Genomic DNA, 71,426 nt, shown 5'->3' with positions numbered 1-71,426 from the left:
CATTAAATAAATGAAGAAAAATAGATTTAAAACTACAAATAATAACAATCTTCACTCTTATATTATTACTTATATTATTTTTTTCATTCAACTTAATAATTTAATAACAATAATAATTTCATTCACTAATTATTCCCAAACACAATAAATAAGAGGTCCTTCTTCTTCTGCCGTTTCATCTCTCATTACCAACCCAAAAATATTGTTATCTTGTCCCCACTCTCGTATTTATCGCAACCTTCCTATGAGGCTTCGAGGTTGAAAGAGATAATAATTTTTTTAATTGTTTATTTTTTAAAAAATAAAAATGAAGATATTGGTGATTTTTAGCTTTCATTGTATAAAATTAATTATTCTGGAAGACTTAATATCATTTATGACCCACTATATTTCAAAGTTATTTTACTTTGGTATATTAAATTTTAAAAGTTTCATTATGATTCGTTATGTTTTTAAAAAAGTTAATTATTTTGAAAGACTTAATGTCATTTATGATCCACTATGTTTCAAAGTTGTTTTATTACGGTACATTAAATTTTAAAAGTTTCATTATGATTCATTGTGTTTTTAAAATGTATCATTTTGAAGTTTTTTAAAATTTAAAAGTTAACATAACATTAATGTTTCCAATAGAAAATTAGAAAAAAAATGACTAAAATGATATATTTCAAAAACATAAAGAATGATAATAAAAATTTTAAAATTTAATTAAAAAAATGATATTAAGCCTAACATAAGTAACATCCAGCTTGCTACAGGTTATTTTAAACATAATCTATTAAAATATAACTAGCTTGTGTAGGCATACACATGCACACTTAATATTTTAATATGCATGTACTATTTATTATCTAGCTATTATTTTCTAAACATGTCATTTACCATATACTAATATATATGGAGAAGAGAGATTCACTTCCTCTAAGACTAACTTTTTAAAATTATTTCTTTTTTTCATCATTTATTTTTTAGATCTAATGATTATATTAAGTAACTAAATTAGATCTAAAAAATAAATAGTGATAATAAGAAATAATTTTAAAAGAGTTACACGTGGATCTCTCATATATATAATTTTGTCTTTCACATAATTGATATATATTTGGTTTGTAATTCGAAAATTTTGCCACATACATTCTAATATATATCCAATTAATGAAACCAAAATGAACGCAAAATTCATTAGCAAAATTACTTTTACCTTAAAAATAATTTTGGAACTACATGACAATATGCTCTTAACCAACATGTATAGTATACAAAATACTATGTATATGGTATAGCATACATGATGCTTAGTTGTTGGATACCTGCAAGAAGCATTTTTAATTTTTTTGTGAGGTAAGAGTGTGATCTGTTGGATTTGGAGATTGCATCACAGTTACTGTAGACGTGAACAGGTTGGAAATAGGGTGGTAATGATGGAGAAATGTCTCTGGATATTTAAGCATCTTGTCCTGTACGTGTTGTGTCTTTTTCTGTGGCTCTTGCGTCTCATGGCCCTCTCTGCCACCTTGTGCATATTTTCTCGTCTGCCCAGAATCTCTCACTAAATTTTCTCTTTGCAGCAGCAAGGCCCCCCCCTCCCCTCAATCCGTACAACTTGTTGCAGTGATAAATTTTTTGTCCCCTTTTCCCAATTCCTTCCTACAAAGAAAGCTATAATATAATAATTAGCATATCAAACCATCTTTGAACTTAAAGATTTATAACTAAATCAATTTAGTGTTTCATGCAAAAGTATATGTTTTCGTTAAACACTGTGAATATATTGACTTATGTTTGAGAGGCCAAACTGAGTTCAATTAGCAAAACCGGATTATAGTCAACGTGATGTCGAAGTTAACAAGTTGATAAATGCTCCCTCCAACACAACATATGATCTCTTATAGGATGAAATTTATGTTTCACTAAGGGTATATGTTTGGATTGTACCGTTGGATTCCTTTCAAAAATACGTTCAGAGTAAAAGATACACCGAGTATTCATTAGCAAAAATATGTTTAGCATAAAAAATACGTTCATAATGATTATCCAAACATATGTGAGTCTTAATTCTCATTTAATTTTCAAGTTTTTGAGACTCACAAGTCACATGGATTTAGTTAATAAAAGATAAAAGATAGTATATATAACTGTAAAAAAATGTTAGAGAATCTATTACTAATTATCCTTTATTTAGTTTGAGAAAATATTTTGTTTTATTTTTCTATTTTTAATTACAAAAATATATAATCTTATTTTTCACTTTCTTAATTTCTTGTTTTCAAATTTTCATACAGAAAAATTGAAACCAACAATTATTCTTTTTTAAATTTTTTTTCATTAATTCTTATATAAAATGAAAAAAAAATATTTTCTCATATCAAATAACCCTAATTTTTTATTGGCTACCTACTATGCTAGCATATCAAAATAAATGAATATTTATATCACTTGAAAATAATTAATTAAGTATTTTCAATATAACAAGAGAAAATATATTATACATTGATGTAGCATAAAATAATTTTACATTATCTTCTAATAAAAATTTATTATATATTTTAGATTTGTTAATTTTTATCATAATTATTTTAAAAATTATATTAATAATATTTTTTATTGGTTGATCATATAACTTTTTTACGCTAAAATCGCATAATCATTAAACTTGTATAATAAACCTTTTTACAGAGGTTGTTATATGATTAATTCCAAAATAAAAAATAAATAAATTTCTAGTCTTTATGGCATAAAGCTTAGAAATAATAAGTAATGATTTTTTTTCTTAAATCCGCTTGTTTTGTTTAATTTGATTTTATAATTTTTTTCAAAACAATAAAAAATCTCTAACTAATGTTTTTTAAGAGTATTTTTAAGAATTAATTAATATTTAAATAAATTTAATTATTTTGAAAATTAAATTTTTACTATTTTTGACATAGTAAATATCTTATTTTTTTTTATTACTTCTACATTACTTCAGGCTGTAGAAAAATATTGTAGAAATTGGAAACACTAATATACTAAAGACAAGAAAAAAGGTACTCCAATAAAGTGAGAAAAGGCACGCAATTTAAGGCACCACCCCACTTCTTTTCGTTCGTTATTTCATTCATTCCCTTTCTCTCGAGTCAAAAGGTGTCTTACCTTTTGGGAGAGAGTGCGCACCATACCCACGGGTGTATTTTAGCAAGCAATTCCCTACCGCTGCGCCGTACCATACTTATCGTAGTCCTCGTTCAGGCGACGCCTATTTGACTCAGTCAAGGAATATCCCAGTGCCTCTGAGTTGTGACCTGACCAACGGGGAAAAAAAGAAAACCTTAAATATTTCTCAACAAATTTTCCGGAAAATTATAGGTTTATAATGCAAACATTTAACAATGATAGTATAATTTGACTCTATCATGTGTTTATGATTCTTGCTAATTTTTTTGGTAACATTTAACTGAATTTTACCCGTAACACTTAAACGGCATCTATTAACTTTCTCGTAAATTTAAAATACTATCATAATTTAGTTCAATTAGTTTAAGAAGATGTTTAAATCATTATAAACTCTTAATATTTATTTTTAATTAAATTCTTACAAATAAAAATACTTAAGTAAAAAAATTTAAGTATTGGGATCAAATGAAATAAAAAGAACATGATTCTGAGATTATGTTTGAATCACAATAAAAAAAAAGAACATGATATTGAGATTATGTTTGAATAGCAATTAAAAAGGACATAAATTGATTTAGTTTGATGATAAATTAAGTAGAAAATGAAAATTATCTATGAAGATAAGTTATTGAAGTTATATGCTCTTTGAAAAAAGGAAAAAAAAAAAAAAAGATAATCAAATGTATGTTATTGTCGTCAAGTATAGAAAGACAATTATCAACGATTTTCCGACTGAAAGTACAAAAATATAAATGTTAACATCATAGATAATTAGTTTGAATAAGTTGTATAATTGTACAAATCTTGTAAATCGATTGTTGAGTTGAATTAAACTATAAATAGGCACAATGATGATCATTTTTCTTTTGTTACCAAGATCACATAAATCTTTACACCAATATGCTATATAAGGGAAATAACTTCCCGTTATAAAAAAAATTATTTCCTTTTGATCAATTTATATTTTATACAATTCTCTTCTTATACATTTCTTCTTGAAACTTTATACTTCTTCCAACATCCATTTCTTCTTTAAACTCAAACTCTTATATTTTCTATTCTTTTACTTTTTTTGCAACTTTCATCTTATTTTATATTTTACTTTCAATTTCCCTTTCCAGTACATTACATTTTTGTCATTTTAATCATTGCTTGCATTTCAATTAATCTACATTTTACTTTTATGTCATTTTATCTTTATTTGATTTATTTTCAAAACACTTTATTTTATAAGTCTTTTGATCTAATTTCATTGTAACTTTACTTCTTTTATTTATATTCACTTGTTAAAGAAAATCTATATTATCATAAAACTACAAACGTAACAATATAAGCATCATCATATTTTCGAACAAGTATAATTATTAAGATTTAGTTCTTTAACAAATCCTAATAATAGAATGACTATCTTCAATGATTATATGATAATCTTTTATTATGTCAAAATTTTATGTTTATTTGATTGATCTCATAATTCATTTAATTGAAAGTTATTTCAACTATTAGTTTGAATAAAAAATTTACAATTGCGATTCTATCACACTAAATAAAATAAGTTATTTGTGATGGATAAGAATCAAATGTGAAAACAATAACGAATTATATTTCAATCACTTAACAAATTTTCACCATAAACACCTGCATATTCCAACAAGACTATGCAATCTAGGCTAATCTCAAAAGGTAAAAGCTTAAAATACAAGGCATCAAATCAATTCAAAACACTAACATAAGTGAGAACAACATCGATAAATAATCTTTTTTATGTGATGATACTTTAACATCACTTATTTTAAACATCCTATCAATAATTCTTAATTTTATCTATATGCCTCCCTATCACATTATATCATTTATCATATTTATATTTTTAAAAAAAAAAATTTACTCTCTTTTTGTGTTCAATGGATATCATACCTATTAAGATTTTTTGATACCCAAAAACAATTAACACCTAAAAAGAAAGTGAAAAAGAGAGAAAAATATCGATGTGATAACTGATTTAATATGATAAAAAAATAGAGACAAATAAGAATTGTTGAAGTGATGTTTAAAATAAAATAGATGTTAAAATGTCATCACTCCTTTATTTCATTTCTGGTTGTTTTAAGTGCTTAAGAACTTGAAAGCAACGTGAAGAAGCTAAATAGGGAAATGCTTCGTCTTTGTCTTCCTCGTTTGTCGTGATGGCAAAAGACATCGATGTCTCCGTTTCCTTTATACCCCGTCCCCTTCCACTACTTTATTGTCATCTTTTATTTGCATGACAAACCGAACCAATTTTCTATGAAGATTCAGGCATCAAAATATCCCTTGTAGTAGTCAAAGAAAAAGTTAAGTACCCGTGCTAACTTGTGACATATGATATAAATTTTAGATGAATATTTAGTTACCAACCAAGGAGGATAGTAATTTTCAAGATCTTGGTACGAATCTCATGGTTGAATTTCAGCATTCCATTCTATTTTTTCTCGTAACCAAAGTGGATAATGTTTTGCAACTTAGTATACGTACCCTACCTACCAACAACAACAACAACAACAACAAGCACACAAGGAATGGGCACTACTGACATATCCCCTTTCTTTCAACATACAATAAAAGTTACCATGCCAAGCTACAATAATAATCATTCAATAATTCTGCCATCTGATCTTAGTTTTTTTTTTCCCTAACTAAGCTAATGTTTTTTGTAATCTCAACTCAACATAACATTCCCTTCATTCGTTCCACAAAGCAAACATGGGAACTTGATTAACCAATCCCAAATTTCCAAGCCTGTTGGTGCTCATGTGGTCGTTTTCATTGTTCCCATCATCATATTTTGGTCCATCAAGGGTGAAGTACCCATGTCCATAATCTGCTCCACTGACTCCAAACTCATTGGGTAGCCCCACAGAACACTTGGGGCTTTGAGGGTTCAAAGCATCCTTGTTGCTGCTTGGTGAAACCTGTTGTGATGATGATTCAGTGACATTGTTGTTGATGTTAGCACCATTCTCATTCTGTGCATGCACATCGCTGTTGGCATTCCACATCATGTTGGACAACTCATCAGAATGTTCACCATCAGTTATAGCCAAAGGAGGGGGCTGAGATGCCGGCGGCATCGATGAACCACACGAATTGAAGTCCTCGGCAGGAACCAGAGCTGGTGATTCTTTAGGAGACCGTTTTGCAAGATCTCCTGCAATGAGAGTGGAGCTTGAGCAGATTCTCTTCACATCATACCTACTTATGTCAAAGTTGGTCACAGCACTTGTTCCCCTGAACTTGATTGCTGCTATATCATATGCTTCAGCAGCTTCTTCTTGTGTGCCTACACAATTGTTATGGCTAGCCAATTAGATGACCATGGAATGCAAATCATGGGAAAGGGGAACGAACTAAAAAAAATGAAGGCAATCACATGAAAACTGACATGTGATATGGTAAAAGGCATCATTAAATTATATGTTGCACTATCATACATGAATAAAGGGAGGAAATATTGATTATTAACAAGGGAAAATGGAAGCTTAAAACAAAGGCAACAGGGAGATAGGGTCTATAAACTTACTAAATGTACCAAGATACAAGTCCTTGTTTCCTGCAACCCTTCCTATTCGGGCCTGCCACCTTCCATGTTGATGGTGTCTGAAATGATACAAGGAGAAAAAGACAAACGTTGGCCAATAATTGCCCACCTTAATTAAAAAGCTGAGAGTTGCAGAAAATAATTCATGGAAAACTTTAATCATATTAATGTTAAAGCACACATCACTTTAGTCCATACCTTGTCACACCTCTATACACAGATGCCCCTCTTGAAAATCCGCTGCTCTTCCTGCCCAAGGGAAACAAAAAGGACAATTCCTTCCATGTTGAATATATGAGGGGGAAAGAGAGAATTTACTAAGATCACATGGAAAACATTTAATTGTACCTTCTTAAATTGGCGACAAATTCTTGCCTGGTCATGTGCTTCATCTCTTCAAGTTCCTTCTCATAAGTGCTTAACTGAGCATTTAAGAAGCAGTAGACATGTAGAGTGATCACAGTTACTATGTAATGGTTCGAGCCACATAAATTAAATACATAGGATATATTTTGACTTTTCTAAACAATTTATTTCAATTCAATTCCCTTGTTTCTATTTAATTATTACTGTTGCAAGACTAAGAGCTAAGGTAAGACTTTTGCAAAGGAGAAAATTGTACAAGTTTCAGAAACCTTACAGGGAAATTTATGTGAGTTGTTGGACCCCAATACTTGATTGCAGCTAAGTCATAAGCCTTTGCTGCTTTTTCTTCCTTATCATAACCACCTAATAATAATACAATACAGAGATATAATTATTTTTGCCAAAAGCGATAAATTATCCTCAGAGGCTAAAGCACACTTTCCAATGCTTCAAATCTAGTAGCGTATCTAACCCGTAACCGTGTTATATAGTAAAGGGAAAGAGATTTACAAAGATGGTAAAGGAGTAAAGAGAGACAACTAATGCGTGTGAAGGAGTGTAACTCACCAAGGTAAACTGTGAAGATTTGAAGAATCCATTGAAAAAAAGGAGAAGGAATCCAACCAGTGCATGAAACAGACCGTTAGTATATTCTCTTTCAAAACAAGAGAGGAAAAAAAAAAGGAATAAAAATAGAAAAGGTTAAAGCACTTGTTTGGGTTCTTGAAAATGCTCTTCCTTCGATTAATGACAATAAACCAAAGAAACATTAAATAAAAAACGAAACCAAAAAGCATGTTTTTCTCACCTTGCCTTCCTTTCCTTGTTTGCCCTTCCTTTCTGCAACTATTGTCCCACAAATGGGCCTCATATCTCCCAGTCCATCTATGCCTAACAAAATCCAGGAACCACGAAAAGAAAAAAGAGCAAAATTCATCAAAATAAACAAAGCACTAAACCATGCAACAATTAAAAAAAACATTAAAATCTATTACTCCTACCTTGTAACACCACGGTATTGAGATGTTCTCTGCCCAAAAGTGTCAATAGATTTGCGAGGGACTGGTTCTCTAGCATGAGATTTTGCCATGACCCGTTTCCTACTATCCTCACTCACTTGAACAGAGGAAATTGCACCCACCCCATTTTGCATACCGGGGCTCATAGAGAGGGACAGAGATTGGAAATTGCACCCATTAGCTTCAGTTGAAGGTTTTCCATCAGAAGAAAACTGAGTTTGTGCCAACCAGGACTTGTACATGCCATTGGTGGGGATAAGGGCATGTGAGTTATCATTATATGCATGGAAAGATTGGTGGGGATAAGGGTTAGCGAGGCTCTCCCCAGTTTCAATCTCTGCATTGGTGCAAAAGCTTGGTGCTACATTAACATTGATTTTGGAAACATTGTTCTGGCTTTGGTTTTGGTCATGCTGAGTGTCTTGGCAAAAGACCTTAGTGGGGGAGTTTGAGTAGCCACCCAAAAAGTCCTCAAGCTTTGGACCTTTCTCGTTGGAATTCCCTCCACCTATTGCACTATCATATCTCCATTCTACAAGCAGCCACACAAATTTCATTGCTAATACTTAAAAAAGAAATAACCAATCAAGTGAAAGTACTGATTTCACAGCAAAATATCAAACTTTATCCAATAATCAAGTGAAATGGAACTGCTTTGGGCAACATGCAAGGGGTTGGAAGCAACACACAGAACACTCTCCACTCATCCAATAACAAAAATCACTCATTATGATGGAGAATCATAAGAGTTTGTTTTAGGAAAGAATAGTTACTTATTTTTTTCAAAAGTATTCTACAAAAAAAGATAACAAGCAATTATTTTTTTCAAATTTAAAAGGCCAAGGGTGCAAATAGAAGAGTGTAGGATGACATGCAATACCTTGAGATGCAGCAGAGTGGCTAAAGGAGTCAGCAACACAGAGAGAGCCATCAGAGCGAAGAGGCATAACAGACAAGTGAGGGTGAGAAGAAGGAGAAGGATGATGGTACCCTCCTCCTCCTCCTGCTCCACGCTCTTGGTTCTCTCTCTCAAATTCTTCATCAATCCTCAAGTGTGGAGTCAGAGAGAACCCCAACCAGTTACTCATATTAACACACTTTTTCACACACACACACACCGCTTACTCTTTTCTCAAGAAAACAATCCCCACAAACAAAACAGCACAAACTTACACAGTTACACCCCCACAGATCTTTCTCTCCCCCCCAAAATCTGAACTCCTTGTAGTATGTATCTATCTCTCTATGCAAGTTTTTGGAATGTTGGACTTTGAGCTCAAACTTCAAAGCTTGTTATGGTTGGGAACTTGGGATGGGGTTGAAAAGAATTTTTTTTTTTTTCCATTTCTTTTTTCACCCCTCTGAAGGTGTATCATAGTCATATAATCATGCGGGATTGATATGTTGTGGGTCTCTCCTAAAGGGTGTGTCTTGGTACATATGTATATATATATAATATAATATAATATGATGATTTTGTTGAGGTGGTTGGAGTGAAGGGGTTGAGACTTGAGAACTCTAGACAAAGTTCTCTCGTCTTATATTCTCAGCTCTGTGGTCTGTTTTTTCCTAATGAAAGAGTGTTGGGTTCTGTGCCACAGCTCTTTCATTTCTTTCTCAGTTTTCTGCAGAGGTGGCCACGGCATGTCGCAGTGTGAGAAAAATTATTATTTATTGAAATGAAGAGAGAGAACTCAGAGAGGAGATGCCAAAATCTCCACGGTTTTTATCAGATAGGGGCTTGTGCTGAGTTGCACCCTTCTTTGTACACTGCATTAACTGGAGGAATCGGTGTTGTAATATGATCAAACGGTTAGGATTTGAGAAAGCTGTAATGTACTGCGTTCTGTGAAACAGTGGATTATGGTGAATGGGAACCGCGAGAGGGAGGAATTGATTGCTCAACTGATCTCAGCCGTGGACTGAATACTAAAGACATCATGTGTATATTCTTTTCAAAATCATAATTACACAGACAGAAGATAATACTATATAGTAGAACCGTCAACTGCATAAATGCTCGTAATTAATAATATAGAAGAATTAACATTAACAATCGATTAAAATTAAATACCAACAAGGTTGAATTTATTACAAGGGACATTGAATGAAGATTTAAATCTTCATTATGAGAGGTACTATTTATTAAATATATTATTAAATTTAGTACGAGATCATAAATTTTTTTATATATAAAATCTTATTCAAACTAATAAAAATGATGGTGGATGATAAAAAATTTATTTTAAGTATTTAATATAATTTTTTTATAAATTAACATAATTATATATTCGTAGGTCAAATTTGAAATTAATTATTAAGTTAAAATAATTTAATACTAATTAATTGATGTTCTTAATAGTATTTAAATTTATTATTCGATTTTGAAACATAATTTTGAATTTTTTTTATGATTATAGTATTTATTCTACATAGATTCAATTCGAGTTGTATGTAAAATAAGAATAGCTAACTTAATTAAAAATACATGTTTTTTTAATGTTGTTTTTAGTCTTTTATTTTTTTTATTACATTAAATTTTAAAAGTCTTATTTTGATTGTTTATGTTTTCAAAAAATTTATTTTAATTCTTTTTAGCTAAAATGTTAACAAAAAAATATAAAGTATCCGTTAATACTTGATTAAAATAATAATATAACATGTTAATGAAAACAATATGATTTTAAATGATTATATTTTGATCATTTATGTTTTAAAATGATTCCATTTTTTAAGTATTTAAAATGATTTATTTTTTTAGTCTATTAAGATCGTAAATATTTTGATCCTAACCATTATACATTATATATTATATATGATGTTAGAGTATAATAAATATAATGAAAGATATTATATGGAATGGTTATAAATTTGATAAATTAGAACTAATAGTAAAAGAAATGTATTACCGATCCTCTTACCGCATAGGTTATGATATATACTAGACATAAGGATTATTAGACTGTCTCTTGATCTGAATTAATGAATAGTATAAGATTGATTTTGCTTAAGACCGATTTGACCCGTCTAGCGTAGCTGATTTCTACTTGCATGGACGCTATCTTTGGGGGCAGTGCTGGCAATTGGTCCAGGTTCAGTGTGAAGTATGAAAGCAAATACAACTTGTCCTCTAGCGTGTACATTTCGGTAAATTTCACGTAGGTACTGCTGACTTGATCGATGAGGGCAGAGGAGCAGTGGTAACATATCAAATATCATACATGTCAAACTTGCTGCACCATTCAATTTCAACTCCATGCATGCAAACAATGGTGAATAATGCTTGTCACTTTCTGCGGTGACTTCACAGCTTCATTCTTGGACGGGATACTAACTTTTAGCAAAAGAATTGAAATAATACATATGAACTTCTAAGTTTAAATCTATAACCATTCTACACACCAAAAAAATTAAAACTATAAACTCAAGTAACATGTTCAGTTAACTGTAACTCAGACTCTCTCGGTACAAAATAAACAGGTGTTATATTATTCATGTAATTTTGAATATTTTTCTTTTTTTTAATCACATAATTCATTTATCATATTTTTCTCTTTTAGTTTTTTCCTCATATCTTTTTTATCACATAAAAATTGTACAAAATTAATTATATAACGTACAAAATGAGAGTTACAGTCCAGAAAAACTTCACGACTCCAATTCGTAATTATATATTATATATTTATTTATTACAAAATGGGCCCTGGGCCTTGATCAAAACATTTACAAGGTGGGCTGTTCATCAAGCTCGTCAGTCCAATTCACGTACTGTAGATGGAATATATGAATTACAATTTACAAGCGAGGTTTTCTTCTTGCACCTGTCATTTTTTCTTCTACACGAAATAGTGAGAGTGAAAAACAAAAAAAATCCTTAGGTATAGCCTATACGAATTGTCAATCCATAAGATCATTATGGATTCGCAATCCATAAGACTATTATAGATTGCCAATCCGTAAGGCCAGGGACCTTACGCATGCCAAGCCCACTCCCTCCCCCTCCCTAGCCAGCGCTGTCATGAGGATCTCAGTAACCTCGAGTGACTCAGACGCGCCGATACCGTTGAGCGGGAGAAGAGGGAGGGCGATGACCATGAAGGACACGAGGGCAGAGAGCACCACGGGGTCCAGCCTCGCCTCGGAAGCATCAAGGACAAAGATGGCGACGACAAAGTATGCAGGCGGCATGAGGGGAAGGCACTTTGCGACTAGGTTGGAGCGAAGGGTGGCGGCGGTGGCGATGCAGTGGCACGACGTAGTTGGTGTAGCAGTCTATGAGGTGTTGTGGCACAATAGTCCATGAGGTGTTGCGGTGCTGCAACACGACAGAGTTGGCCTAGCGGTGCGGTAGCGCTGCGGAATTGGCGCTGACGCAGCCTTACCCTTGCATATGCAAAGAGGCTATTTCCGAATTCGAACCCATGACCAACAAGTCACCAAGGCACAACTTTACCGCTGCACCAGGGCTCGCCCTCAATATTTCAAAAAGAAATAATTTTGAAATATTTCAAAAAATATTGGGTGTAAAAGATTTTCTTCCCGTGTAGGAAGAAAATCCCTTTACAAGCTTGCATGCACCCTATACACAAGGATGCACAACCTTATTCATGTACAATATGAGATAAAAGCCCAATATTAATTTAAGAATTGCACCAACAGTACCACAGGTACTGTGTCTGAACACATTTTAAGAAACATGCTAATGAATTTAATTGTTTCAAGGCGGTCAATTAGCACGGTGAAGTTCTAACTTTATTTTCAATGCATATTTATGGGATCCAACCGAGAATGTCCATTTCAATTGGTTGTACAAGAAGCGTGAGTGAATGTAAACCTCCTAATATCCGTCTTCCATTCCTACGGATAAAAAAAATAAATCCAAGAAAGTTTGAAAAACATATTTATTCTTTAAACTTTTTATGTGCCTCCATTGACTATGTTTTTATATGTATTGGCAGCAAAATATATTTTTCAAAAAGTCATGATGAACAACTGAAGGATTAGCATTTTAACAAGCAGTACAAAGTACAAACCATAATCACCCATAACTATCACATGAACACGCCCAAATGGGTGACTCCAGTTTGCTTTAAATGTCTACCCCCCTAAAGTAAAACCTTTTGTGCACTTACATCTTGTGAGAATCTTCAAGTTCAAAAGAAATCGGGTACTGTGATTATATGCAAGTCCCGAATTTCTGAAAGTAAACAATGTATTCACAATATGGAGCTTTTGTAACCAGCAACCATCATTCAGAGTTAGCCCCATGCCATGGAACAAGCGTAGTTGACCACCAGTTTGCCATCAAAGCCAAAATTCTGAAAAAAAATAAGAGAGAAAGGAAATAACTTGATGACAGAACGTGAAACAGAAACAGCATAATTAAATTATCTAAAGAGATACCAAAACAATCTATATAACAATTAGAATATTGACTTCCATATTACTCTAATATTTTTTCTAAACACTTGTAAAATAGAATGTTACAGCTAAGATAAGAGAAAAAGGACATGGCCTAGCAAAAGCACAATATTTACTCACAAAGAAAGAAATGTTTGGCAATTTTTTATTTTCAGCACACTTATTCATCCGTATTCACTTGACATGAATTAGGGCAAGTGGTTTTAATGTCCTTCTGCCTCTTACTTCATCAAGTGTGATAAGGAATGATTTGAAAGTGAGAAAAGAAAACGAAAAGGAAAGGAAATGGATATTGGATTTGACATTCAGCATTATACCACGATCCTAACTTTCATCCCCTTTTACAGGTTGAAACATAACTTATTGAGAGCTGAAAATCCCTTTTTATCTATTTTACAAATCAAAAACAGGTAGCTACAGAAATGTTAAAACCACTTTTAACAAATACTGATCAAATTTTAACGCTAACTATTTGCTATTGTCCCAAGCACATACAGTCAGGCATAAAGCTAAAATTTTTCCTCAACTGTTTTTCCACAACAAAAATGAGATAAATATTATAAATTCATAATTGCAAGAAATATTAGTAACTGCAGCACCAGAATAAAAAAATATGCAACGTCTACATTTAATGAATATATAAATATTAGCAGAGTAAAGGGTTTAGATGATTTCTTACATTAAACAAATCAATGACCAATTCATCAGGGTTTGGTGAAAAGGCACTATTGACATATACAAACTGCAAAATTAGGAAAGAAAAATTGAGTAAGCAGGGTCTACAGAGAAATAGACGGGAATAGAATACACAGTGACAGTTTACCAATGTCTCCCTGTGGAGCTGTCGGCGAAGAAAGTCTATCACTTTAGCAAATTTATCAGTTCCTGCTATCTGTCATATCAAATATATATATAGAATTCATTTTTACTTTGGGGCAGAGAAGATTTATAATATAATTAGGCTCAATAAGTTTTTGCAAGGATTACTGAAAATAATGATTTTCAGAATTGAGTTTAGAACTTTTTGAGTTTAATGGGATGCTCCTCAAACCTGCATTTTTCATATGCATGAAAACGTGTATATATTCATATCAGCAACAAGCACATAAAAAGCCATACAAGGAAAAAAAAATGTTTGCAATCTTCTTTCTCCACTATCAACACAAAAATTGGTGTGTAATCTCTATTAGAGCGAGAATAACATAACTTGTCTTTTTGATAAATTCCAATGTAATCTATTCATCCATGTAGCTAGTCCCACCTAGTGAGATAAAACTTGGTTGTCCCTTGTAGTAATAACAAATTGGCATGGTTTAACTTAACTAAAACTTGAATTACTAACTGTATATATAGTGAAATTCTGAAAGGCAAAAAATCAGCAATGACTAGCCTGTGTTTGAGAAAGTTCCCCTGAATATTGTTTCACATCACTCCTAATGTCGATGGTACAGGAAAAAAAGAACAAAATAGAATTTGAAAGTAACAAACAATAAAACAAAACAAGAAAAAATAAGAAATATGAAACAGGAACATTATTTTGTACACCTCAAAATAAGTTACATCTAGTATTTTCCTCACAATGACTATCATGTCCTTCAAACATCCTGCTTTCCCTTACATGAGTTACATCCTAACCAACCACTATGAACTAAGGCACAAATCCTTGTGCCACCAAAGCAAATCAATTCAAGCAAATGCTAGCCAAGATCTAATTCACCTCACTGAACTGGATAGTAATCATCTACAGTCCTCAAAAAATTATATAGACAGCCTCTTGACCTCAAAAGAGTCACAAATTGGGATCTTCAAATCAAACCAAACCATAATGCCATTTAGTTACTAATCTTAGGCAGCAAAAGAAAAAGAAATAAGATTTATCCCAGTTATCAGTTCACCTAAACCACACCAAATTTTTCAGTTAATTCTGCATTATTTATTTAAATTAAGGTCCAAATAGAAGGTCTTAAACATACAATTTAAGATGTAAATATTAATTTGGGTCAACCTAACCAATTATGAAAATTCGAATACCCACGTAATTGAAAAGCATACAAAAATCCAGGCAAAAGAACATCTCCATCATCAATTCAGATTTAAGAACCATCTCTCACACCCACAAACTTGCATTTGCAACAAACTAAGTATAACTGACATCAGAAGAATTTTCTTTAAAAAAAAAAAGGAAAGCAAGTAAAGGGAGTTTGTTGAATTAACAATTTTGATGAGAAATAAAAGAAACCCATTAAAAAGGAAGTCGAAAGGGGATACCTTGAATTTGGATTGCTTGAGGATAGGAGCATCGCCGGTGGCTCTGAGATGAACAACCACTGCAACAAAGACCAAAACCCAATTCAGAAAATGAAAAAAAGAAAAGTTTGAGTGATCGACGAAGGATCATAGTACCTTTGCGAACAGAACTTGGCAATTCAGAAGACATTGTCCTCAGTTCTCACAACACTGATGCTCTTCCTCTACACTGATCCCTGTTTCTCCACCTTGCTCGATCGTCGCAATTTTTCTTCTATTTTTTTATTCGATAAGAATCGTCGATTTTTTTTCTTATGAGTAAATAGTAAATTTAAATATGTTTTTTATGTGTTAGAATTAGTATTTTTATTTTTTTTAAATAATATTTAAATGACTTTTAACTTTTAAGTAACTTTTTAAAAGGATCGGTATGCAGGCTCACCAAACAGTGCTTTTTAGTTTTCTTCAGTATTAACTGTTCGGCATCGTCATCGTGATTTAAGACAGTTTAATTTTTAATTAAAATTTGTAATAATAAATATTTTTGAACATATAAATTATATTTTAAATTTAATATAAATAATTTATATTATAATATAAGATTATTTTTAATCATCTGATAATTCTTTTAAAGATAATGAAATTTAATACTAGAAATGAAAAAAATGGTAAAAAAAGATAAATAATTCTGATAAATCAAATATACAGATAAGAATAAATAGAAAATTAGTTTGAGATAATCAATTTTTTTAAGCTACTTGTTTTTTATCTTGATCAAAGGACAAACGTTTTCTTGATTTTTTTCATTACATATATTCATTGAATAAGTGATACGGCAGTTCTTTTCAATCTAATTAACTTTAAAATTAAAATTAAGATATATTTGAAACAAATAAAAACTTAAAAAATTAAATTAAATGCCCGATATATGAAATTAGGATTACAGATGTTTATCAATGCCATTGATCCCGTAGAAAAATCAATGAGATTTATAAAACTCTTATAAACACTCTCGTTTAAGGAAAAATTCTTAATATATATTCTTTCATTGAAAAATAACTCTTAAAAATGTTTTCCTTTAATATAGTTATTTCAATTTATTTACAAAGAAGATTTCTAGATACCAATAGTGTATTTTTTTACATTATTAATTAATCAGAAATAAAGTTAGTAATAACTTCTAAATAATGTCAACCAAATTATCGTATGTGACAAATATTACTGATTAGTTGAGTAATTTTTTTATATTGCCAATTTATGCATTATTTAATCTTTAAAATAAATATTTTTTAAGGATTAAATGATTAAAAATAAATAGAAAATTTATAATTTAAAATCAAAAAATAAAATAAATTGTCTATTATAAAATTAATTAAAATAAATAAAATTTTCATAACAAACATGTGGATCAAATTGACATATGATTATTCTGAAATGATTAAAAATGATGAGAAATAGTGAAGGAATTTATGTTAAAAAAACATATTATGAAAACAAAGAATTTACTCAATTGAGTAACATATATTTTTGTAAAAAAATGCACAAATATATTAACAAATAGTTTCCTCCTCAACAAATTATATTCTTTATAGAATAATATATTTTTCATAGAAAAATAAAATTGTTGGAAAATTGTGGTGTATTTTCATTTATTAATTGAAAAAAATTATATATCCTAAAATATGAAAAGAGAATAGTGTATTTAAATCTCTCAAAGTTGACAAGTGTAAGATTTTTTAGTCATAACATTATTTTTATTAAAAAAATGATAAAAGACTTAAGTGTAATATATTTGTTAACATCAAGCCTTAGAGTTAGAGTTGATTTGAAGTATCTAAAGGTATGTTTTATGGAGAAAATGTATTTACTTAAAAATATAAAAATCGCCTAAATTTATTTTTAATATATTGAATATTACTGCGTTTAAATTACTTAAAATCGATTGTAAGTATTGGCGTTACCATTTTCTTAAAATAATCATTTTTATTTTACCTTTCTATATAAACAAAACATGAAGTAAAAAGCAACTTTTAGAAAACTATATATTCTTTTATAATAATAATAATTAAGGTATTCCTAAACATGCACACAAGATGCATGTGTATAGTATATTCTTTGAAGCCTATATATGTACCCTTTTGCTCAAATTATGATGCTTTATTACAAGATTCGTTATAAAAAATTGGATAAACTGTTTTTCTTGTATAGAGCTTTTTTCGTGATTCATATTGGAATAGCTAGCATTGCCTCAAAGATTCACAAGAAGGGTGATGCTGGACAAAAATGAAATAAATAAATAAATAAATCATTCATCAGTTCAGTGTTAATGTTGTTCAACAGTTACAGATTGACCACGCTTGGTGGAATCATTCATATGTGGAATGGAATGTTTCTTGAGTTGGAAAGTAGGTGAATTATTTCATGAATGAAGTAAGTGCAGGCTGCATGCATGTGTTTGTAAGTACAGTACTAATGTAGAAGAAATTTGCTTTGATCAACAAATTATTAATTTAGACATCAAGCTACATTTGGTGATTCTGTTGGGAATGTAATTTGTTCTCTATCTGTTTAACTTTTTGTTGTAATAGCTCAGGCCATTCTTAGTAAATTATAGGGGATTACGAGGTTGATACTTGATACCAATGGTGGTATAGACTTAGAGTTTTGTTCGTGCCGGTGGTTGTGTTGTAGGTGAGGATCTTTGTTCGTAAAGTGGATGCATCTTTCATGTCTCGATAAATCATGTATCTTTTTAGTACTTGCGTACACCTTTCCAATACTAAATTATTATTTCTTTGCTAATAATAATTATAAAAAAAAACACACAATTAAATTGTCCTTCACATAAAAACCTTTGTGCCGCGCGTAATCCCTTGTCGATCAGCTTGATAATTAGCAAGAAAGGAAAATATTTTCCAAACGACAAATCAATGGACGATGAAATTAGCACATATTCCTTTTTATTCTAATCATAAGCCAAGTTATTTTCATAACGAAAATAATTGTTAGCCAATTTATTAATACATCACCTTTTGTTCTCCACGCATCATCCTACATAAGTTAGCGGATTCCAATACCTAGAGAACGAAAGCAAGGGACAAAAGCCAAATAAAGTTGTGTTATTAACTACACAAAGCAGAAACTATTTAATTCAGACATGATATGTAAATATACCTCATTATTTCAAACCTCTTATCACACTAATAATTTCTCTTTATTTTTTATTTTTCCATATATTATATGATTTTTCATATTTGCATTTCTTTTTCTTTTTTATTTTTCTAGATGTCATCTATAAATTTTTAGTATTTACACATCATTTTCATATTTTCTTATGAATAATTCTTTATTTGATACAAAGAATTTAAAACTTGGTGCAAAAGATAGCACGTTTATATAATTTAAAATCCAAAATACAAATGAAGTGGCTTAAGGATTGAAACTAAATCAAGTTTTATTCAAAGAGATGTAACTTGATCGAGATGCTGCCTGAGTTTCATCATATAATGTTAATGATACGAAAAATTATATACGCATGCAACATTAGTCTATTTTACAATCAAAAGAGACATTTTCACCCAAAAACATTTTCTTAAAAAAAATATTAAAAAAAGTAATCCAAACACACACTCAACTTAGTCTATATAGTTTTCTTACTTTTTTTTATTACTTCAGAGCCAATCAAATCCGGACTCCATAAAAATTGTCACTGGTAAAAAATCAAAATTTGTATCATACCATGAATCACCCCAAGGGTAGTGGATGGTATCACTGGATGATTTTGGAGATAAGTAGACTTTATCAACCATGATAGGGTTACCGTTATCTTCCAATATCTTATTTTCTTGACAAGATGATTCCGGCAAATCCATCTCAATGAGCTCCGAGAAGAAGTTTCCATCCATCTCAAGATCTGCCATGAAATCCAACACTGGATCATTGTTACTCTCTTTAGATGGAGACAATAGAAAACCCTTCATTTTGTTATCACCGATAACATTGCTCTTAATTATAATCCCTTCATTGTGTCGACTAATTTCATTGGTGACTGTGACCTTATTAGTCCACGTTGTTGCTTTTGTCTGAACAAGACACGAACCCTTATCATAGTGCCACTCTTGGTCTTTAACGTTTTGATCTTGTTGAATATTTGTGTTTAAAGTGCTTCCTGCACCACCATTTTGAAGTTTCCTTCCAATGTTGGTGTTCCAATAATTCTTGATTTCATTGTCTGTTCGTCCTGGAAGCCGTCCAGCAATCAAGGACCACCTAAATTTCATACACGCACTTTGTGAAACTATGATACCTATAACAATTTGATAACCATTTTCAAATTAATTAATACAATATTAATAACAGGAATTCTATTCTTATCTTCACGTTTTTTTTATACATAATTGGGAAAGAGATGAAAAATGAGAGACAAAAACATGAGATAAAATAAATAATGCGAGGGTGAGAAAGACATAAAGAAAAAAAATGAAATGAAAGAAAATATTATAAAATGTATTATAATAATATAATATCTACTTGTAGCTAGCTAGAGTTCCTTTCTTTTTATGATAAAAAAATTCCCTTTTTTCTGGAAGGGGTAGCGAGTTCCTTTCTTATTAATACAGTATTTTACTGATAAAAAAATATAACAACCATAATAATGCGGGAAATACATACATCAAATGTAAAAAAAAAATAAAAAAAAAATCAGCTATAAATATTTTGATATACCTGTTTCCGAGAAGACTGTGAAGCCTGATTATAAGCGCCTCTTCATCATTAGTTATGTTGCCTCTTTTAATGTCAGGTCTTAGATAATTCAACCATCTTAGCCTGCAACTTTTTCCACATCTCTTAAGACCTGCATGAAACCAGTATATATTAGAAAACTACTATATACACGTAAGTAGAAATTAATTAATTAAACTTTTCAAGTTATTCCAACTGAATCAACTAATGCACGAAACTGTGTAAGTGGATATGCATATATGCATGCATTATATATTTTTATCACCTGCTCTTTTGGGCAAGTGTCTCCATTTTCCTTCGCCATGAATGTTAATGTATTCTGTCAAAATTTTATCCTCCAGAGCTGTCCATGCTCCTTTGTTCAACCCTTCCTTAGAACAACAAGGACTTCTTCTCATCTCTTTGTGCACGTGCAAGTTAGTGGTTACAAATTATGTAAGTGTGATCACGAGAGTGAGAAAGATACTATAATGTTGGCAGATGAGGGGTGCATATAATCACGTATGCTCTATATATAATATGCATAAATACATTATTCTTATTATGGAAGACCCAAAAAGAAACCTAGCTATCTGTGTCTCCACCACCAATAATTTGCTCCTTAAAACTTAAAAAGTATTTCCATTGAATAAAAAGTAGCTTTTAGGTTTCAAATCAGTATGCGTCATAGGGGGGTACATATAATTTTGCAATTGCTTTAGTGAGTAGAGATTAATTAAATACAAAATAAATGAAAATTCATAAGTACTATAAATACACCCATCTGCCATTCATTGATATCACTTGTAGCTACTTTCTATCTAACTTTCCCACGCTCTTGAAAGTTTGTTGGTTATCAAGTATCTGAAAAATTGAAAGTAAAAGGGCGACTGAATTTGTAAAACCTTAATTTTGTTTGGGTTTTAAGAGAATTAAAAATAATTTTCTATTTATTAAAAGAATAAAATTGTTAAAAATAAAGAAATAGCCTCAGTTTCCGTCAATTGGATATCAACCCGGTACCCATGTGAGTATACTCTGCTAATTAGGTCCCGCATTAGAAAATTAATTGTCACCTTTCACCTTTTCTTTCTCTATAGGGGTGAGCCTTAAGTATTTGAATCATTTTGTAAATAATTTGGAAATTGATTTAAGTTGTTAAAAGATTAATTCAATTGCAACAGGTCCAGGAGACGTTGGTGTTGGTGGTGCTGCTTTTAATCGCCACAAATCGTGATTTTTTGGTAGTGCAACTTGTTAACTCTAACCGTTTAATAGTTATGTGAAGTATTACAGCTTGTTAATCTACTATGAGTTTTGATTAACCAGACAAATGAAAAACAGCATCAGTTATAAATGACACAAAGTGAAAAATTAATAAAAAAAAATATATACAATAGCACAAAATAATTTAGCACCAACTTAGTGTTGAAGTCGCTACCTAATGGTAAGTTGTAAAAACAAATAAAAAATAAAAAACAATTTTATTAGTGTCAGTTTATTAAGCCGAGGCTAATAATTGCATTAGCTATGTCGACTTCGAGTCTGATACTCGTACACTAATTATGATGTCCTGGAAGAGTGCTAATAGAGAGTGATGGAGAGAAGGAAAATTTAAATAGATGCCACATTCGTTGTTATGACTTTTGTGTGATTGATGTGAAGCAACATACTCGTATACTACTATGTCTTTTGCATTACCCGTTGTTTTTGTACTGAGACAAGTACGAAGAAGGAGTGTTGTAACCTATATTTTAAAATCTATATATTGATCGAAGAGGGTCTTTTTAAAGAAAAAATTAAGTTTAACTAGTGGCAAACTGAACTGAATTGCGTTAAAAAATTGAACTATTTTGAATAAAAAATTAAATTGAATTATTTTTTACTTCAAGTTTTTAAAAATGAACTGCTTTTAAACCGAATTGAACTATATATAACATATGAGATCGAAAATTATGCTTAAAAAAAACTTTATTGAGAATAGTACAAACAGCTCAGAGCCATTCGGAGTAGTTCGAACAGTTAGAGCGGTTCGATTTAAATCAGTTTGTCCAAACTCATACGTTCAGTTCGTTTGAAATGTTTCACATGCAGTTTAGTTCAATTTGCCTGAACTGCTTTTACAGTTTAATTTTGTTCTATGTCAGGTCAGTTCATCTATTTTTGTCTGTTCTTACATAGGCATAATATAGTGAGTATGCGTATCGTGAACTTTGTGATGTACATGTTCAGTTTGGATAGGTTCTTTAGGTTCAAATTTCCCAAACTGAACCAAAGTCATTTGGCTGGGACAAACAAAATCCGAACTAAACTGATGAACCAAACCAAACTTTTTTTTTCTTTTTGCTATTGGTTCTGTTCTAACTGATTGGGTTCACGAGTTAATCCGGAGCTGTGGTCAGTCTTAATTAGTCGTCAATGTAAAACAGTTTAACTGAAAGTGGATAACCATTAAATACTTTTAAAAGTAAAAACTCTCATAATATGACGCAGATGTTTAATCATCATCAACTCGTACATTCAATATTCATGTAATCTGAAAATATTTAAAGTTTTCCCGTTACCCGCGTCAGCCAATGAAGATATAATGAAAAAGAGGAAAAGGAAACTGAACAACAATCATAGAGTTTAGAACCGGGTGCGCACGATTTTTCCAAATAGTGTAGCGAAGTCACAAAAAATAGTGTGTACAACAAAGTTCTTCACGAAACGCATGGTTTTTCTGCACCATTTTGCAGGTATTCCAGTCCTTTGTTTACAATATTACGTAGATTTCAATTTTCTTGGTCTCCAACATATATGGGTTAAGGTTAACACGCGCTTCAGTATTGGATGGTCGAAAAGGTTTTTGACACGAGACAAAATACAATGAATACTATTATATACTACCTTAGCCACTTCTCATCAAAAGTCAGAAATCTGAAAAGTGAACATTTTAGGGTAAAGCAAATTGTGGGATGAATGTCTATATATATAGTTGGAACCGAAAAATGTCTGCATGTACTTTCAATAAGTGTTTTTTTTAACACTTATTTTGAATGAGAAATTAGTTACCAAATAATTTTTTTTATATAATAAAACAAATTTCAAAACCAAAATTAAGAAAAAAAATCGAGTATATATCTTTATTAGTGGATCCAGTGCTTGTAATTCTGAGTATACGACTGCAATACAGTAAGAATGATTGTTTTATGCTCAGCAGGCTGCAGTGCTCCCAGTAAACTGAACTTTCCATGCATTTCCTTCATTATGTTATCCTCTTCTTGATTAAATAACATATATATAGCATTACATCGAGGATTATAGGCAATGCATTGTCAGGGATTTTCCCTGTGTTTAAGTTTAAGTTAAACCAAGTTTCTAAATAATAATAAGAATTACTTCCAAGTCATCTTTTAAAGAACTAGTGGATATTTGAACAATTAAGATTAAGATACTAAGATTTTGTAGAAGTATTTCTCAATTAATTATAGTTGAATGCTTAAAAGAACAATGTAAGAGTGAAAAACAAATAAAAGAAATTAGTAGAAGAGTAATCAAAATATTGTTGTGAGAATTGATGGTTTGAACAATGAGAGTTGGAGTTTGTTTTTTCTTTTTTCAATCTAATAATCTTAATTAATTTAGTTATTTATGTAATTTTTCTCCAATTCACAGTTATATTCTAATTCTAATGTCTTAGATGAATGAGTTTAAGTTATTTAAATTAATTTTCAATGTGTTAGCAAATCAACCTAAGCAACTCGAATTAACATTTAAGAATTAGCATAGCCTAATTGATATTCACCTATATCTAGAATCAATCACAATTAGGTACTTTTTTTAGTTCAGGAATCAAACAAATATCTGTTGACTAAACTATTAATTTTTTGAGATCAAATAATAGATGATCAGTCTAAGACAAACATTAAGAAAAGAAGAATAATAAATCTGAATAATTGTATTAAGAAAGAATATTATATGAATTAGGTTTAGTCTTTCCAACCTTGACAGATGAGAAGATTAGTTGCTAATGACATGATTACAATGACCAAAAGCAATCCTACAAATTCCTAATCAAACTAAGTAAAGAATCCTAAGAATAGTTCTATTCTCTGCCAGAAAGCTACTCTCAAAATGGACTAAAATGTCCCTTCAATTAGACCTAATTAAAGTCTTTTATATTCTGATATGGGCTTAGGCCTGTCGCGACCTCTTCCCTTAAGTGAGGCCTTCTATACTTAAATTTGTCATCTTCTTATTCTCTTCGCTTAAGGACATGGAATGTCATGCTTAAGCGTGTTTTCGTGTCCCTCCATTGGCTTACTTTTCTCGTTTAAGCACCTTGAGGCTTGGGCTTAAGTGAGAACCTCTAGTAAATCCAAAGTTGCTCATTGACTTAGCTTGCTTAAGTGCATAACATGTCATGCTTAAGCAAAGTTAACTTCAACATAAATTTTCTAAATTTCTCTTGCTCAACAATTGTGCTTAAGCGAGGCAAATCAATGTTTCTTTCAATTGATTTTGTCTCGGCTCGCTTAAGCACACAACAAGTCACGCTGAAACAAGTAGAGCTCCACTTGTCTAACTAATTCATTTTCATATAAAAACTCTCACAAAAATATCAAAAAGACCTAAAACTAACAAAACAAAGATCCTAAATGATAAATCCTAATCTATCCTACTTTTTGAGTTAAAATACAACTCAATGTATAAAAAATATTAGATAATCACCTCGAATTATGTGTGAAATTAAAATATATTTAACGATTTTTATGCATGTATTCATACACTTCATTATATACATTTTTTCTTATTATACTCCATTTTTTTTATGTATAATGATAATAATAAGACTAAAATTTAAGACCTTATGTAAAGAAAAATAATTGTTGGATATATATGCCTTGAGTATCTAGATCTAGAAAAAGATATAAGAAAAGAAAAAAAATATGTAATTGATATAATTAATGATTTGATGTAATAAGAAGAAAAAAATAAAGAGGAATGAGGATGTTTATTGGATATAATAATTTACTGTTTTTTTCATTTATCTCATTTCTATATATCTTATTTTTTTTGTATTTTTTACTTATCAATTTCTCTTGTATTTTTTTTTTGCTTCGTATCTCTTTTCTCTTTTTAACCATCTACACTCAAAATCAAATTGTTATGCCATGAGTATAATGATTGCATTTCCGACATTCTTCTGGTGCATTATGGATGAAGTACTACAAATTAAGAAAGAACTAAAAATTGAAGACCGAACTTCAAAATCTTTGTTCAAAGAAAGAATCACAAACAGCTTTTCATATTTGGGCACGTTAATATTGTGTGCAGAGAAATTAAAGGGTAAATAATCTAAGCTACACGTGCGAGGCAGCTGCCACTACTATTCCGCAACAACGCAAAAAAGAAAAAAGAAAAGTATAATAAAATATCGACAACATACATATATGTCAGTGTTCTGTTCAGAGAGAACAAGGTAACACTGAAATCCTGCTTTTCATATCGTCGTCAAAATCATTGTGATGTGAAATAACTAACTTTTGAGAAAGATCATAACCATTTATGCTTAATTTCTGTGGGAAAAAGCACAGCATTAGTTTTTGGTTAATTTGATTAATTTAACAGAATTAATTAAATTTATTCAATTTTTTACTTCATAATCAAGTCTAAATCGAATTAAACTTACGAAGTTTTAATGTTACATAGATAAATATCTTTAAAAAAATATAAAGATAAAATGAAATAAACTTCTTCCATAACTAACACATATATAAGTTAGTTTACAACAATGCTTTCATTATAGTTTTTCAAAAACTAAGCTAACGTATGTAATAAGTTAATTTTAAATTATGAGAGAAACTTGTTTTAATATATTTTTCATTTTTTTTCTAGTAAGCGCTTATGAAAAAAAAAATCGAAATGAATTTTAATTTATGTTTGTTTTGTTCTCAGAATCATATTTTTTTTTTTAAATTGATTTATCCAAAAAAGTTGAAGTCTACTGGACCTGTTAGCCAATTTGGGCTAACCGATCAAGTATATATTCAAGGTAAATGCTATTCGCACCTCTTTTTATGCTATATAATCCCCAATCTAATGAATATTAGACAAAAATACCTCTTATGTAAAGAAATATCCATTAATTAAAATTAACACAACGAAAAATTATTTCCGTTGCCTTAATTTTTTTAAAAAAAAACAACACTCCAAAAACCAAGTTTTCATTGTCTTAAAGTTTTTTGAAAATAAAAAAAATCTAATTCAACAAAAATAAATTTTCATTGTTTAATTTTTTTCAAAAAAAATTAACACAATGAAAACAAGCTTCAATTGTGTGTGTGTGTTTTTTTTTTTACATAACAAAATTAAGTTTTTGTTGAGTCATTTTTTATTTTTTAAAAGAAACTTAAATAAATTTAACACAATAGAAATACATTTCTATTGTATTAATTTTTTAAAAAAAAACACAACAAAAACTTATTTATATCGTGTATACTCCATGTACACAATGGAAACCGAATATATATATATACATACATGTCAAATGGGTTATAATGAAGCATTTTCATCATTACAAATGATAACAACGTGTAGGGGGTGCCAGGAACACCTCCCTATATATTCAATTCAGCATTATCCAATCAAGAATCGATGAGTGGAGTCAACATTTATTAGGGGAGTGATTTAAGGTTAATAAAGAAAGCCCAAAGCATGTAAGTGTCTTAGGTAAAAAATCAGAAGAAAATGACAAAACAAAAGGTTGAATACTTCCTTAAAATCTAGGATAAAATTCTTATTACGAATAACAAAGCTAACCAAAATACAAAATTAACAAGGCGTCATATTTGAATTAATCCTCTTTTTTAAAAATAAAAGTAAAAGCTAAATATAAAATTCAAATAAACTGAAATTACCTGGATGTCTTACGATATTCTTCCATTGTTTTTTTCCCATATTTTTATAGATATTTTAACCCTTCAGCTCTCCGGTTCATATTATTTCTGTACATATTTCTACCTTGTTATTTTCCTTTCTCTTTTATTTTGAACATTTGCAATATTTTTTCTATTACTAAATGTTTAGGCCCGCAGCAGTGCAACTCATAAATTAATAGCTAGCCTAGTTCATGAAAGCCCAAACCAAATACTACTAAATTCAACAAACTCACCACCTCCACAACAATACTCCGAAATAAAACAAAACAAAACCAAAAAAGAAATAGAAATATCACGGTACTTGTTATGTTCACTCTCTTTCTTTGCTTATTCACTTCTTTTTTTATGTAAATAAATAGGGGAGTGTATTTTTTGAAAAAACAAATTGAAAATGAGAGTATATTAACAACGGAGAAGAGATATGACAACTGCCTACTAGAAGGGGGGGTTTGAACCGTTCGATTAACAAAAGAAACCGGGCTTTGCTAGGTGCGCCAAGCATATTGCTTGTGCACCCAGCATTAAAACAAAATTCCAAAAATATCCTTAAAGGTTTTTTATTTTTACGGATTACATAATTCATATACCTCATACGGATCATGTGATCCGTATGAGTTATACGGATTAACTCATACAGATTACGTAATCCATATGAGAGTTAATTTGTATGACTCATATGGACCACGTAATCCGTATGATTAACTCATACGGATTACTTGATTTGTAAGTGTTTTTTTAAAAAAAATTCAAAAATGTTTTTTTAATTCATAAAAAATATACAGATAAAATAATGCGTATGAGTTATATCAAAATTAATTGTCACGAAACTTATTATTCAAATTTACAAGCGCATTAAATATACATTTAAAATTTTAGTGTTATATATAACAACATTATTTATTTTATACTATAATTGCTCTATTAGCTCAATTGGTTAGGGTGTCGTGCTAATAACCTAAAAGTCACAAGTTCAACTCCTACTTGGGCCATTGGACTCATACGGATCAGCTAATCCGTAAGCCTCATACGGATTAGTTGATCCGTATGAAACTTACAGATTGACCGATCCATAACCCTTTTATGGAAGGATAAAATGGGAAGATCGCGAAATTTCTGGGTGTACCAGCAATTTCGCTGAGTGTAAGTAGCAATGCCCAAAGAAACCTGATGCAGCCTGTGTAGAACAAGGGCTTCATAATTTTAGTCACTACTTCTCTCCTTTTTTCCACACAACAACAGTGTCAGTATCCATTTTTTTTTATCGGGCCCATTCTCTTAGTTACTACTTCGAAATTTGAATCCACTAACCGGGCCCATTTTGTAGCTGAAGTCAGTGATCATGTGAGAAATGACCGTCATAAGCATGTGCACGTGTTAGTTGTGCTGCTTTGCTTTCTATTACCCCCAAACTTTGGGGAATTTTAAGTGAGCGAGTGTGTTATTTAATTATCTAATCAGCAAAATGAAACAGTATAGAATACTCACTTTCCCTTTTTCGGATAAATACCATAAAATCACTTTCCAAACCATCTTTTGCACGACTACATTGTTGTCTTTGCTTGGAGCACCCACAACCAGAACTCAAACCTCATACTTTTTCCTTACTATTGATTCAAGGTAAGGGGGGAGTGAGGTGGTTCTATATGTTTGTATTTTTATTTCTGATATGCTAAAATGATGTACTAACCTTTTGATTTATCTTGTGTATTTTGTTGTTCCTAAATTATATACTAAGAATTTATAGAGTTCTCTTTGTCTGGGTAAAGATCATGACAGAGAGATACCATCATTTTCTTGTGATTTTTCTTAAAGATAGAAAGGGTTGTTTTTGCTACTCCATGGTTGTTACTCGTTTTCTTTTAAAAAAATAAAAGCACTCACTTAGTTTTAGACTACTGAAGCATATCTCTTTTCCTTGTTCTTCTCGGTTCTATACACACCCAAGAAGGCATATATGCTTATTACACTATAAAAGAAAAAAAATTAAGAAGAAGAAGGTACAGATGATATGAAGGTTCGGCTAGCAGCTGGAAGAGAATAACAAAAAGATTTATTTTATTCCACTTTCATGTGAAATGGTGGTGTGCTTTTAAAATAGGAATTAAGTTTCTTCTGAGGGATTTGGAGAAAATTCTTAAACACTAGATGTCCGTGAATGCATATCATTGGAGACTGCAACGTTCCCTTCTATTGCTCAACAACGGAAGGAAAATAAGAAAAAGGTTTGCTTGCTTGCAATTGGATGAATATTCTCTCATGGCTATTGAGATGAATGCAAAAATTAACATGGTCAAATTTGCACACAAACATTTATCTACATTTGGTGATGCTCAAGGTACCTATGTCTATCCGGGAAGCAATGTTCCAGAATGGGTTGGAGTATAAGACAACACACGATTATGATTATGTAACTATTGCTCCACACTCCTCTCACTTGGGCTTCATTATTCTGGAAGTCTCGTATGGGGGTTCCAATTCGGAACTCAACATCACCACTGGGGATGAAGGTGAAGAAGGTAACAGTATGAATGTGTACTTGGGCAGACCATATCATGGTATTTAATCGGATCATGTGTATCTAATGTACGACCAAACATGTTTTTGCTTTCTGAATGGACGTCCCAAATATCATCCGATGTTGAAGATTAGGGTTATAGTCGCATCACAAACGCTCACATCCCAGTTCGTCTCTTTGTAGTTAAGAGGGTTTGGGATCAGCACAATCCCTTCCTCAAATAGAAGAATTGGTTAATGGTAGAATTCCAAAACAAAATTCTAAAGTCTAACCTGTTTCTGTGTGGAATAGGTGAGAGGGAGGAAAGATTAAAAATAAACTTTTTAAAAGATAAATAATCATTTTGAATCAAATAAATAAAATAAAGGATCAAAATGATGATTTAGTCTTTTTTTTAGCACACTAATTTAAAGGTGAACTAATACACTTTGATTAAAAAACCCGTGAAGCTTCTAGGTCAGGGTATTCTAGATGGTACATGGTAGTGATTCTTGCTTGGGATTTCCTGATCTAGAATAGTATCTGATATAATTTAAAAAGAAAATATAAGAAAAATAAATAAATAGGGTGTTCTTATTCAAAAGATCTTGTGATCGTCAACCAATTCTAGGCCGAGGATTAGGGTTATAACTTGTTTTTCAATATTCAGCAGCTTGATTAAAGGTGGTAAAAGATAAAGCAAGTACACAGCAGATATATGATCGTCACAAGTCATTGTTCATGCAATCTTTTTGAAAGTCAACTCATATCTGATATTTAAGTACAAGTTACAGTTTCTCACCATTGTCAAACCATCTGGGCCGGATCCTCAACTTCAGCTTCATGCAGCACATATCGTGTGTTGCAAAAATATGATTCTTACACAGCATAAACCTTCATTTACACAGATAGCCACAATGCATAGTATATAATGACACGTGGACAACATTTTCAATTAGGTAGAGATATTCAATGATTTATTCCATTTTAACGCTATAGCCTTTATAGATTTATTAGTAGTAATATTATGTAAAGTTAATTTACAATTCATATAATGATCTAATAGATACAAGTATGTGATAGATGAAGCACTGGAATTAAAATTATTACAGCATCCCACGTAGTATGAAAGTACTTCAGAAATCAATTAATCTAGAATTTGTTAATAGGAGCCCCCCAAGAAAGGATATAATCTAAAGCTCTCCAGCAAAGCACTTGCGAGGTGAATGAAATAAATTCGAGAACATATGCTGAAATTGCGAATCAATAGAGAAAATGCTATCATGAATCCATTCTATAAAACATTTTTCCTTCTCCGATAATTTAGTCGTTTAATGCAAACATAACCTTCAATCTGTATCTTGAGGAATCTTTCCTATATTGATGACAGAGGTAGGCTTCACAGATATGTAAGCACAATAATGATTTATGAAACATATAGTGGGGAATATTACATCAAGAACAACTGCCACACAAGAACTGATGGCTAAGTAAGCATGATAAATATGTGGTAAAGCATTTAGAGGAGTCACTGCACCAAAACTCTTGATGTTAAGGCAAATGTCGTTATAAATTATAAAATCATATGTGTACAATCTTTATGAGCGAATAGAGCAGTCACCACTCTAGTGCACTTCAAGCGATTACAGCTCCTAAACTTATCACTAAGGAAAACATACAAGGTAAGACCCCATCAAAGCATATGTATACATCTAGTGCCATAATCTCCATTCAAGCACCTTCAGATTACGGGAAATATCATTACAAAATTCACACCAAGCATTGGAAGCATAATGATATTTTAAATCCTCCCATCCCTAGCCCCTCCTTTAATGAACTCATAAATGCGTTTTTTTCAACACGCTGAAAAGGTCTTAAGAGGAATGATTTAATTATTTGACCGAACTGTGCATATAGTTAAATCATAAATGTGCCAAGCACTGTCAGCATCAGAATTTTACATGATAAAACTTTTCTGAATTACTTAAATCTCAACATCTGCAAGGGAGGACCAATGAAAATAGTCTAAATTGGTGAAGCCAACTTTCACTTGTGATCACAACCTATCTAGTTGTAATCAGTATCAAAAACAAATTTTATGTAAAAGTTCCGGGAGATTGTACTTCCATTGTTTTTCTCCTAGTAAGGAGTGATATCCTTACTACTGCGTACTTTTCCAAGTTAAATTTCCTTATCCTTTCTCAATTAGGAGTGATGCAGTACCCATACCACTGAAAAATCAATCAAATTCATCTTCTAAACAACCATTGTTAAAGAATTGTTGTCACACAGATCAATATTTCCTCTACCACAGAGTGCCATAAATTTATCATAAAATTGCAACAAAGGACACTTATCTATCAAGTTGGAACCAAGATAAGCATCTTTGAGGAAGACAGTACTCCTTACACCTTTATTGGTGAGGTAAAATATACCTTGGTGCTTTATCAAGCAAAGAAGTAAATTAGATGGCAAAAGACACTCTGCATGAAATGCATCCAGCTGTAAAGATGTCATCCTCTTCTCCATGGTCAAGCTGAGAAGCTCATGAATCACTGCCACAGCCCGTTTTCGAGCTTTCGGATCAGCAGCATCGAACCTCCTCGCATTCAAATAAGGAGAAGGAAACTCCAACTTCTGCCACCTCTCAAGCTGCTCAAGGTAACCAACATTTGGCCGAAAACCCGCAGGAAAATTCATTTTGAATGCAAATGGACCAAGATAGTTCCCATCTCTTGAAATCTTCACCTTCCTCCTATTTCCATCTGCCTTCAGGTTCACAACTCCTTCCTGTGCCAACCTAATTCGTGTTTAAATTAACTCATTTTGTATCCAAAAGAATTTATATTCAAAGTCTCACTATTGATGTCACTGTTAGCGAATACTTTTTCAACAAGAAATAATCACCTTTTTATAATTTATTTCAAAAGTTTTTTTAAAAAGCTGCAAAAAATTAAAACTAATAATTAAAACAAGCTAATCCAAACACAAAACTAAGACGAAGAAAAATTCTTAAACATTAAACAAAACCAAACATGTAAGTAGCAACTTAGACAAATAAAAGCAATTTTTTTTATTAAAAACCGATATATTATTATATTATGATCCGTAATAGTATGAAAAGTAATCATTATAGTCATTAATTTTGATAATAGTCATCTAATTTGGCTCTTGAAATTGCACCACCAATAAATTTGATCTCTAATATTATAAACAGGCAAATTTTAGTTATTGATTTGGTAAGTGACGATGGGTGCAGGGGTATGTGTTTGTTGATAGGGATGGTAAACACTTTCAGCACATTCTTAATTGGTTAAGGGATGGCGTGGTGCTGGCTCTCAAGGAATCTCAGTACTCAGAGCTGTTTAGGGAGGCTGAGTACTATCAGCTACTTGTAAGCTAAATATTGCTATTCTTAAAGATATGTGGATTTAAATTGCGGTTGTGGTTGTGACGCCAAGGCCTTAGAAACTGTAAATATTGTGCCTGCAATTGTTGTTGCTGGCTGTAATTTAAAACCGTGTTAGGATTCCTTTTGTTTGGTTTTGTTTAGAACTGGAATTGTCGGAGGTTGTTTTGAGTCTAGTTGTTGTATCAATTTGTTTTTGTGATAAGAATCAAGAATTTTGGCTTGGCTTTGTGATGAAGCCATGTACTACCATTAAACCCTTAATGTAGATTTCTATTTTATTATTATTTTCCATTGTGGGTAGATTAGTGCATCTATTTGACAGGTACTCATTTTCATGCTTATCTATAATGCTTTTATTAGAAACTTGTAAGTTTTTGCCTCTTAGTTTGATCAGCCAGCAGCTTTTGTTTTTTCTTTATCGATTTTCCAGAACATAATTTTAAATGCAAGGTTCACATTCATTGTGGTTTTGTATGAAAAACAGCAATCTATGATGGAAACTTTCCCCATCTTAACTCAAAAATAAGGTCCTTTGCTGTATCACTAGCAAATAAATGCATTCCTCCACTTGCTATCACTGCTTATGTATATATGCCATGATGTTAACCTTGAAGTTTTCTTATTACCTTCTGCCTAGATTTCTTCCAATTACTTTACCTAATGGAGAGAAACTGAAACTTCAGTCCTTGTTGAAAACATAAAACCTGTGATAACTTGCTAAACCTCAGGGGCTTATTGATGGAATCCATTCTGTCCTTAATAAGAGGAAGGAAGATGATGAATTCCATACAGAGTTGACACAAACAGATATCATCAAGTGTATACAATCTTAGAAAGTAAGGTTTCGAGGGGCTAATCTTTCTGGTCTTGACCTCTCTAAACTGGTAATTTCTTTGGCCAAAAATGTTTTGAACATTATCTTAGTTGTTTTACTTATAAAGCAATCATGTGATTTTAGGATAATATGTCTGCTAACATGATCCCCTGGCATAGTCATGATATCTAAATATGGATTTATCATATGTGGATTTCAGCTATGCTTGTCTTAAAAATGTGTTTTTTTCAAGGGCAAACCTTCAATGCACAAAGCTTTGAGTAAGTATGGTTCTGACCAGACTCAATACTTGGGATATTAATTTGGCTTGAGCAATCTTATTTGGACTATGCAAATTAGATCTGAAATAATTGAATCTTGGGCTAAATTGGGCAAAATTTAGTCAGGCTATTCTTGGGTTTAGGCTTTGGCTTGAGAACAATAAAATCCTACTTTATCGACCAGACCAAAAATATTCATTTTTTAACTTAACATATGATGTAAATGATTTATGGTACAGCATTTAGCAAAAGAGTTGTTTTGCTATTATAATCACATGTTTTTTTCTTGATTACTTTTTAAAACTTGTGACACTACATACTTATCTGGTTTTAGCTAGTTAGAAAAATGTATATTTAGCTATTTTTAACCACATCACCATATAGGTTTAATTTTAATTTATAACTTTTTCTGTACCTATTTAATTTAATAAGATGTTGATGCCGAGGCCTCCATCTTTCACAATGCAACTTTGCGTGAGTAAGCCACTCAGAAAATTCTATTATTCAATTGCATTGCATACATACATGCTGGCCTCTAAATTATTTCCTTAAAAATTAAAGGAATCAAAACAAGTACCACTTTTTTCTTTTAATTCAGCAAATTCCAAGACATGTAACAGGCAAACTATAAACAATGCATAAGAAAAAACGATTATTTGTTCATTCTTAAAGTTGAGTGAGTCGAAACACGTACCTAGACTCTCTAGCAGTGAGCGCCAAAGTGGAATCCCAATCCTCCAAGGCAAGCGAATCCCTTCCACGGAACCGCCTAACCGCGAAAAACTGCGGGTACTTGGGAACCAAACAATCCTTAAAATCGGAGGGCAGACCCAACTCAGGCCCAAGAAGCTCCACCGTTTCGAGCGGCACCCTGCAATCGACGCAGAGCATGAGCAGCTTCCGCAGGTTAGTAACCAAGAGGGGCTCCATTTGGGCTCGGGCATGGGTCTCCTCTTGGGCCAGGCGGAGGGCCCGGGCCGTGAGGGAGACGGAAGGGGGCGTGCCGGCGACGCGGAAGAGGGAGGGATGCTTCTCCATGAGGCCCATGAAGGCCCATTTGCGGACGAAGCCCACGTGCTTCTCGAGGTCGCGGAGGAAGAGGGTTTGGGGTTGGGATTGGATGAGGGAGCTGAGGTGGAGAATCATGGATGGCTTCTTGCGGAGCTCCATTACTCTGTCAAGTTCGGGCACTCTGTGGTACGTTTTCTTCTTCGGCCTTCTTCCGCCGCTCGATTTCTGCCTTATGGAGAAACTAGCGTTTTTAGAGTGGCGGAACGGAACGCCGTGGCGAAGCATCGCACAGAAACGCAAGACCTCCTAGTGAGGTGTATTATCTGTGATCAGAGTTAAATGTTCTTGTGTTGAGGCTGTTCTCTGTTGTGACTAGGGTCATCATTGGATCTAGAAAATTTTCTTACTAGAAATAAAACATACTTTGTAATATTTTTAATAAATTATTATTTTGATTCCTTAAATATGTAAATTGATAATAATTTTTTTTTGAATAAACTGGTAATAATTTAATCCTAAAAGAACAAAAATTATAATTTAATTGTTAAATGTGTAAAAAGTGTGACAATTATGCCCTAGTGTTAAATTTTATGGAATCATTTTATTATTAAGATATAATCTTTAAGTATTATTTAGATATTAAGTTATATTTTTCGATGACCAATTTAACATTAAGTGAATATAAAACTTAATTGTTATTCATTTTACTTGTATATGGATTAAATTAGATTTTTCTTTTTTTCAAAAACTAAATTATCATTAGTTTACGCACTTCCAGAAACTAAAATGATCATTTATATGATATTTTTACAAAATAAAAATATCACATGCTTTTAAAAAAATACATAATATCATGAAAAAATTCAAATATTGAAAAAAAAAAACTACAAAATAGTAAAATTAGTAACGCTTTTTTTTAATTTCTTATATTTATTTTTAAAAAAATATCTTATGAGTACAATACCTTTTTTATGAAGACAAAATTTTCTTTTATTATCCATAAACAAATAAAAAATAAAATCTTGTGAGAATAATTGCCCCCACACTCATCTACATATAGATCCCTCACTAGTTAGGGTTATGTTCCCACTTCCAACCTCAAGAATATTTACAATTATAGAGTGTATTTTACAAGAAAAACGTTTTTTATACAATTAAAATTTAAAATTCATAATAAATAAATATTTATAAAATATATAAATTATATTTTAAATTTACAATAAATAATTTAAAGTGTAATATAAGATTGTTTTTTATTATGAATATTTATATTTTTTACTGTATTATCTATCTATTTTTAAAAGAAAGTTTTGTCACGTAGATAAATGTCACATAATAGCAGTATGTTATGTTATTGAAAGGGAAATGTTGTGATATTGTCTGACACTTTTTAATACTTTCTATGATTGTAATTTAAATTTGTTAAAAATTATTAATTTAGGTGGACTTCATGCTTCTCATTTAGTGAATCTTTGTCTTGATTTAATAGTGATATACACTAAAATTTAATCTGATCATAGAGAATATCAAACAAGAAATGTCAGATATAGAATGACATTAATATTTTATTTGGCTTGAAGAAAGGGCAAATAGAAACCAAACAAGTTGGTGTGTTGAGACCATTCATTGTTGTGGTTAGAGTCATGTTTCCCATTCCAGGCTTCCCAACCTCTTAAGTACAATTATATATTTATTTTTGAATATTATGACGTGTGGAGTATTTATTATTTTTGTTGATGACTATTTGTGAGAAACTGACTTTCTTAACTTTGTAGATGATTATTATTTATTGAAAACTTGCCTAGCTAGTCACTTTAGGTACTTAACAAATGGGTTCTTAAAAAAAATAAAAAAGAGAGTATTAAATACTCCAACCTAAAAGGTCTGCATTCAAATTATTAGTTGGTGAAAGAGTAATTACGGGAGAAAGAAATGTTTCCTTATTATGTGAGATTTGTATGGAAATGGAATTGAATTCCGAAGGCACGTAGAATAGATCGATTGGAAAGTAATCCCTCGTATGTTATTACAGATTAAAAGAACTAATTAATTGCATAGACAGTGGTAGGGACATTTTTTTAATTAATGAGCACCATCAGTCAAAAAAAAAATTAATGAGCACAACAGACTATTAAAACTATATTTATATTTTCTCATTTGGATAAATTTGCTTTCACACTGATTGTTACTGAGCCGATCCATATGACAGCAATCATCGCTTTAGAAAATTACCTTGGTAGCGACGTATTGGGTGAAATGGAGGGTAAAATTGCGACCTCGTAGCTAATATTGTGACATTTAGTAATTAGTACAGGCAAAGCTATGCCACAACTAAGATTATAGATCCTGGTACGTTAAAGATGTCTAGCATGCATGAAGCTACTGCACCAACAAACTGTCAGATTCTATAAGAATGTTAGGAGAGAAACATAGGAAAGAGGTGAATGACTAAAATTATTGCAGATTCAAATCTCTTCTTCAATTATATGTTGCAGACTTTGACCTTGTTGACCATAGATAGACGAGAAGACTAAGCACTGCCAAGGTGGTACAAAATGCAAACTAACAACTGCTGCAGTTTAAAGGATCATAATGCTTTAATAATTAATTAGAAGCAGAAATATTTTTCTTTGAAAATAATTTCCCTAACGTATATTTTGATTAACTAATTACATTAGCCTATTTTTGCCACGTTCATATTCACATTTTGAATAGAACATATCAGGTCTTGCAGGAGCTGGATGCATGAGTTGATTCTTGTATATACCCTCTCGTTATTGTTTATCTTAAAGCTATCATAGCTAGATAACCTCACATTTGCATATGAATATTTTTTTCTTCTTATATATAAATGCCGTTGTCTAGCTAAAGCAATGCACTTTCGGCGTATAGTGCGTGACAGTGACACATCAAAGGGGAAGCAAAAGTAATTGGTAAACGGAAATTGTTGTAAAGAATCCAACATTTTCAAACACTAGATTGTACTATGTGGTTGGAATAGTGTTATTGATTTTGGAGGAACATAAGGGTTCGTACGTACGTGAGTTCACAACCCAAGTGGAGAGGGAAAAAGAAATAGAAAAGAAAAAAAAGGTTAAGAAACCCTGGATTTGTATATTACATCTAGCTAGAGCTAGATGCTTAGTTAATTAGGCATTCCATATATAGATGGCATATTATCTATAACACTCCCCAAGTGTACTTGACCTTTTTCACTGCATGCAATAAATAAAATCTCTTGATCAATCATTTTCAACTCCAAGAAAGGAAGCCATCCTCTGAAGCTCCACATCCAGAAAGGTCTCAAAAGGGTCAAATTTCTCTGGCAAGAGATGGTGACAATGATCAGAAAGTGATGAAGAGCTAGGACTGTTGTTGGTTATTAACTCTACCTTGTTGTGGTGGTGATCCTCTTCCTTTTGTGGGACCTTTGAGTTTGAATCATCAATTTGATCAATATCCATGAGAAAATCACTAAAAGAAGCTTCTTCACTACTACCCTCTTCTATATTTGAGGGACTGGGAGTTGTACTAGGCCTATTTCCACACCCACCATTCTCCAAATTTTTACTGTATTCAACTGCATTAACCCTCCTACGCCGTGGAGCTTCGGGTGCTACATGCATTTGTTTGGTCTTTTCCTTTTCATGACGTTTGTGTTGAAGTGAAGAAACTGATGATGTAGGATGTTTCTGTAACTTCCTTGACAGATTAGTGTTCCAGTAGTTCTTGATTTCATTGTCTGTTCGTCCAGGTAGCCTCTTTGCAATCAATGCCCATCTATATAAAGATCAAAAATCAGAATTTCAATTGTTGATCATATAACATATATAGTATGGTTTGTATGCATAAATGAGTAAGAATTGTACTAATGTTACTTCCACTAAAAATTTCTAAAACATTGTTTTATAATAACACACTTATCTGATTATCTCTTTTCTCTTCTCATCTTTCTGAGTTAGAGAAATTTTTAGAGTTTTAACTTTTAACTAAGCATAGTATTGTTTTATATATATTTATAATCTTATGTTTATAAACTGTCTTCAAAGTTGAGTGAGAATAGTGCTAATTAATACTCAATAAATCTTTTGAATTATAAAAAACAAAAAAAAAAAATCTTTTGAATTATGATACTTGTGTTGAGTAGAATAAATACATGTAAGTTAAAAAGCAAAATAAATAAATAAAAATTACCTGTTACCAAGAAGACGATGAAGTCTTATAATCATATCCTCTTCATCAACAGAGATGTGGCCTCTTTTTATGCCGGGCTTGAGATAATTCAACCATCTTTGTCTGCAACTTTTTCCGCATCTCTTTAAACCTACAAACATTATTATTGTACACAACCAAAAAGCCAAGGTCTAATTAATAAGTAAAAAATAATAATAATAATTGGATTTAAGGACAAGGGAACACTATCCTATTTTGTGAGGCACCACATGCAAAATAGACAAGAAAGAAAGAAAGAAATCCAAATATGCATAGGGAAAATCAGATTCGAACTTGAACATTCATTCACCAAGAAAATTCAACCCAAATCTCCATCCACTCATGTACTGCCTAGACTATAGTTTACATATTAAATGTATGTATAATTAAATATAATAGAGAAAATGATATATATGAATAATGTGGATATATACCTGCATTTTGGGCAACCTTCTGCCATTTTCCTTCTCCATGGATGGAAACATATTTGGAGAGGGTTTCATCTTCCTCTCGAGACCAAGCACCTTTGTTGATCTCTTTGGGGCAGCAGGGTCGTCTACCCATCCTCTTTACTAATGCCCCTTCTCACTACTCACACTGTGCCTTGATATTGCAATCAAATTAACACCTAACTAGCTCACTGGCACGCACAAAATATTGGTCTTTATTATTACAATTATGATCAGCATCTTAGGAAATGTTGTACTTTCAATTAATATTCCATATCTATTGAAACTTTATAGTCTGGTCTTTTTTTTCTTCAAAACTATTGATATTAATTTTATAAATTTAAATTATTATTAATTATTTTTTCAACATATTTTTATTTAACAATTGTTATTACAATAATTTATCACATGTTTTATTCTATTTATCACTTTTAAAATATTTTCTGTCTTAAATATTATCTGACACTTTAGAGTATTAAGAAAGTATTGATTATTTTTTCAATAATATTATCATTAAAAATAAATGCACAACTAAATATAGGTGTATTGTAATTGATGTACAATACAATTAATCATTTATATATATAATATTTTTTTTAGTAAAATAAGATTATTTTATCATGAGAATTGGTATAATAATTAATTTTAAAATATATGCAATACCTTAAACAATAAATAAAATGAGATGAGTGGAATATTAAATAAGTATATCTAAGTATAAATATAATAATATTTTATGTTCATTAAATTAACTATTTCTTATTCTGCATCCATTAATTTATTGAATAGTATTATATTCTCTTAAAAACACGCACTTCTAATATTTTATGAAAAAGTATTAAAAATGATTAGAAACTTTAAAAAGTATTTAATATTTTCTTTATATAATAAGTAAGAAAAATAGTACCGTATAAAAATAAAATTAACGGATATAATTTATTAGAAGGTTTATAATTCAAAAACATAAATTATTCATTGATAATATAAAATAATTTTACATTATTATTTAATCATAAATTATATTAAATAATAATTTGTCATGTATGATGATAAATTAAAATTACTTTATATTATTATGCATGATCACTCAACTTATTATAACTTTAAATATGAAAGGGAGATAAATGAATCTGTAGTTAGTTGAAAAAGGAAAATACAAGAAGGGGGAGTCATTAATAGTATTTGGGTGAGGGCTTTGCGTGCTGTACTCCTCGTATTCGATGTCTCCCAAGGGGACCAACCAACAACAACGCTGATGGACCATTACCAACCTACACTTACCCTCCTCCCTCCATGCAAATTCGAGAAACCTTTTGGGGGTTGTGACCTGTGACACATTGAACCCATCCAAAGCTAGAAAACTCATTAAAGAGTGTCCTTTTACATTTTGCAGTAAAGTACTTCGCATAGATTCACTTTAAATTAAGGACTAAACACTCTTTTATTACATTAAAATATTGGAAAGGAGATGGTGCCTCGGTTCAAGGTAGCAAAAGTTAAACACTCACTATTGTAAAAGTTAAGTAGTATGTGAGAAAATTATTTAATATTTTGACGAGATATCTTGTAACTAGACCCACATACATATTTGGGTATAATTCCTCCATTTAATGGTTGAAAGCATCAACAATTTAATGAAACTAAAATAGTTACAAGATAATTTAATTTGTTGATCTTCTCGACTTAACTTACAAAGCCATAACTACTTTTACAACTTCTATGCTTATTCACAGAAATCATATAAAAATTTACAACTTCTGTTTATAAAGTCATAACTATTTTTACGACTTACCCTAAATGAAAGTTAATTTAAAAAGTATCCCATTTGGTAATTTTGAAAGAAAAAAAATACCCCTAAATGGTAAAAAAAAAAAAAAAACCCTTTACACTCTATCCAAAATTGAAAAGCTTTACACCAGCTTTGCCTTGTTAATCAGAAACAAAAAGCAAGTATCCAAGAAAGTGTAAGTTTAGACAACAAATAAACTCGATTCAGGCACCAATGTACATTAAAAATCCATAATTAATTAATTAATTAATTAGGCTCAAACAGCGAAACGAGATGACTATATAGGGGTTGGGGCAAATAACAAGAGGTAGTCAATAACTGGGATCCTTTTAACAACTATTTTTCATGTCTAAATACTAAGTAATTACAGTTCCCTTGTATGCTAATCAGTTTCAGCAAGCGATCTCTTCACAGACCTGAGACCAAAAAAACATAAAACAACTGCGTAAGAAAACTTACCAACTGCTCAAGTAGAGATAATTTACAGTTGCAAAAACACAAAATTAAAGAAAAATAAGGACATTAATTATGATTATCTACAGTATTACTATATAGTACGCAAAATTTCCGAACATACATTCCAATTGACATTGTTGAATATCAGTAGATAAGTAGAGTTAAAGAATGAAAGAGAACTATGGATTTTGACAGAAATCATATCCTTTGTAAACAGTTTTCATTAGGTTTTTGTACTATGCAGAGCGTGTTTGTGAACCCATTTCAAATGGTTGGCACACGTTCTAATGTCCCGTTTTTTGAGAAGTAACCTTTTCTTACTTTTAAATGAACCTACGTTCTGAGGGATAGTGAACTGGAAACAAACACAATAGCAGTAATTTCCTTTTGCTAAAATCAGGCATGCCCGATTAAGCCAGAGGGTATGTGCTGGGTTGGCATTTATGAGACCCGATCCAAAAATAGTGTCAAAAGAAGGGAAGTAATAGATATTTTAGTGGGGTCCAAATATATGTGGCAGTGAGAAAACCAGAAAAGATGAATTCTGATCATAATAATCATACTTTTTGGGACTAGATTGATTGGGCGGTAAGCAAAAAATAGATAGATCACAACTTCAAAAGAGGGAAGCGGGAACTTGTTATGCCAAAAAAAAAAAAGTAATAATCATGATCCAAAAGAAGGCATCTTTACCTGCATACAGGCAATCAAACCTAGCAGCATGAAGACCAAAATCAGAGGTTCATTAAAACCTTGTCATCTGCTGTAGCATTTGAGAACCAGCTGCATGAGAAACCAACTGCTCTGGACTCAAGGGTCTTACTAGATGATGGGTTCCTACAGGGGGAGGATTAGAAATGCCCTGTCTACTCATCTCTTTAGAGCTGTTAATACTCGACTCAGAGGATGAGGATTCCATCAATGTGCGAACCTGATCAGTGAAAGATTAGCAAGAAAAAACAATATCAATTATATTATTGTCTAATGGAAGAAGTACATAGACCAATCATATGCATGAATCCTTCAAACTTACCATATCTAGGCGCCTCTTGTGAAGGTCATTTAATTGCTGCAAGTTTGAAGCATAGCAAGTAAGAATCCAATTATTATAAGATTGATTTTTCTTATTCAGGGAAGGGTCCAGGACAGAAGGGGAAGAGAGAGAAATGCTTTGTTGCTTACAGGTTTGCTCTGATTCTTCTTCTCTTCACTTGAGTATCCGGGAATTGTTAAATCCCAATTTTTCTCTGCACAATAACACATGGCAAACAGATAAATCAGCAAAGCTAAGATGTAGATTCTATTTAACAAATAATAATAATAATAATACACTATCAATTCAAGCATTCAATTTTTACCTCATTCAAGATATCAGGGAATCCGTGCACAAACACGATCTTTTATGGATCATACAAGCTTAAAATATGTCCACTAGACTATGTTGAAAATAAAATTTTAAAGCTGGGTTTATTAAAGTTCAACATAATGTATAACTTATCAAGTCTGTCAGTAACCCAAAGAATAGGATTCAAAGTTCAAACACATATATTAGACAAATATGCTCAAGAAAGACACAGCAAGTAACTCCTCACACATCTTTGAATGGGTCAACAATATTCAGATGAAGAGAGCATATATAACCACTTAGACAAAAACCACAAGGGGCACAACCCTACAACTCATGAAAGCAATAAGATTCATATAATGTAACTTTTTTCATTTTTTAGCCAATAATATTCCAGTGGTATAATTTGTGAAAGAAGTGGCAATTATTAGTCTAAATCATTTTTAAATATGCAACAATTCTTTCTTCTTTTGGATGGGTGGACTGAAAATATAAGCTACACACAGAACACAGTTGCATACCTAGGTGTAGCAATAAATCCTTGGACTCCAAAGTTGACGATTTTCTATGTTTCGCCAAAATGCAACCATGTGTAGTTGCCTGCATATGAGAAAAAGATAAGTACATTTTCTGCAAAACAAAACAATCTTAGCTAAAACACAAAATAATCAACAGTACATTTTATCATAAAAACTCTTAGAATGTGGGTTATGACTCTAACTCAACCAAACAACATCGGCTTGTAAAATGGGGCTTGTCCCCCAATTATATGCACTATTTTGGTTTCGTTACTATTCACTAGTCGATATGGGATCCCCAACACACCCCCTCACGCCGAGGATTGGACATCTCGAGCATAAAGTTTGCAGGATTGGACATTCTGCGAGTGGTCTGATAGCTGCCCAGTAGGGGGTGACCTGATAGACACTAAAATAAGCTCTTTTGGCCTCATCACTAGTCAATATGGGATATCCAATAGATATTGCCTTGGGGGTGGTCCACTCAACAACTTCACGAATAACAAATTCCTTCACGCTGGGCAAGCCTTATTTCACCAGGTGCCGGCCCTGATATTTAATGTCAAGGGCCTGCTGTTAGGTAAAGGATTTGATCCCACATGACGTTACCCTCCCATTCCCCTTTTGATCCCAATAGAGATCTCCCTAGTTACCAAAAGAAAAAAGTCCTTTATACTATGAATTTCAAATATAGGGAAAATTAGAATAAATAATAAAGCAGAATCATTCTGTGAGATATATTTTAAACAAGATGTGTAAGGCACAATATCAACAGTTTGGCATGCACTATATACACATTTATCATGATCTGGGGAAAAAGATAAAACATGTAAGAATTCTTACAGAATCAATGAAGTCATCAGCAAGCTCTAAAAGAAGATCTATAACTTCGGGGTCCAGCCTACCTTGTGGATCCACCTGTAGGATAGAAGATTATGATTCAAAATATAACCACATATAAAGAAAGAGACATAGACAAAAGTTCAAAGAAACCTGTGCAACTAAATCTTGTATCTTTCTCTTCCCAAGGACTTGGTTTGTAGCTTCAGTTCCTTGGCTAGAACTACCACCTGGTGTAGTTGCGCCAGATGCAGTCACATCTGGCTGTGATCCTGTTAGACTAAGTGACTTTTGGCCTGCAGGTCCTGGCATCCTTGGAGACTGTTGCTGTTGCTGTTGCTGTTGATGGACCGAAACTTGTAGATGAGATTGTTGTTGTGGCTGCTGTTGTATAAGCTGTTGTTGCAGCTGTTGAGGCTGCGGCTGCTGCTGCTGTTGTTGTTGCTGCTGAAGCAGCTGAGGCTGCCCCATCGATTTCTGTTGCTGCATCAGCTGGGACAATTGCTGTTGGTTCAGGGTCATGGAGTTTTGTTGCAATTGGGTAGAAGAACCCAGCTGCTGCTGCCTCTGGTGTTGAAGACGCAATGGTGCGGCAGGGCCAGACATTGCTGGCATTTGCTTAAGCCACTGTTGCTGTGTTAAAGAGTTAATCATTGCAGGTTGTCCATTCTGAGACAACCCAGACAACTGAGAACTCATAAAAGCAAGGGATGATGACCTTGGTAAACCTTGAACCTGTAGTCAACAGCATTGTCAATGTTCTAATACGCCTCCATTCATTTTGAAAAGTTCTATACATATTTTTACACAGACACAAGCTGAAGTAATTATTGACATTATTCCACATAACAAACTCCATTTACAGTATAAATATATCATACTTTGTAATTTGTTTGTTATTACCTAAAAAATTTTGATCAATTCCTTTATCCCTACAAATATTCACAAGCAAAAAAAAAATTCATAGAAGATAAGTGACACAACACATTTAACTACATCATGAGTGAAGAACATATTTTGTTTTCTTATCTTCATCAACCATCAATATATTTGGAAAATATATTTTTTTTACATGATCAATGTTTATTAACCAATTCAAGTTGTCCTTCTAATTTCTAAAGGATTGACAGTGAAAAGAAAGATAAAGTGCTAATCATATTACATGACATTATTGTACATATTATAATCATTTTCAAAGTCATAGTCCCATTCTCTGAATAATTATAATTTATATTATATCATATACACATAGCCCATTTGTAACAAAAAATACACTTGGCCCACTCCAAAAACACTTGGCAATTCAAAAAGAAGAAACACGAGAAATATGAACAGAAAAAATTTAGATTGTAAACCAGAGAAGAGAAACAAAACAGATCATTGAAAAAATCAAAGAAACATGAACGATGGTGGCTTAATCACACTTTGCACGATTTTAGTTCGCAAAACAGAGTTTCCAAACTGAGGTACAAGGGAGTGGGACTGCGATGCAGGGCGACGCAGATTGGCAGTGGTGGTGCGGCTTCAATGTCCGCCAGTTGCAACCGGCAAAGGAATCGCGAGTGGGTGAGGAAATAGGGTTGCGCAGCGGAATGGGTGTGTTTTTCGAATTGGGGAAGAAAAGATTTAGGGTTTGTTTTGACCCCACAAAGATTGTGCAGAATAAAAACGCGATTTTAACAACCATGGGCCTAGCCCATTCCATGAGCCAACCAGCCCACTATGAGCTAACGAACTCGTTTCTATCTTTTATAAATAAATCATTAGACTAAGATAATCTTTTTAAAATAAAATTAATATTTTACCCAGCATTCCAAATAAAAACTTCGGTAGCATTCCAAATCCATACATATTTGCATCTTTTCAAATTTAATAGAATTTATCTTAATTGTACTTTTAGAGGGCAAGGCATAATGGTAAAGTTGTGACCGGTTTTGGTCACGGGCTCGAATCCAAAAACAATCTCTTTGGATATGCAAGGGTAAGGCTGCGTACAATAATCCTTCCTCATACCTTTGCATAGCAAGAAGACTATACAGATTCTGAGGTACGTTAGTTTTTATCATAATTGTAAGTTTAGTTCACATATTTTACCTTACATGTGATGTTAATCTTTCTTAATTTAATTACTCTTATTTAGTTCTCACAAATTTTCAATCATTTAAATTAAATTCTTTCCATAAAATCCAATCAATAACTAACATAAACATAACAAAAGTGTGACTATAACTGATTTAAATAGTGACAAAAAAATATTAAAAAATATTTAAATAAAAAGTAAAATATATAAATGTTATCATTATATCAGTCAATTATTGTCCCTGCCATAGCTGAAGCCTCTTCAACCCGGTATTGTCATCAGCTTTCAAAATAGAATAACACACTGATGCATCTTCAGGGGGCTGACCCACCTTCAGCCCTGCTCCAACCCCTTTATTTGGGGCTGTTAAGCCCCCTCATTGAGTAGGCAATAAAAAATGGGGCGTATTATGTGGGACAAATGGGACAGCCCATGGGTTTAAGTCTAATTTGAAGCTCTATCTCAGAGAGACTCAATGAATAAGACAGGATAGCTATTGAAAGTGAATCAGAGAGTGAACCAAAGAGATTTTGAAGATAGGTGTTGTTGCAAGAGAATAAGATGAGAATTGAGAAACGCATTCAATGCATGGAAGTTAGCATTGGTATGTAGAACCATGAATCCGTTTGTTTAAACTAATAAAAAAAAGATGATTTTAAGGATATATAAAAAGTGGTTTATTTTTTTAGATTTTTTCATAAACGGCAGAAGCCATTTTTTGTTCGGTTATAATTATAAAAAGTACTTATTTTCATAGTTATGTACAATTACAGCTTTTTCCAGAAGCTACTCAAAACAATTTTAAAAAAATCTCTTTTTTCTTCTATTTTTTTATTTTCTTAAAAAAGCTTAAACAAACATACTAAAATAATTTAAAAGTGAGTATTTTAAAAAGATAATTAAAGTGGGTTTTCATTGAGAGAGAAAAAAGTTGAAACAACAGGCTCTAAATGTGAACAGGACAAGAGCAAGATAACTGGAAGGTGGCAAAAAACCTGGTGGTATACCAATTTAAGTTTTATGGTGGATTTTGACAAAATAGCATATTGCAGGTGAATCCTGCAATAGGGATAAAATGTAACATTTTATGGTACAATTATTAAGAATGTCTAACCTCTGGCTCTGCCCAACCCCAAAGTATGACACAAAATGAAGAAGAAAGGCAGTGAAAATAGGATAAGCATTCTACTCAAACATTATTGAGTTACCACTGAAAGAAACGGTCCACACAAATCAAAAAACGATGCACATAAGAACAGTCCAAAACTAAAACATCAAATTGGGGTATGATCAATGATGTTAAAACATAGACAAGATATTAGGAAATCAGGGAGCATGAACTTTGAAAAAAAATAAAATTGTACCACATCTTGAAATATCAAAAACACGGCAGACCTTGACTGCATGTACATTTAAAATCTAAACCATGTAAGAATATGACAAACCGATTATACAAAGATACAAGAAGAACATTGGTCAGCATTATTATTTCCTACTTCACTAAAATTATATCTAAATAAATAAAGCATAGATTATACCTGTGCAGTGTTAAGTGAACCTTGCTGGGATAGTTGCTGCCTGATTTGACCCTGACTCATACGCAGCTGCTGTGCATAAGCCATGGCTCCATTTGCTCGTAGTTGCGAGGTGAGATTTGGCGACCCCATCATACCCATTGCTTGCATTCCTTGCAGTGATTGTCCAGCAGAATTACCTGAAGAGAATTGAGACGACTGGACTAGCCCACCTTTCTGCCTTGGCTATACCAAATTGAAAATTATTTCAGAAAGAAATAGTTTTCTGGACACAGAATACATGAAATGTGGTGATATTTCAATAATTAAAGCCATAGCCAAATTCAAGTTCGTCAGATCAATTCATATCATGAATCGCCAAACTAATTTTTCAATCATAAATCATAACATATATAATTACAAATATCCCTTTTAACAATTTCTTCCAAAGTCCTTCTTGGTCTCCCTTTACCCGTTTTCACACACAAGACTAAAAATCATGCAATTTACCCTCCTCGCAAGTGTTTCCAATGAAAAATGGTAAAAGAAAAGTAAAAAGTAAAACTAAAGAATCGATGGACTGTGGGATTCATATCAGTAATATTGAATTATACTGATTGTCTGATTCATCCATGTATCACAAGATTCAAAGTTATCTGCGATTCATCAGAAGATATGGATTCCTTGATAGCCAAATTGAATAGGACCACACGATTCAAATTGCAAATCACAAGATTCTAATAACTATCCATGTACAAAAACACCAACCACAAATCATACTTATAACCAACAACGCTTGTGATGTCATCCAGCAACAACACTGCCCACCAGGTATTACCAGGCAGCATAACTTGGTATCATTCCATAACAACCACACTATAGCTTGGAAAAGATTTTATTCAAAACCTATCCCAAATACCAAATAACAAACCATGGTCGTAGACAGAAACACGCATAGTTGAAAAGGTAAACACAAAACATAACTCGGTCATTCCGCTTGGATTTCAATCCTCTCCTAGTCTCCGATTCCCGAAATACCAAACCGACACAACTTCTATCAAATAACAATCTATCATGTGAAATTTGTGCCATTTTCTTGTTAATGTCAACATCATGACCCTGTTTGGATTAACTTTTCCATAAACATTCAAAGAAAAAGAAACTAAGAAGGTAAATCGAATTAGTTTCTCCAGAAAGTTAGAATAAATTTATGCACCTAAGCTTTCAGATAAGTAAGATGAGATATGTCCTATAAAAGTTAAGTCCATAAGTTAATTTTAACTTGGGAGAATTTCAATTCATTTTACCTTTTCAATTTTATTTTCCCTATAAACAAGCTTATAAGAAGTTTATCCAAACAGTACCATCCAAATCACAATGGTATGAGTTAACATTTTCATTCTGATCACTATCAAACACCAAAACGTAAAAGCAATTATAGCATATTTGGATAGCTACTAACGTGTTCGGATTAGATTCATGGTGAGAAATAATCAATTAATTAGTGTGTGTTTGGATACCACCAAAAACGTGGTGGATACAACAAAATCACTCAAAATACGTGAATTTTCTGAAGCATCTACCAGTAGCTTCAAGGGCATCGTGGTTTTAGAATCGAAATTGATTCACTGCACCGCCATCCCAAACATACCATTAGTTTTTCATAGTGAAGGCAAAGCAACAAATAGTCGCTTCTATCTTTTTTCATTGGGTAAAATTGATTCTTGTGGGGGTAAAATTGATTCTTGTGGGGGTAAAATTGATTCTTGTGTGTTATCCAAACACACTATACCAGAATTGATTTTGGAACCCAAACAAAATCATGGTGAAAAATTGAAAAAAGTGGAAGCAACTATTTGTTGCACTCATTTGGAATTGATTTATAGAAAAAATTGGGTTTAATCAAAACATGCTATTAGCATATTTAAAACAATTAGCATCCAAAAAACCGAAGCTGAATTATACCGAGGAGAGTAAATTAAACTGCGTTCCAGCCCCGGAAAGCATGGGGAAGTGCCCGCTCTGCCCCATCAACGCCGACCGCGACAGATTCGACCCTCCCAATTGCTGCTGCTGAGCGGCACCGGCACCACCCGCGGCGGCGAAGCTCATCTGTCCGCCGTACAATCCGGCCTGCTGGCGCATGACACCAAACTGCTGCTGCTGCTGCGTTGTCTGCTGAGGCTGAATCTGATTGAGGCGCGAGAGGGAAGGCGATCGCTGCATGGATTGCTGGAGCTGGAAATTGGAGATAGGGTTCATGTTGTTCATGCTGTTCGAAGAAACCAAAGGTTGTTGTTGTTGTTGTTGTTGTTGTTGTTGTTGTTGAGGGGGACTTAGCTGTTGCTGAAGTTGTTGTTGTTGGTCTTGGGGGAGGGGTGGGAGAGAGGGAGAGGCCATGTTGTGAGAAGGGGAAGGGGAAGGGATTGGAGGGTTGGAGTTGGAGTTGGAGGGTGCGGGGTTTTGAATTTGAGGGTCCATTGGTGAGGGTTTGGAAGATGGTGAAGCGGTTTCCGCCATTGATTTTCTTTTCTTTTCTTTTCAATGTGATGATGATGCTCCCATTCGGGGTTGGGAGGGTGCAGAGAGCTTAATTGAATTCAATACAAGGAAGGTTGAACTAGAAGGAGACTTAGGAAAGGACAATCGATCTCGGCCCTACACGTCACCACTTTCCAGATTCTATTTTTTGGAGATTCTATTTATCTTTTTTTTTATTATTATTATTGGAATAAGGCCTTGTCAAAAGAAAATTTGTTGGAATAGGGGAAAACCCAACCAAAAAATGGTAAACTTCTTTTTTTAAATTTAAGTTTGAATATAAGTTTAGCCTCTATGAAATAAATGAGTTTTCATTTCAATCATTCTAAAAAATATATATATTTTTCTAAAATTTTAAATCATTATTTTTTGTTTATGTAAAAATAATGAATTTGGATTTTGGTCCTGTGAAAAAGTTTACTAACTTTTATTCCTCTAGTGAATTACTATTTGATCCTTAATGTTTATTTTGTTTTAGAGATCTAAAAAAAATTCAAAATGAAACATTGGAGAATGTTAACTAAAATCTTCATCAAACATATAATAATTAATGGGTTGGCCACTAAAAAAAAGTCTGATTGAAATTAATCACATATTTTATTGATAATATGGTAATAGAAAAACAATAATTTCATATTTTTTGAGGTATGAAAATAAAAAATAATAATTTTACAAAAATTAAAATTAAAACTTATTCATTTTATATGAATTAAACATAATATTTAAACATGAAATTAAATACAGGAATCGGGACTAATTCATAATCTTATGTATTATTGATATAAGAAACTTGGATGTAAGCACAATAAATTTTACAAATAATATTAATTTCTTTTTTTACTGTATTAATTTAACTTATTTAAGAAATAGACATAATTTGATTGACTTGAGTCTAATGTGAGTGAAGTTATAGGTTTGCAACGAGTAACTTAATATATTTTCATTACTATAATTAATTTAATAAAACATTAGGTAGTTCGATAATACCTATTTTATATCTGATTTTAAAAATAATTATAAAATAAGAAAACCTTGCTTATCTATATTTTCTTTCCCATTTATTCCCTAGAATTAATTGTGCAGCAATACTAATCAATAGAAGAAAAAAAAAAGGCTATAAACTCAATTCAACTTCCGTTATCCCTTGCAAATTGTAATACATCAAATGCATTATTTGACTTCATTTCGCCGTAGCTTCTTTATATGACTTCAAATTATTTTTTTCTTTAGGGTCATTAGCAATGTACAAAAATTCGCAAGTATTCCATTAGCTTTTCTTGAGGATTCACAAGTATTCCATTATGCTTAGCATTAAATTGAAAAATAAAATTACTACACGGGCTCAAAAACTACTGAAAGTTAAAAATTCATTTGAATGAAGAATATATTAATTTAATTTAATATAAATTATTAGAATACACTTGCCCCAAAATGAAGAAGGTACCATGTTAGAATGAGTGTGTTAAAAAATTATCTCACTCCCAAGAATTAGAACTAAAATTTGTTATACAGGAGTATAGTGAGCTATGTTCCCCTCTCTGTCATCTATCTTGAGATGGAACTAGGTTTATCACAGTAAAACTTCTCTTCAATTTAAAAATTGGTGGGGTCAATAATGATAGTGAAAATAATGTGGAATTTAGCTTCCCAACTATCCTATTATTTTTCTCTGTTAATCTTCCCAGTGCCCTTTTTGTTTGTTTGTTCATTTGAGGAGATCTTCCCTGCTATCTTTTTAAACATACCAAACAAAACAAAAACATAATAGAAACATAGACTATAAGAATATGAGATTCCCTAACTAAAGAACAATAGTTTATGCTCACTGCTCTTCCAGAAGTGGCAAACACAAATCCAGGGTCATCTCTTGCATTGCATGACATTGCTGATACAGTAATCTCAGGAGTTCTGTCCTAATGAACATGATCAGAAAATACATAACTGTGAGCACTAAAAATAATCCTGCAAAGAATGGGAAGAGACATGCCAAAAGAGGATTTACTCCTTCACTTTATTCCATTTGTTCTCTATCACTAAATTCTACCTACTTTCACTATTATCATGGAAAGTAAGGCATCAAGTAGTAAAAGTAAGAAAACTCAACATTTAAGCACCATCCAGATTGACCAATACTTAAAAGAAAAAGCTATATCATGTGTGGACATATATCAATAGTCTATACATTCAATATGAATGTATAAACTGAATCAGCTCTCATGCACTAGACCAAATAATCAAACGTAATTTTAAAAATCATTCTCCCACTAAACCAAAATATATATCTTTCACAATAATTGGATAGAAAAAAATCAAATATTAACATGCAACCGCGCAAGTTGCTTGCATTCACGCGATGCAGTATAAAAAAAATATTGCTAAAAAGAAACTAAAGTATCAACATGCAACTGTGGAAGTAGCTTATATTTGCAAGATGCAGTATAAAAAGTACTAATAGAAAAAGAAACTAAAGCACGTAGACTAAAACGACAAAAGGAAGGCCAACCAAACAAACATTTTTTGGGGTTTATTTGGGAGGGGGGATCAAATACCCAAAAAAAAACATTTGAAGCAGATGTGCAACACCTAAACTCTACAGCGCAATGGTTTACCACATCCTCTGAGGCACACATGCATCTTCATAACAAACCAAGGGAAATATGTTTCATTGATGGATTAGATAGCATCTGTTTCAAAACCTAAGATAATAGAGAATTAGAGATCTGTTCCAATCAAATCAATAGGAGGTTGTAAGATCATGATCATGAGCTTCAACTCCAAGCTATAGAGATGTCTCCTCCTAATCCGAGGCACAAAGCCTCCAATTTCAGAAAAGAAAAACTCACTCCCCCCAACATATGATCCCCCTCCCTCAAATACAACAAATCCCCCCTCCCTATAAAAACTAGTTATTTCTCTTTCTGTACGGGTCATCCTACTGTTATTTTCCCTGCTAATTACTTTCCTCTCTTCCCTCCTTACTCCTTAGTTGTCTTGGGGGAGTATACATGCAGGAATTGTGTTTGAGCCTGGATGACCCATCATAGAACCAATATTATTTTACCTCAAGGCAAGGGCAAGAAGTATAACTTTTCCCAGGAGCACTCAAGTCCGGCATACTAAGTTACTAACTATAGATAAATTACAACTGAAAGCATACCATATTTCCAAACAAACACATACACACACACAAGAAAGAGAATCAAGTACTTATCATATGAACTCACAATCAAATTAACACTTGGTTACCTTGGCTTCAGAGCTTGTAAAATGTACTCAGAAACATTAAGAGGCAGGGTATGATGCAACTTATACAGGCCGCCACCAATGGCCTCCCTAATTTCAAAAAGAAAAAAGAAAAATACGGAATAGAAAGTTTAACAGCATGAATAATGCAAGAATGGGCATTGACTATTTCCAACAAACTAAACAACACAAAACTATCAATATGACAGAAAACATAACCACTGACCATATGCACAATTTTCCTAAATTTCTATTTAGAACTATTTCCACTCTCCAAAACTCAGAATTCATCAAAGATTTTTAATTCAGCAAAAGAGTAAGATTGAAACTTCAAACCATTATTTGAAGGGGGAGGCTTATGTTGGAGATTTCACATTAACTAGTAATATAGTCAAAATAGTATATGTGAGTCGAGAGCAACCAATACCCCATGAATTAACTTTGGGGATTAAGTTAAACTCATCCAAATTTTAATATACTATCAAGGTCTATCCTAGTAGTTGTTGACTTGTTGTTGGGCCTATAAGATCACTTGCTATTAGGTTGTTATTGAATCCCGTGCAGCTGTCTAATTCTGTAAATTTCACAGATATACAAAAGTGATGGTTGGATATCTCATATTGACCGATATGGCTAAACTAGTTTATATAAGTGGGAAGTAAACTTCATCAAAAGCTAGCTTTTGGATTTAGATTTAGGATTAAGTCTAAACTCAAATTCTAACAACTTACAAACACAATCAAACCTTATGGAGTTACATGCTCTTCCTCACCATTATATAGTAGAAGAAGAAAGAATAAATGACACATCCTTTTTTATCTAATATACAACATTATTTTATGACCCAATACACCAAACAATTTATTAAGAGAAACCATGATATAAACCTGCAAGAAGGCTATAAAAAAGATGCATAACATGCAATTCTTACGAAGGATCATGGTTTTAAATTGCGGTCCGCAACGTGAAGGTATTATGACACTCCATAATCACATCATGACCGCAATTTAAAACCATGCGAAGGATGTCCACTAACCTGCTTTCTGGCACCACATTTAACTCATCCATGAAAGAGTTGGAAGATCTCTTAAAAATCACCAACCCCAGAGTAGTGTTCATTGACACCAAGGACAAGGTTCTATAACTAAGCGCCGCCACCATGGCTTTCTTTCCCTATTTTTACTTGCGACGAGTCATAACATGATCTGCTTCCGCCTCCAACCTCCCATTCTTCGCGTTGCGTTGCGTTGCGCTCTTCTGACTTTTTGCGGCGCTGTTCTTCTACCATTTTTTCACGTCACGTTTTGGTTGGTCAAGGACACTACAATACAATATAAACATGGAAGATGAACTTTGGGCACTAGTTAAGCAATTAAGATCCCAAAAAATATTTATTGGGATGTTAAAATTTATGTTATTTTTATGTTTTTTATTTTAATAAATATTTTTTAAAATTTGATAATTAATATCCTAAACATGTTGATTAGTAAAATTCTATAAAAACTTATAATGAAACATGGAGGATTGATATAAGTTTTAATCTTTGGAGTTGGATTATGTTACTAATCATTCATGCATATTTAATCATCATATATTTAAAGCTCTTCATTTCTTACATTTAACTTTGTACCAAAAAAACTAATAAATTAATTAAAAATATTTATTAAATATTTTTAAGGCTTAAAGTTTTTTAATCCTTGAAATTTATAATTTTTTTGTTTTTTGTTTTTGTAAAAAAAATTATTTTTAATTCTTATAAATTATGTTTATTTTTTTTCTTATAATTCTTTAGATAATGATTTTTCATCAATTCAGAGTATTATTTAAAATGCTTTAAAGACTAAAAATAAAATAAATATAATTTATAACAATTAAACACAAAAAATAATTTTGCAAAGACAAAAAATAAAAAAAAATATTAAATTACAAGGATCAAAAAGATATTTAAGAAAAAAATCCAAAATATTTCTTAATAATATTTGTGTCAAAAACGTTAACTACACAAGATCAGATGAAAGGATTGTCTTCTAGTTCTTTAATATATGTAATTGGTAAGAAAAAAACAAGTAATTACTCATTTTTTATGGTTTTCTTAATAAACTGCCAAAATAAATTATTGTTATTTTAAAATAAATTAAATTGATCATTTTCTTATGTTAGTTTAAACCATTTTTTATATTCTTCAACGAATTAAATTAATAACAAAATATACAATTTAACTTTTAACTCATATGTATTGATAATGTAAAGTATTTTGACGCAAACATCTAATAGGATGACATAATATAATATTAAATCTTAATAAATGACTATGTAAAAAAATTTACCATGATAGTATATATAAATAAAAACCAAATATTTAAATAACATTTAATTTTATTTAAATTTGAATATAACATAAATAAAAAAATATTTCAAAGATAATAGAATTTAATGACAATAACATACTCATAATAATAATTAATACATCTTTAATTTAAAATGATTAATAATAGTAATAATAATAATTTAATTTTAAATTAAAAAATAATAAAATATTTATAATAGAAAAATTAAATTTTTAAAAAACTAATTTTGCTCTTATAAGTTGCGTGTAAAAAATATTATGTAATAAAAACTTATATAAAAAGTGAACTAATTAAAAGTATTTGAAAAATAAGAGTTTCACCCTTAAAAAAAAATACTCAATTATTATTGTATCATTCAATTAGTATCAGGTCAATTACTTTTTACTGCTTAACCTCTACACACTACACACTTGAGCATGAGGAGTGATGTGTCGTTAAGTTAGTACTAATAAAACCTAACACTTTTTTTAGTAATCAGTCGTCAACTAAAGGATGCCCGCATGGTCTAAGACTGATTAATATATCACAACTTTGCTGAATGAAATCACATATAAAGTTAGTCGATCAAACCTCAATCTCGCACTTTTAACCTCTTCGTGATACATATATCTTACAATCAGTCGATATCTAACCCGACCAATACTGTAATTGTTAAGCAAGCTAATTGTGAATTTAAGGGGATTGAGATCTTACTTTATGTCACTCATCTTATATTTTATGAATAGTTTATCAATTTTATTAGGTATAAAATGTATCTCAATTATATTCTAAACATATTTTATTTTATACTATAATTATGGAAACAAGATATAATAATATTAGCCCTCACGAGTCTATATAAAGCACATAAGACCTATGAGTAAAGACAAGTTTCACTATTATGCTTTGGTTGTTAATAATCATTGTCAAACTACCTACTAAGGGTGTGTTTGAATTTCAATAGACTCTAAAAATACATTTGAGAGTAAAAAAAAATTTTAAATTATGTAGGGTTACCATTTAAAAGGATGTTTAAGAGTAGATTTTTGTTTGAAAACTCAGTTTGAAAGAAATAAGATTTAAGTCTGTAAACTTTAATTCAAACATGTATTAATACTTGGACAATTTTGTTATGAGCATTTTTTTTATTCATCATGATATTGATATGAAGTTGTATTTGTTAAAAGTAGTGATAAATTTTTGTAATGAATAATCATAAATATTTATTGAAGATTGTGAGTACACATAAGATAAATATTTATTTTGTTTGGGCACAAATTTTATCACGAGTACGAATTATTTGTAAATAGGTTTAGCAAAAAAAAAAATGATCTTTCACTAAGCAGTAAATTAAATTTTTGTTAACGAAGACACGCACTTATTGGATTACATTTCTAATGAGATCGTTTCCTGGGTTCACATTAACTGTACCTAGGCCTACAAAACAAAAGTAAAAAGATTTGGTCAACATTTATGAAGCCCACGGCCTAATATTACATACCACTTCAACTTAGGAATTTTGAATTCAATAAGGTGTCAACTGAATAATTTCACTATTTTTTATTACATGGATAATTTTACTATAGAATTAACTGCTTATTTCTATGTTTATTTAACCCCCTTACTTTTTTTTCTTTTTTTATTTGAAAAAGTGGAGAGAGACACAAAATGTCTCTTTTCCCAATAGCAGTAGAGTTGTTTTTGTTGGATGATGTTATTATATAAGAGTGAATAGGTTCAACTTTATTTTTTTCCTTAAAAAAAAGTTCAACTTTATTTCATTATCGCTGTATAAAAGAAGCACCAAATCACAAAACTGTAATTTGTCAATGCAAAAACTATAGGAAAAAAAAAAAAAGAGGCAGATGTAAACACTGATATTAAATTGTTTTCAATATGTCTTACATAAGTATCCCAACGTCGTCAGCCATCAAACTCGTGCCTTTTTTACTCCCATGCCATAAACTCGATCGTGCATTTTTTTATGTCCATGCCATAAACTCGTGCTTGAATCTACCAAACTTGCTAGTTGCTATTTTTATGGACTACGGTTCACTCTCACACTACCAACTTCTCTGGTTTGCTTCCTTTTTCTCAGTTTTCACCTACTTAGTTTGCAAAGCAATTTGGTTGTTAAAAAAAGAAAAAAGTAAAAGAATTGTCTAACATTGCTTCTAATCGTGCTTTTTCATTGGACCATGTCCCTAGTCTTACATTGTTTCTAAATCGTGCTTTAACATTGGATAATGTCAGTTCATAAGTATTAGCACAACAATTCACATGGTATGTTTAGTCATTAAATAATCGACATGCATGTACTCAACGAAGACAATTATTACTGGTTTATACTATTGAGGTGAACTTTGACGTACCTTGCCACTTGGATGAGGTGTTACCCAACTTTTTAATTTGCTATTAATTGTATAAAATTAATCGTTGAGAAGATTTCAATAAAATATGAACTATCAACCTTTTTCATATATAGTAAAAATATTTTTTTAATTTAGGTGAAATAAAAAAATCAATTATAAATATTGAATACAAAAATATTTTAAATTATAGAATATCACCAATTAACTTGATCAGAATTTATTTAAAATTAAAAATAAATAAATTTGTCTTTTTATAGAGAGAACAATTGTATATAAGAGATGGATGAGAGAAAAGTAATCTCATGTTATTATTGGACAATTAAGAATTCTGTAGAAAATAACATATTTAGTGACTAAACATTTTAAAAAATGGTCAGTTTTTATTAAATCTCACTATCATAAATAATTAAGAGTATTAATATATCATTTGTTGATATATATTAAAATTAACATATACATTTAAGTCACGTACGTGTATAGTTATTTATTTGGAACGGTCCATATACAGTCAAACAACACAGGGATGATCGACCAGATAATTTTTTGAAATGAATCCTCTCTATTTCCTTTTTTTCTTTATTTTTTTTTTCGTTTCATAAGCTTTGAAGAAAATAGATAAAATGAATAGGCATTAATAAAGTTTTTTATCCTTATAATTTAGAGTTTTTTTATTTTTAATATTTACAAATTATGTTTGTTTTATCTTTCATCTTTACAACACTTTAACTATTTTTTTTTCATTATTGAAAGTATTATCTAACGTATTCTAAAGAATAAAAATAAAATAAACATAATTTACAATGATTAAAAATAAAAATAAAAATTTTTGAAACGACCAAAAGCAAAAAAATATTATATTACAAAAAAAATGTATTTAAACTAAATGGACATGATAAACACTTTATGAGAGGTGGCATCTATTTTCTCAAAATTTTAGTAATTAAAGAAAAAAATTAGAAAAGGAAATGAAGAGATCCAAACCCATAAATTTTTACGCTTAAATTAAGTAAATTTCATCTTAGACTTTTTAAAACTAATAACAATATTTTATAGGCTAAATTTGGTAGAACTTGATATATTAAGAGATAACATATTTAATAAAATTAGAGGCTTCAGAAAAAAAAAATGTTAAATTATAAGTACATTATGATTGTAATATATACAGGTTTAAAAACCTTTTTTGTGATTGTGCTAATAAAAATGAATGAATTTATTAAATAACTTAAAATTAGGAGTGCGAAATAATCTCACCAAAACGCGACATGTGTACTGATAGTTCAAGTTAACAATTGTGTTTTAAAAATAATAATAATAATAATAATCGGTTGATGATTATCATTCAATGAAAAAATTATTTAGAAATTTAAATTGATAAAAAATGTGATATTAAATTTTATATATATCACATTACACTATAATATTATTCATATTAACTTATTTAATCATAATTTAATATTAAATTACATATTTTTATATTTAATATTTCCTTAACTTAAAAATATTTAGCATTAAATTTTGTTTTCAAAATTTTAAAGTATAACTTAATTAACGATGGTTAAATTTTAAATAAAAAAGGTGGAACATCATTTCACCAACACATAACACCTGCTAACAGTTTTAGTCAACAACTATTTTATATATAATATATGATATATGATAATATGATTTGATAAAGTAGGTAACATAAATACACAATGCATCATGATACCATCATCCACCAACTTGAAAAATGAGATGAAAAAAAAATGAGTACACAATCGAAACAGCCAACACATAACTTCTTTTCAAAATTCTCAAGTGAAAAACTTAAAAACATTTGCACTAATGTAGGCAACTTGAAATGCATTCTTTCAACATCCATGAATCCCTGGTCATCTTATGATAATAAGTCTATAATGATATTTTAACAAATGTGTTAGTTCACATTTTTTTTTAATATCATCCTGCATTATATCAATTTTCTGATTTATAATGAAATGATATAATCTTTTTCTTTAAAAAAATCAAATGGACCAAACCTTTTTTTAATCAACTACTACTATTCTTATTAGGATTTTGTAACTTGTTAATTTGTTTCAAACTTTTTTTTACATAATTATTTCCAAACTCTATATCGCTGTTGTTCAATAATTCATGAATCGTTTGCTATAATTAATGTGCACATCTGATTTTTTAATATTCTTGTTAAATTTAATCACTAATTTTTAATTAATGAAATTAAATATTTTAATTTTACATTTATTACAATAAATTCATTTATTTTTAGGTCATCATATTATTGGTGTGAAGTATAATCAATTCTCCTACCGATTAATATTTATCACAAAATGTATCTCACTACCGTTAGTCATGTCTTTTCTTTTAATCATTTTTTTTCATCCCCAAAAATCAAATTTAACTTTACTTAAGAGATCAAAGTTCTACTTCACTCGAACTAATGACATATTGATACAATAAGTTTCTTTAAAAATTATTTTTACTTCAAAAGTTATTTTCTTTAAAATATTTTAATTTTTAATTTGTTTCTTAAATTATTTTAATTGACACAAACAACAACATTTTAAATCTTTTACTTAAAGCTCACCAATCAAAACATTATGTTTAAGACTCTTTGAGGGTTTTTTATATTGCACATGTTATTCCTCCTTTCTTAATTTTATCCTTACACTAATCTTCTTAATTGTTTGAAAACATTAAATTGACACCCTTCATGTATTACAATAATCTTTTTTATTGTTTGAAAAATATTATATCATATATCATGTACCTCTATGTGAGAGATTGTTGTAAACATAAAAAAATAAAGAAACAAATATCAAGAAAGTGTTTGTTCAATTTACTTTATATGCTTAACTATCACAAAACATAGTTATTAGGTTATGGGGAAGGGATGTTTTAGTTTAACCAAGCTTCTTAAGTTTGTGTCTCGTAATAATACAATTGTCTTTAAATTTGAAGAGAGTTACTATCTATAATAGTTTCACACAATTCCAACAAAACTAATTGGATATTTGTTTGAATGACGTTAGCAAGTGTACCGATTCGTACAAATAGTATATAAAACGGTAAGATCGAGTATCGTATTCACAGGGAATTTATTTCATTCAGACATTGTACATTCAGTAAGCAAACATTTGTATAAACTAAAAGCAGAGTAAATATCGAGTTGAATTCCGTACTACAGTCTATTTGAGTATAAACTAAATATATAGGATTATAGAAGCGAAAACGGTCAAGTAAAAAGTGTTGGGTTATTCTACTGAGTTCCTCTTGATGTTATTATGTATTTTTCTCTATTTAACATTATCTCAGTGTTCTTATACTGAGAAATTACTTAAACCAATATCCCTTTAGTGAATGAGCCTAACTCTCTTTAAACTTCGTCCTTGATCCCTCAACAAACTTAGCCTAAAAGAGTTGCATTAAGTCTACAACATAATATGAACTAGATCTCTACACTCCGTCTCCAGATATACAGTTTTCTAGCCTGCTCTATCAAGTTCTAAGGCTTTAAAGCACTTTCCAGTACTAAAAATCTTAACTATGCATACAAATGGGCGATCAAGCCATAAGCATACATAAATAGGCATAGATAGAAGCAATGAACACATAAAAACAACTTTAAATAGATAGTAAGAGAATATTACATAAAGGGTTCAATAGAACTTCCCAACCAAGAGGCTTAGCCTTCCATTACAAGAAATATGCTCTCAATACAAGGAAGGAACAGAGTTTAGTGAAAGAAAATGCCAAAGAATGGTTGATGATGTCTCCTTCAACCTCTAAAACTCTAATTTCACTCCTCTAACCTAAGCTTTCTTCACAGCTCTATTTCTGTCGCTTCAGCTTCTCCTTGTGCTCTGTTTTTCGATTATCTCCTTAAGTTTTTGCCAACTTCAGTATTTCAAAAGCTTCTTGGACGTTTCAGCTTCTGAATGCTCGCTAAGCGCAAGTAAGTAAATTTTGGCTTAACGAGCTGGATGCGCTAAGCGCGAGAAGAGACAACCTACTCGTTGGGCGAGCTGGCGGCGCGCTAGGCGAGTGTTAGTCGTCATTTACGACTAACTCTGATATTAAATAGTTTCATGAAATTAGCATCTTTCCTCCAATTTATGATTCTTTTTTGTAGAAGTTGTATATATTTTTATGTTTAGTTTGATTTTACTCAGTAGATACTCCCATTTTGTGAATTAATGTTGATATCACTTCAGTTTCAGGCCAAAAAAATAGAAGGTCTAGCAACTGGTGTCTTGCTAAGTGAGGCATATGCGCTTAGCGAGTGACACGTGCTAAGCGAGGCACTCAGCTCGCTTAACGTGTTAGGAAACCCTAAAAGAGGATCAGTCACAGATGTCCGTGCCTAACGCGCCGCCAACTCGCCCAGCGAGTCATTTGTCCTTTCTCGCACTCAGCGTGCCCAGCTCGCCAAGCTAGATTTCACTAACTCGCGCTTAGCGAGCCTTCAGAATCTGAAATGTCAAGGAGCCTTGAAAACACTTAAATTGACATAAAATAAGAGAAGAGTCGAAAAATAGAGCAAGAAAAAAAGCTAAAACGACAGAGCCTCAGCCTCCAAGAGAGTTTAGGTTAGAGGAGTGATTTTAGGGTTCTAGAGGTTGGAGGAGACATCCTCAACCATTTGTAGCCTTAGCCTTTCTTCAAAATCTATCCTTGTGTTAAAAGTTGCTAACTTGTAATGGAAGGCTAAATCTCTTGTTGGGGAGTTCTGCTGAACCTTTGATGTAATATTCTCTTACTATCTATTTAAAGTTGTTTTTATGTGCTCAGTGTTTCTATCTATGCTTATTTCTGTATGCTTGTGGCTTGATCACCCATTTGTATGCATAGTTAGGATTTTTAGTATTAGGAAGTGCTTTAAAGCCTTAGAACTTGATAGAGCAAGCTAGAAAACTATGTGTCTAGGGACGAAGTGCAGTGATTTAGTTTCTATTATGTTGTAATCTTAATGCGACTCGTTTAGACTAAGTTTGTTGAGGGATTAAGGATGAAGTTTAAATAGAGTTAGGCCCATTCACTCGAGGGATCTTGGTTTGGGTAATTTATTTTCAGCATAAGAACACTAAAACAACGTTAAATAGAAAAAAAAACATTTAGCAACATCAAAGTAAGTTCAATAGAATTTTAATCTGTAGTTAATTATACTTTTAGACAAAAACCCTATTCGTCATTTACTTGCTTTATACAAATGTTTGCTCATTGAACATATATTTTCTGAATGAAACAAGTTTCCTGTGATTCGATACTCGGTTCTTACCATTTTATATTACTTGTGCGACTCAATACACTTGCTGATTAGCATCATAGAATATTATTGAACAAATTTTTGCTGCGAACAACGATCACATCTCAAACTAATCCTCTTCTAGGGTTTTCCAATCCACTAAGCGAGTTGTATGCTTCGCTTAGCGGATGTCACTCGCTAAGCGGATCTGCCTCGCTTAACGAGACATCAACTACTTGAACCTTTTCTTCTTTTGACATGGAACTGAAATGGTTTCAACATTAATTCATAAAATGAGAGTATCTAATATATAAAATCACACTAAACATGAAAATATGTACAATTCCTACAAAAATAACCATAAATTGAAGGTAAGACGCTAATTTTGTGCAAATATTCAAATACAAAACTAAGTCGTGAATAGTGACTAACAATGTTCAAGTAACATTTGAATAGTGGTGGTTCTATAAGAATATATATATTTTTTATATTATAAATTAGAATCTATAATTTTAAAAGTGTGATTCTTACACTTTATATTCTCTTGATTATACATTCTGAATTCTTTCTCTTTTCCCTCTATTTTAGACATTTATTTCACCTACTACCTTTAAGTTAGCTAAATTTATTCCTTTAATCACCTCACACTATTGTTATTTTATTTTCATTTATATATATTTTTCTTAATTGTGCATCACTTTCAATCTACTATCTTTTATCTTTTGCTCTAAATTAAATTTCAAAATTTATTTTTAAAAGAATTTGTCAATAGTTAATTATATTTTACAACAATGTTTATTTTTTAAAGTAGACAATAACATATATATTCAAAATAAAGGTGAGGATAGTGAAGTGTATATAATTCTACGATGTTGGTTAGATTCAAGAAAAATTATATAATAAAAATAGAAAAAATACAATGTTTACCGATAATATAAAGTATTTTATAGAGTCATCTAATAATAAATAATCATATATGATATTTTCTCCTTCCCAAAATGACTTATGTTTATATATTTTTTTACACAAACCAAGAAAATAAGTATTCCAATAGAATTAGTATTTATTAGGAAATCGTTTTACTAAAGTGTTAGTGTTCTTTCTCTTATTTTCAATAAATGTATTATTAACTCTTTGAAGACAACATTATTTATTATATGACAAAATTGGAATAGATGTTTGAATATCTCATTAAAAAGTGAGAACATCAATCAATTTGAAAAAAAAAATTCAAAGCTAAAACTAAGTAATTTTGGAACGAAATAAGTTTGTTGACTTTGACAGTAACTATATTAAAAGTTATACTAACACATGATTTCTAATTAATTGTCATTGTAAAAACTTTTACATTGATAATGCAAATCCACTAAATTCATAAATATAGTGGTGAAATAAAAAAAACATAATAAAACATAAATTTTTTATCGATAAATATTAATCATTGGTATGTTATTTTAGTTAAAGATTTGATAGGGGTGAGTATATGGATTGGTCCGTCCCGTTTAAGGTTCAACCCCACGAAGCCAGCATTTTATACCGATCAGATAAATTCGATTTGTGAAACAAATGGACTTTTTTATAGTCTGTATCCGACCTACAAAGCCCGTGGATAAATGGACCAGTCCACGAGCCTAAATTATTTTTTTTGATTTTTTTTAAAAAAACATAAAATTAAAGCAATTATTGGACTCAGGCATTGGACTTAGTGATTCAACATTTCAACTATTGGAAAAATCAATGCACTGTGAGCAGTAAACACCCTTTAGGAGCATTATAATTATAAAAAATCTACCCATAAAACCCAAAAACAAAGTGCTCTACAAAATATGCCATTTTTTGTTGTTTTTTTTTCTTAATCTCAACCGTCCAAAAGCAAAAGACAATGATTGGTTTGATTTTGTTGTTGCTGTTATTTGCTTCGAATGTGAGTGCTTGGATGGGTGAAATTCATGGAAGAGTTTTTTGTGATGTTTACGGAGATTCTTCTCTTGGACTTGAAGATGATGTTGTTGAAGGTTTCTCCCTTTCTCTCTCTTTTCAATTGGGCTTTTCTCTCACCTTCAATGGATACGAATAAGTTCACGGACTTTACATATTAAGCCTACGAAGTCCGTAGACTAAATGAGCTAGACCTAAAATCTAGGATTGCTATGCAGGTTAAAAAAATCAGGTATGTTATCCACACAGTCTGCAAGCTAAACAGACCAATCCGCAGATTCATGTCCATACATACACCCCTAATATTTGAACCCATAACTTCCTTATCACTCCAACCCTTATGTCCTTACTTCCAACCACCAAACCACTTCACCACTCCAAAGATATAGAAGTTATATGTGAAATGCACAACAATTTATGTGTATTAAAAATATTTGTTCAGTTTTACAAAGTGAAAAATTCATTTGATCCGGTCAATCAAGAAAAATTTGGTTAAAAAATTTAACCTTTTTTTTTTTTTATCGATTTTCAGAAAGCTTGTATTTTTTTAACGGATTATATATGGACCCCTAATTGTAGCTCAAGAAAAAATATCAATTAAAATAGTTCTTATTAATTTCTTTGATATAAAAAGTGTGTCAAATTTAGTTGCCTTAAAAAATATATTTAGGATGAATAAATGGAAAGAAAAATCTATGAAAGATATTGTTTATATTATTATTTTTACTTCAATTGGTGTCACTCATTTCATATTAGTTACACTTTATTCCATGTATTTTTTTTTTCATTGTGATATTAATGTGAAATATTCACTTATTTGTATATTATTATTTCTTATAAGTGAATTTGGTCGATTACCTTTAAGAATCTCCTCTCTTTATCATTTATTTTATTCAAAAGTCTTGAAATTGAGATCTTATTAAAGAATAAATATTTATTGTATATAACTAGATTTTTAATAAATAAATATATTTTGGACATATAAATTATATTTTTAGATCTGTGATAAACAATTTATATTATGAATGGTATTTTTAATTATTGAGATTTAAAAAAAATTGAAATTCAAGTTATAATTAAAAATCTTAAAAATGATAGATTGAAACATATAAGAAGTTAAGAAAAATCTCCAAAAAATGCTAAAGTAAAAAAAAAACCAGCTAAAAATGTTATCATTAAATAATTATAGCTAAAAAAACTCTCATTTAATATAATCATTTTAATTTTTTATTTATGAAGAGACAAAAATTTATGATAAATAATTTATATTATAATATTTTTTGTTACATGAGGGAAAGAAAATCAAAAGGATAACATCAAAGAGTATAAAAACACTAGAAAGAAAACATTAATTATTGAGAATTTGATTTAAAAATATTAAAATTCAAGTTATAACTAAAAATATTAAAAAATAGATTGAAATAGATAATATCTAAAAACATTAAAGAAAACTAGCTAAAAATATTATCGCTAAATAATGATATTTAAAAACGCTCTGGCCCAAGATAGCTATTTTACGTTATATATAGAGAGTGAAGGGATTATAAAATAAAATAATGTTTAAATTAATATTAGATATTAATAAATTCATGCTTTTATCATTATAATTAAATGCTTTAAATGAGTAATTCCACAAAAAAATCCTAAAATATGATACTACTAAAGCAAGAAACCTCTTTATATAAGTAGAATAAATTATTGAGAATTTAATTTTCATCCACCGGTGTGTAAAGACTTTTGCATTTTTTTTGGTCCGAAGACTTTTATATTGTGTTAACTAGTAAGAAATAACCTTAAATACAATTATTATAAAAGTTAACAAATTTACTATATATAACAACATGTAATTAGTACATATAAATATTTATTTAATTGAATAATAAATGGTAAAAATAGGTAGATACTCAAGGGGTGTTTGATAGGAGAGAAGATTTTATGTCTAAGAATTATGTTTTTTAAGGAATGAATAAAATTTGTTTGGTTGATGATTAAATTTTTTTAGATAAATTTCTTTGTGAATAAAAGAGTTATACATATTTTTTTATTAATTATTTTAATTATTTACCCCATTATATAATCTCATAAGTAATAATATAATGTTTTTACTTGTAGTAAAAAATAAAATTGAAGAAATAAGATTTTCACCTTTAAAAAAGGTTTTGTGAAAGACTGATTAAAAAACATTATCGGAACATATTCATATTACATATCAAATATGAAAAATTAAATTTCTCACTTATGATTATCAGGAAACAACAAATCTCCCCCCAATCAAACGTCCCCTCATTGTAATAATGTTGGTAAAAAAAATTAATAATGATCATTAACTAGTAAAATATTAATTAATATTCTAAAAAAAATGGTAGTAATCTTCTTGAACATAATTTGTGCCATTATACATAGTTATCTGAATCTTATTAATACAATTGAGAAAGGAAAATTTATCAAAAGGAAATCTTAATGAAAAAATCTATCTTTTTTTAAGAGAATAAAATATTTAAATTGAAATACTACTTATTCAAATGGAAATGTTTAAATGAATTTCCCCTTTTATAACTTCATTCTCTAAAAACACTTAACAAAAAAGAGATACAAACGGATCAGATTTACGAAGAGACATACGAAGGAGTTCACCGGAGAAAGTACATCCCTTTTCGAGAGAAATTACGATTCATATTTATTAATTTTTAAAAAATAAACAAAAACCAATTCCTCACGCGCTCTATTTTGCGTGGCTTCCACTCGCCGCCGTCCAGAGCCATGGGGGCACATTTTGAAACACGTTTCGTTTGATCACGCTTAGGTATATATATCTATGCACTCTACTCGCTTAGCAACGAAGTTACGAAACTACCCCTTAGGTATATTCATGCTTCTTATTGCTGAATTATCGGAATCTCAAAACTGTCACTGGCAGCACCAAGTTTACGACTTTACCCCGGCATTAAGTAAATATATAAAGTGTCGAAATTGCCCTTGGACGGAAATCACTTAACGGTGGCCGGTGCAAACTCCGGCCGGAGAGATGGGATCCATGTTTTCCTATAAAAACCCGTCACCACACCCTCTCTTTCCCTCATCAAATTGCATTCTCATTGTTTCTCTCTCTACCTACACTTTCTCTCTCTAACTTGCACCCATAGAGCGACCCTCTTCTCTCTCTACCTCGGTCTATTTTTCTCCTTCTCTCTCTAAATCGCCCCCCTCCCCTTCTGTGCGGAGTGAGAAGAGGTAAATTCTCTCTCTCCAGGACTAATTAATTTAATTGTCGATTTTTTATTTAATTTTTTTAATTAAAAAATAATAATAATAATAATAATTTGGGTGGTGGGTTTGGTGTTGATAATTTCAGTGGTGGTGGAAATCTGGGAAGGGTAGAGAGAATCATGTGCGAATGATTGTGGTAGTGAATGGGGAAATCAGGGTTGACTGTTTATATTAGATTTTTGTGCATTATTTGGTTTGTTTGTGATTGGGAGAATGGAGGACAAGTGGTATGATCTCCTGAACGTGGGGTGTCTGTGAGGATAAGATCTTGGTGAAGGGAAGGGTGTATGTGTGGGAATTTGGAATCTTGGTGGATGGGGTGTTGGTAAAGGTTTTGGTTATTGAAACCCTAAAAAGATTGTTAGGTCACTGGTTGGGTTTCAGTGTTCTGATTTGAGCTTTGGAATTATGGAAGTTCAGGACTGTTTTGTGTGATTGTGTTGTGCTCTGTTTCATTGGCCTCCTTGTCATCTGATTGTTGAAAGGAGGAGTTCTTTTGCTTGGTGGATTGGTGTGGACGAGCATTGGATGATTGCTTGAATATTGGCTTTGGGAGTTCTCAGTGTTAGTTTTGGTTTCAGGTTGTTTTTGGTGCTAGGTTTTGGTTAGGGATTTCTGATTCTCTTTTTGTGTTGCGTTTTGATTTCTTTTGCTTGTTTAATTTTGATCAGCAGTTATACATGCAGTGAATGCTTCTAACCGAGTTGTCAGTAAATATTGGTAAATTGTGGATTTTCTTCTGTCTGTTTGTAATTGTGTGTTTGGGTTTGGTTTAGTTGAGAGATTCAATTTATTGTCATTGTTCTATGGTTATATTGCATCCAAAATTGTATGTGTTATGACTCATTCTGTAAATTCATATGTTTCTCTGTATTGCCTGACGACTATAATTCATACCTCAAGCCTACTTGCAGGTCCACTGTCTTTCCCCATTGTGGGCATGTCATGGATATTGTCTCTTGAAAAGAAAAGAAGCAACGTTTCTGTACAACTATTTATTCAGAATTTAGTTTGTATACTTATGCATATGAGATGGGTTCTCGAGGAAGGCCATTATTTGATCTCAATGAGCCACCTGCCGAGGATAATGATGAGAGGGAAGGTATTGTCTGCTTCCAGCCCCAAAAGGCACACCCATCAACAAATCCGCACGCGTCTGACTTATTTGCAACATCATCTGCTGCCCAAGGAATAGTAAATAATAATGCTTTTTCACATGCCTCATCTGTCTCTGGATTTCAACCTTTTGTCCGGCCTAAATCCACTGGTGTTCCTGAATTGGATGCTGAATCCAAGAGAGCAGGAGATCAGGATGCAAAGGTTTCCTCTAAAGATGAAGATGTGAATGTTATGGATTCACGGATATTAAGTTCGGCCAATGCTCAATTTACAGAGAGGGAAGAAGGGGAATGGTCTGATGAGGAGGGTGGCTTTGCTAATGCAAATGGAGGTAATAATGCTAATGCAAATGGAGGCAATAATGCTATTGCAAATGGAGGTAGTAGTTTGCCACGACAAAGTCAAGCTTCAGAAGAGCCAGCAACTTCTGGAATGGTGGATGGGTGTGTTGCAGTGGCTTCTGACAGTAAGTCTAGAAATATTAAGAGTTCTGATAGTATAAATGATGAAAAGAGTAGCCATGCTTCTATAGGTCTAGAATCAAATTCTAGTGAACAGAAAAGCAATAGTATTCCAAATTCAGAAAGCAATATAAAAAGTGAAGCTTCTGTTGATGCACAGGAGGAACCCCCTTTAATCCCCAAGCCAAAAGAAGTGAAAGGTATTGAAGCAAGTCATGCACTTAGGTGTGCAAATAATCCTGTGAAGAGGAAGATTGACCAACGTAAAGAGGA

The 71,426-nt window shown here is 31.3% G+C and overlaps 8 protein-coding genes across 10 annotated transcripts in view; 1 reads left to right on the top strand and 7 right to left on the bottom strand.

The window, feature by feature from the left end:
- Positions 1-5,591: 5,591 nt before the first annotated feature.
- LOC114418170 (AP2-like ethylene-responsive transcription factor AIL1) lies at positions 5,592-9,628 on the bottom strand. Its single transcript, XM_028383390.1, has 9 exons — positions 8,996-9,628; positions 8,098-8,647; positions 7,905-7,987; positions 7,664-7,672; positions 7,371-7,459; positions 7,079-7,152; positions 6,929-6,979; positions 6,713-6,789; positions 5,592-6,472 (listed from the first exon to the last, which is right to left on the bottom strand). Exons 1-9 carry the CDS (start codon positions 9,201-9,203, stop codon positions 5,874-5,876), a joined length of 1,740 nt encoding a protein of 579 aa, XP_028239191.1. The 5' UTR covers positions 9,204-9,628; the 3' UTR covers positions 5,592-5,873.
- Positions 9,629-13,062: 3,434 nt separating this feature from the next.
- Positions 13,063-16,091, bottom strand: LOC114418169 (ubiquitin-like protein ATG12). Its single transcript, XM_028383389.1, has 5 exons — positions 15,940-16,091; positions 15,805-15,863; positions 14,360-14,428; positions 14,216-14,278; positions 13,063-13,433 (listed from the first exon to the last, which is right to left on the bottom strand). The coding sequence occupies exons 1-5, from the start codon at positions 15,971-15,973 to the stop codon at positions 13,374-13,376; spliced, it is 285 nt and encodes a 94-aa protein (XP_028239190.1). The 5' UTR covers positions 15,974-16,091; the 3' UTR covers positions 13,063-13,373.
- Positions 13,063-20,939, bottom strand: LOC114418168 (transcription factor MYB3-like). The gene is made up of 4 exons (XM_028383388.1): positions 20,792-20,939; positions 20,509-20,638; positions 19,964-20,052; positions 13,063-13,327 (listed from the first exon to the last, which is right to left on the bottom strand). The coding sequence occupies exons 1-4, from the start codon at positions 20,922-20,924 to the stop codon at positions 13,269-13,271; spliced, it is 411 nt and encodes a 136-aa protein (XP_028239189.1). The 5' UTR covers positions 20,925-20,939; the 3' UTR covers positions 13,063-13,268.
- Positions 20,940-31,467: 10,528 nt separating this feature from the next.
- Positions 31,468-35,825, bottom strand: LOC114418167 (protein WHAT'S THIS FACTOR 1 homolog, chloroplastic). Its single transcript, XM_028383387.1, has 2 exons — positions 35,124-35,825; positions 31,468-32,722 (listed from the first exon to the last, which is right to left on the bottom strand). Exons 1-2 carry the CDS (start codon positions 35,723-35,725, stop codon positions 32,179-32,181), a joined length of 1,146 nt encoding a protein of 381 aa, XP_028239188.1. The 5' UTR covers positions 35,726-35,825; the 3' UTR covers positions 31,468-32,178.
- Positions 35,826-38,384: 2,559 nt separating this feature from the next.
- On the bottom strand, positions 38,385-40,294 carry LOC114419014 (transcription factor MYB8-like). Its single transcript, XM_028384587.1, has 3 exons — positions 40,087-40,294; positions 39,635-39,764; positions 38,385-39,220 (listed from the first exon to the last, which is right to left on the bottom strand). The coding sequence occupies exons 1-3, from the start codon at positions 40,214-40,216 to the stop codon at positions 38,683-38,685; spliced, it is 798 nt and encodes a 265-aa protein (XP_028240388.1). The 5' UTR covers positions 40,217-40,294; the 3' UTR covers positions 38,385-38,682.
- Positions 40,295-41,998: 1,704 nt separating this feature from the next.
- Positions 41,999-51,255, bottom strand: LOC114418165 (transcription initiation factor TFIID subunit 12b). The gene is made up of 9 exons (XM_028383384.1): positions 50,609-51,255; positions 48,668-48,889; positions 45,203-45,784; positions 45,053-45,127; positions 44,213-44,291; positions 43,529-43,593; positions 43,380-43,415; positions 43,040-43,277; positions 41,999-42,306 (listed from the first exon to the last, which is right to left on the bottom strand). Exons 1-8 carry the CDS (start codon positions 51,161-51,163, stop codon positions 43,092-43,094), a joined length of 1,800 nt encoding a protein of 599 aa, XP_028239185.1. The 5' UTR covers positions 51,164-51,255; the 3' UTR covers positions 41,999-42,306; positions 43,040-43,091.
- Positions 51,256-52,603: 1,348 nt separating this feature from the next.
- LOC114418166 lies at positions 52,604-55,755 on the bottom strand. 2 transcript variants are annotated; one of them, XM_028383386.1, is made up of 3 exons: positions 55,464-55,755; positions 54,431-54,517; positions 52,604-53,097 (listed from the first exon to the last, which is right to left on the bottom strand). In XM_028383386.1, the coding sequence occupies exons 1-3, from the start codon at positions 55,586-55,588 to the stop codon at positions 53,007-53,009; spliced, it is 303 nt and encodes a 100-aa protein (XP_028239187.1). In that variant the 5' UTR covers positions 55,589-55,755; the 3' UTR covers positions 52,604-53,006. The 2 variants fall into 2 exon arrangements, with proteins under 2 accessions (XP_028239187.1, XP_028239186.1); XM_028383385.1 differs by having other exon boundaries at positions 52,604-53,092.
- Positions 55,756-69,381: 13,626 nt separating this feature from the next.
- The window catches only part of LOC114418164 (uncharacterized ATP-dependent helicase C29A10.10c-like), an 8,715-nt gene continuing 6,670 nt past the window's right edge, over positions 69,382-71,426 (top strand). Inside the window, exons 1-2 of one of the 2 annotated variants that reach the window (XM_028383382.1) lie at positions 69,382-69,537; positions 70,477-71,426. The exon at positions 70,477-71,426 is cut by the window's right edge and continues 572 nt beyond it. In XM_028383382.1, coding sequence (XP_028239183.1) covers positions 70,606-71,426 — 821 coding nt within the window. In that variant the 5' untranslated portion in view covers positions 69,382-69,537; positions 70,477-70,605. The remainder of the gene's footprint in view (positions 69,538-70,476) is intronic. The other variant, XM_028383381.1, reaches the window with a different exon arrangement.

The sequence above is a fragment of the Glycine soja genome, chromosome 7 (genome assembly GCF_004193775.1).
Source record: "Glycine soja cultivar W05 chromosome 7, ASM419377v2, whole genome shotgun sequence".
NCBI lineage: Eukaryota > Viridiplantae > Streptophyta > Magnoliopsida > Fabales > Fabaceae > Glycine > Glycine soja.
The sequence above is the reverse complement of the archived record's forward strand: the minus strand, read 5'-3'. Positions and strand labels throughout refer to the sequence as shown.

Bases quoted from the DNA above. Each gene is read 5' to 3' on its own strand.
- LOC114419014 (XM_028384587.1), bottom strand. From the start codon at position 40,216: ATGGGTAGACGACCCTGCTGCCCCAAAGAGATCAACAAAGGTGCTTGG. The intron at 39,765-40,086 runs GTATATATCCAC...TAATGTTTGTAG, and splicing joins GAAGGTTGCCCAAAATGCAG to GTTTAAAGAGATGCGGAAAA. The intron at 39,221-39,634 runs GTAATTTTTATT...ATCTTTATATAG, and splicing joins CATCGTCTTCTTGGTAACAG to ATGGGCATTGATTGCAAAGA.
- LOC114418165 (XM_028383384.1), bottom strand. From the start codon at position 51,163: ATGGCGGAAACCGCTTCACCATCTTCCAAACCCTCACCAATGGACCCT. The intron at 48,890-50,608 runs GTATAATTCAGC...AATTTGGTATAG, and splicing joins AGTTTAATTTACTCTCCTCG to CCAAGGCAGAAAGGTGGGCT. The intron at 43,416-43,528 runs GTAAGCAACAAA...TCAAACTTGCAG, and splicing joins AGAAGAATCAGAGCAAACCT to CAATTAAATGACCTTCACAA.
- LOC114418167 (XM_028383387.1), bottom strand. From the start codon at position 35,725: ATGCTTCGCCACGGCGTTCCGTTCCGCCACTCTAAAAACGCTAGTTTC. The intron at 32,723-35,123 runs GTACGTGTTTCG...AACACGAATTAG, and splicing joins CTCACTGCTAGAGAGTCTAG to GTTGGCACAGGAAGGAGTTG.
- LOC114418170 (XM_028383390.1), bottom strand. From the start codon at position 9,203: ATGAGTAACTGGTTGGGGTTCTCTCTGACTCCACACTTGAGGATTGAT. The intron at 8,648-8,995 runs GTATTGCATGTC...GGCTGCTTGTAG, and splicing joins CCACTCTGCTGCATCTCAAG to AATGGAGATATGATAGTGCA. The intron at 7,988-8,097 runs GTAGGAGTAATA...GGATTTTGTTAG, and splicing joins CAATACCGTGGTGTTACAAG to GCATAGATGGACTGGGAGAT.
- LOC114418166 (XM_028383385.1), bottom strand. From the start codon at position 55,588: ATGGTGGCGGCGCTTAGTTATAGAACCTTGTCCTTGGTGTCAATGAAC. The intron at 54,518-55,463 runs GTTAGTGGACAT...TTTTGAAATTAG, and splicing joins AATGTGGTGCCAGAAAGCAG to GGAGGCCATTGGTGGCGGCC. The intron at 53,093-54,430 runs GTAACCAAGTGT...TCATTAGGACAG, and splicing joins TTACAAGCTCTGAAGCCAAG to AACTCCTGAGATTACTGTAT.
- LOC114418169 (XM_028383389.1), bottom strand. From the start codon at position 15,973: ATGTCTTCTGAATTGCCAAGTTCTGTTCGCAAAG. The intron at 14,279-14,359 runs GTAAACTGTCAC...CTAATTTTGCAG, and splicing joins AGCTCCACAGGGAGACATTG to TTTGTATATGTCAATAGTGC. The intron at 13,434-14,215 runs GTAAGAAATCAT...ATTTTTTTTCAG, and splicing joins TGGTCATTGATTTGTTTAAT to AATTTTGGCTTTGATGGCAA.
- LOC114418168 (XM_028383388.1), bottom strand. From the start codon at position 20,924: ATGAGAAGAAGTCCTTGTTGTTCTAAGGAAGGGTTGAACAAAGGAGCA. The intron at 20,639-20,791 runs GTGATAAAAATA...GGTTTCATGCAG, and splicing joins ACACTTGCCCAAAAGAGCAG to GTCTTAAGAGATGTGGAAAA. The intron at 20,053-20,508 runs GTATATCAAAAT...TATGAAATTTAG, and splicing joins CACAGTCTTCTCGGAAACAG to GTGGTCCTTGATTGCTGGAC.